The sequence below is a fragment of the Hyperoodon ampullatus genome (genome assembly GCF_949752795.1).
Source record: "Hyperoodon ampullatus genome assembly, chromosome: 2".
Classification (NCBI taxonomy): domain Eukaryota; kingdom Metazoa; phylum Chordata; class Mammalia; order Artiodactyla; family Ziphiidae; genus Hyperoodon; species Hyperoodon ampullatus.
Window position 1 is genome coordinate 35699934 of NC_136915.1, and position 72089 is coordinate 35772022.

Below are 72089 nucleotides of genomic sequence, written 5' to 3' on the forward strand. Positions count from 1 at the left end.
GAGCCATCGTGAATACAGAAACCTCACTTGCATGATATATATCTATAGTAGGACCTAGTGGTGGTAGAGCACCTTGGTTCTAATCTTGGTCATCTGAGGACCTATGGCACAGCACAGGTCCAAAGCTGTGCAATGATAAAACATTGGAGAGTTGGTACTCAGAGCAACTACTCAATGTGAATTTTTGTTAAATAAATGTTCATAGACAACATGATATAATTTGTAACACTGCTATGTGCTTGCTAGTAGAAAAAATTTAGCCAGGACTTTCAGAAATGATCCCTCAGCTCCACACCCGCAAATTCTGCTGAAGATGCTTAGGGAAGGTTACCTGGTAGAATGATAAGAGATATTCTTATCTCCCAAGAACTCCTGGTTCTCTTGAACCTGCATATACCTTTTTAGGTCAAGTAAATCACATTTCACAGAGATCTTCAGAACTGAGATTATGTCCTGCATCACTGTATCATGTATGAAAGTGAAATACATTTTCATTGATGAGTCAAAAAAAGAGGGCAAAATAAAACATTATCAAATTAGTGAAAGAAAGAAAATCTGAGTATTTGCCATCAGCAAACCCTCACCGTAGGAAATACTAAAGGATTTATCAGTGATGTGAACCCAGATAGAGGGTGTGAAAAGCAAGAAGGAATATGACTTTATAAAATAATAATGACTTTATAAAATAATAATAATAATTGTGATTTGTGGGTTTAAGATATACGTGAAATAAATAACAGTAATAATAAATAAGTTAGGGGGAAGCAAATGGAATTAAAATTTTTTAAAGCCCCTGTACTGTCCAGGATGAGGGTAAACATCCTGAATAACTTTAGATGTTGATAAGTTAGGAATGAATATTTGAATTTCTGGAGTAATCACTTAAAGAATAGAAACACAGTGTGTAACCTACAAACTAGCAGACAGGGGGTAGAAAATGGAATGAGAAAAAATACATAATCAATCTAGAAGAAAGAAGAGGGAAAAAAGAACGTGCAGTACAAATAGAAGGCACAAAATAATAGATTTAAACCCAAACGATTTAGCATACAAATAAAATGTAAATTGACTAAATGATTCTTTTAAAATTACAGATATAAAAATATCTAACTATACTATTTTTATAAGAGATACATCCAAACCATAAGGGTATAGATTGTTTGAAAGTGAAAGGTTGCAAGAAGAAATACTAAGTGTTTAGTCAGGGTTTAGTCGGGAAAACAGAAGCCAATCTATCTGTGCATTTTGAGTAAAGAGATTTATTTAACATAGGGAGTTAGAATCTTACACAATCTTTGAAATGGCTGGGTGATCAGGAAGCAAAGGTCAGCAAGATGCTTTCACAGGAAATCTGCTTTCAGGAAAGTAACAGTGGGTGATTCTCAGGAAGATTAATGGCTGTTCCTTCTCATCTGGCTTCCAAATCTTGTGCAGTAGCCCCTCATTGGCTGAATTTAATCCAGAATCATAAAAGGAAAGAGATACTGGGAACTGTAGTTCCAAGCTTCCCCTTTGAAGCAGAGGTAAATGCTGAAGCAGAGGTAAGTGATAACACCTAGCTGATAACAAGCAATCCAGCCCAAAAGGAAATAGGCATAGCTATGTTAACATCAGACCAAAACATCAGACTCTAAGGTTAAAAGCATTACTGGAGATAAAGAGAATCACTTCATAATACAAAAAATAAGGATTCAACTCACCAGGAAATTACAATATTTGAACTTGTACTTGCCTAACAGCCAAGCCCCAAAATATGTAAAGCAAAAACTGATAGAACTATAAGGAAAAATAGATATAACCACAATCATATTGGATGGATTTTATGTACTTCTCTCAGAAATAAATTAGAAATTCAGCAAGGAGATGCAGCATTTGAAAATATGAAAAAATTTTGACTTAACGGACATATATAGGGCAATGTGCCCAATAACTCCATTCTTTTATAGCACACACAAAACATTTACAAATACATATTAACCATATCCTGGGCCATAAAGCAAACCCCAAACAATTTCTAAAAGTCAAAATTGTACACAACATATTTTATGATCTCAATAAAATTAAGCTGGAAAACAGCAAAGAGGTAAAACCATCTTTTAGAAATTAAGAATCATACTTCTAAATGACTCATGAGTCATAAAAAATTAATAAATATTTAGAGCAAGTGATAATAAAAATGCATTTCATAATATGTGGTATCAATGAAAGCAGCATTTAGAGGAAAATTTATAGCCTTAATGCAAGTGTTAGAAAAGCAGAAAGACTGAAAATTAAATTTCTAGACATGATGTGAAAAAGCAGAAAATTATGAGCCATAACCAAGAGGAAAATCAGTCAATAGGAACAATAAAATGAAACAGTAATTTTATAAATATACTCAATGGGGAAGGAGTCATGAACAAGAATTCAGGGGTGGAGAGAACAGAAAACAGATAAGGGAGGGGGGAAAAGAGCAAGGGGCCAATGACTATGGTAAAGAAGAGAACTAGAGTTTAATGAAATGGACTTTGAAGGACTATTTTAGAATAAGGAAGTTCTAATATTTTCTTTTAAATTATCCGCTGAAGAGCCATTGATCCTTCTCCTCACTCCTCCAATCTTCATTCAACGTCTATTTGAAAGAGCTGGCTCATATTTGGGGTTAGCAGGTGAGAATCAAGAAGAAGGGATGTGTCCCTAAAGAGACGAAAAAAACAGCTACAAGACAGGATGTGGGGAGTGACGGAGTATTGATAATTGAAGCTAAAAACTGAAGTGAGAACAGAAAAGTAAGGCCCTGGGACTTCATAGCCATCTTGCAGAAGCATAAGAGTGCCCCAAGTGGATTTCACCTAGACCTGAAGGTGCAGGGTGGCCACCTGACATATTTTTATTATATGTACCTGAGGGAATTAATATAAGTGAGGAACATAAAACTCTGCAACAGGTCCTTGATTTGCATAACCTCTCCCTGGTACAGATCTACCCAGGAAGCAAAGTGGTAATAGGCAGGCTGCTTAGCGAGTCTGGAGAAAAAGAGGATGCACTAAATGACCAGAGTCCTCGATGGCACTAGCTGATACAGCCATGGCCACTCCTGGGCCATTTTAGAACATAATGAGGAGGTTGGGTGTGTGTGGAGGGGTGGGAGGCAGTGAATCAAGGTCACAGAGCTGTTACGTGAGAGAGCTGGAATTTGAACCCAGGCATGTCTGCTCCAATGCCTACACTCTGTCCCCTACATCACAGGGGACCTTCCAGAGTACTTCCCCCCTAGACAGTATAGATGGCTCACATCCCCTTCAAATAAATGTCTGAGAAAAGAGACACCAATGTGGAATGGTAACTCAGCCAATCCATACTGGATCTCCTTGAAAGGCCCAGGGGCCTTTTCTGGCAAAGACCTACAATTTATGTCTGCATTTTGCTATTTGTTTTCTATATGTCTCACATCTTTTTGTTCCTCCATTCCTCCTTTACTGCCTTCTTTTGCATTAAGTGGATCTTTTCTAGTGTACCATTTTAATTTCCTTGTTGATTTTAACTGTTTTTTAGATTACTTTTCTTAGTGATTGCTCTAGGAATTATAATGGGCATTTTAATCACAATCTACCTCAGATTAATGTTAACTTAATTACAGTAGAATAGAGAAAATTTACTCCAGTATAGCTCTATTCCCTACCCCTTTCTTTGGCAAAGACCTATGAAGAATGCATCACTGGGAGACCTCTGAGAAACAGGATAAACTATTTGCAGTTTAATTATAAATACCTTGTTAGTGAGCTGATAACACATTATTCAAAGTCATGCAAAGTCATGATAAATAAGAGTTTTACTGATTTCTATGCCAAAAGCTCTATATTCCCCAACATATGCTGTGAAACAATAAAAACACAGCTATCAGTGCAATCCCAGGGGATGAGGGTGGGTACTTCAGCAATTCATAGCACCTCAAAGCAGCTATGAAAGGCTGGAATACATTAGATGCTCAATAGTCCGTGATGCAGAGCTCTTGGTCACCAAGTAATGGGATGAGCGTCCTCAGCTGAGGTGAGATTTAGTAAATCTTGAATGGTGTTTTGTTCATGGACACTGAGCTGCTGTTCTTTGGCTAGATCCAGGGCTCTCATGGCATATTCCTCTGCCTGAAATACAATTGCAGTGATAAGAGGAAGTTGTCACAGAAAAGCATTACATTGGAAGCCCCATCTCTGCTCGACCCCAAAAACATGAGAAAGGACCCTTCAGCTTCTCACACCAGCCACTGAGTTCTTTGTGGGAACTTGTGAACATACACTGGGTCTTCACAGCTAACCACAGATGTGGGATGAGGGTGAGAGGGGTTAGGGAACAGGAAAACATGGTCACTGAGCTTACAGTGGACAAAGCTTCTTTCCTACATTTCAGGGCCCTTTGAACCAACATTGGGAGGCATAGAAGTGGAAGGTGCCACAAGTAAATTGCTATCTGGGGGGCCAAGCAGCCCAGAGTTTTGACTTGGACAGAGGCTTCACAGGACATCTTGGGACAGGCTCTAGCTGGCCTTTCCGCCCACCCTCCCTTCCCCACTCCGTCTCTTCTTCTTCTTTTTTTTAACATCTTTATTGGAGTATAATTGCTTTACAATGGTGTGTTAGTTTCTGCTGTAAAACAAAGTGAATCAGCTATACGTATACATATATCCCCATATCCCCTCCCTCTTGGATCTCTCTCCCACCCTCCCTACCCACCCCTCTAGGTGGTCACAAAGCACCGAGCAGATCTCCCTGTGCTATGTGGCTGATTCCCACTAGCTATCTATTTTACATTTGGTAGTGTATATATGTCCATGCCACTCTCTCATTTCGTCCCTGCTTACCATTCCCCCTCCCCGTGTCCTCAAGTCCATTCTCTACGTATGTGTCATTGTTCCTGTCCTGCCCCTAGGTTCTTCATAACCATTTTTTTCCTTTAGATTTCATATATATGTGTTAGCATATGGTATTTGATTTTCCCTTTCTGACTTACTTCACTCTGTATGACTGACTCTAGGTCCATCCACCTCACTACAAATAACTCAATTTCGTTTCTTTTTATGGCTGAGTAATATTACATTTTATACATGTACCACATCTTCTTTACCCATTCACCTGTCGATGAACACTTAGGTTGCTTCCATGTCCTTGCCATTGTAAATAGAGCTGCAATGAACGTTGTGGTACATGACTCTTTTTGAATTATGGTTTTCTCAGGGTATATGCCCAGTAGTGGGATTGCTGGGTTGTATGGTAGTTCCATGTTTAGTTTTTTAAGGAACTTCCATACTGTTCTCCATAGTGGCTGTATCAATTTACATTCCCACCAACAGTGCAAGAGGGTTCCTTTTCTCCACACCCTCTCCAGCATTTATTGTTTGTAGATCTTTTGATTATGACCATTCTGACTGGTGTGAGGTGATACCTCATTGTAGTTTTGATTTGCATTTCTCTAATGATTAGTGATGTTAAGCATCCTTTCATGTGTTTGTTGGCAATCTGTATATCTTCTTGGGAGAAATGTTTATTTAGGTCTTCTGCCCATTTTTGGATTGGGCTGTGTTTTAGATGTTGAGCCACCTCTATATTTTGGAGATTAATCCTTTGCCAATTGCTTTGTTTGCAAATATTTTGTCCCATTCTGAGAGTTGTCTTTTCGTCTTGTTTATGGTTTCCTTTGCTGTGCAAAAGCTTTGAAGTTTCATTAGGTCACATTGGGTTTTTCTTTGTTTTTATTTCCATTTCTCTAGGAGGTGGATCAAAAAAGATCTTGCTGTGATTTATGTCATAGAGTGCTCTGCCTATGTTTTCCTCTAAGAGTTTGCTAGTTTCTGGCCTTACATTTAGGTCTTTAATCCACTTTGAGTTTATTTTTGTATATGGTGTTAGGGAGTGTTCTAATTTCATTCTTTTACATGTAGCTGTCCAGTTTTCCCAGCACCACTTATTGAAGAGGCTGTCTTTTCTCCATTGTATATTCTTGCCTCCTTTATCAAAGATAAGGTGACCATAAGTGTGTGGGTTTATCTCTGGGCTTTCTATCCTGTTCTGTTGATCTATATTTCTGTTTTTGTGCCAGTACCATACTCTCTTGATTACTGTAGCTTTGTAGTATAGTCTGAAATCAGGGAGCCTGATTCCTCCAGCTCTGTTTTTCCTTCTCAAGATTGCTTTGGCTATTTGGGGTCTTTTGTGTTTCCATACAAATTGTGGAATTTTTTGTTCTAGTTCTGTGAAAAATGCCATTGGTAGTTTGATAGGGATTGCACTGAATCTGTAGATTGCTTTGGGTAGTAGAGTCATTTTCACAATGTTGATTCTTCCAATCCAAGAACATGGTGTATCTCTCCATCTGTTTGTATCATCTTTAATTTCTTTCATCAGTTTCTTATAGTTTCTGCATACAGGTCTTTTGTCTCCTTAGGTAGGTTTATTCTTAGGTATTTTATTCTTTTTGTTGCAATGGTAAGTGGGAGTGTTTCCTTAATTTCTCTTTCAGATATTTCATCATTAGTATAAAGGAATGCAACAGATTTCTGTGCATTAATTTTGTATCCTACTACTTTACCAGATTCATTGATTAGCTCTACTAGTTTTCTGGTAGCATCTTTAGGATTCTCTATGTACAGTATCATGTCATCTTCAAACAGTGACAGTTTTACTTCTTTTTTCCAATGTGGATTCATTTTATTTCTTTTTCTTCTCTGATTGCTGTGGCTAAAACTCTTTAAACTGTGTTGAATAATAGTGGTGAGAGTGGGCAACCTTGTCTTGTTCCTGATCTTAGTGGAAATGGTTTCAGTTTTTCACCATTGAGAATGATGTTGGCTCTGGGTTTGTCATATATGGCCTTTAGTATGTGGAGGTAAGTTCCCTCTATGCCTACTTTCTGGAGGGTTTTTATCATAAATGGGTGTTGAATTTTGTCAAAAGCTTTCTTTGCATCTATTGAGATGATCATATGGTTTTTCTCCTTCAGTTTCTTAATATGGTTTTTCACATTCATTGATTTGCATATATTGAAGAATCCTTGCATTCCTGGGATAATCCCCACTTGATCTTGGTGTATGATCCTTTTAATGCGCTGTTGAATTCTGTTTGTTAGTATATATATATATTTTTTTTCTTTTTGCGGTATGCAGGCTTCTCACTGTTGTGGCTTCTCCCGTTGCAGAGCACAGGCTCTGGACGCACAGGCTCAGCAGCCATGGCTCACGGGCCCAGCTGCTCCGTGGCATGTGGAATCCTCCTGGACCGGGGCACGAACCCATGTCCCCTGCATCGGCAGGCGGACTCTCAACCACTGCGCCACCAGGGAAGCCCTGTTTGCTAGTGTTTTGTTGAGGATTTTTGCATCTATCTTCACCAGTGATATTGGCCTGTAGTTTTCTTTCTTTGTGGCATCTTTGTCTGGTTTTGGTATCAGGGTGATGGTGGCCTCGTAGAATGAGTTTGGGAGTGTTCCTCCCTCTGCTATATTTTGGAAGAGTTTGAGAAGGATAGGTGTTAGCTCCTCTCTAAATGTTTGATAGAATTCGCCTGTGACGCCATCTGGTCCTGGGCTTTTGTTTTGCGGAAGACTTTGAATCACAGACTGAATTTCAGTGCTTGTGATTGGTCTGTTTATATTTTCTATTTCTTCCTGGTTCAGTCTTGGAAGGTTGTGCTTTTGTAAGAATTTGTCCATTTCTTCCAAGTTGTCCACCTTATTGGCATATAGTTGCTTGTAGTAATCTCTCATGATCCTTTGTATTTCTGCAGTGTCAGTTGTTACTTCTCCTTTTTCATTTCTAATTCTATTGATTTGAGTCTTGTCCCTTTTTTTCTTGATGAGTCTGGCTAATGGTTTATCAATTTTGTTTATCTTCTCAAAGAACCAGCTTTTAGTTGTATTGATCTTTGCTATTGTTTCCTTCATTTCTTTTTCATTTATTTCTGATCTGATCTTTATGATTTCTTTCCTTCTGCTAACTTTGGGGTTCTTTTGTTCTTCTTTCTCTAATTGCTTTAGGTGTAAGGTTAGGTTGTTTATTTGAGATGTTTCTTGTTTCTTAAGGTAGGATTTTATTGCTATAAACTTCCGTCTTAGAATTGCTTTTGTTGCATCCCATAGGTTTTGGGTCGTTGTGTTTTCATTGGCATTTGTTTCTAGGTATTTTTTAATTTCCTCTTTGATTTCTTCAGTGATCTCTTGGTTATTTAGTAGTGTATTGTTTAGCCTCCATGTGTTTGTATTTTTTACAGGTTTTTTCCTGTATTGATGTCTAGTCTTACAGCGTTGTGGTCGGAAAAGTACTTGATACAATTCAATTTTCTTAAATTTATCAAGGCTTGATTTGTGATCCAACATATGATCTATCATGGAGAATGTTCCATGAGCACTTGAGAAGAATGTGTATTCTGTTGTTTTTGGATGGAATGTCCTATAAATATCAATTAAGTCCATCTTGTTTAATGTATCATTTAAAGCTTGTGTTTCCTTATTTTTTTTTCATTCTGGATGATCTGTCCATTGGTAACAGTGGGGTGTAAAAGTCCCCTACTATGATTGTGTTACTGTCGATTTCCCCTTTTATGGCGGTTAGCATTTGCCTTATGTATTGAGGTGCATATATCTTTACAATTGTTATATCTTCTTGGATTGATCCCTTGATCATTATGTAGTGTCCTTCTTTGTCTCTTATAATAGTCTTTATTGTAAAGTCCATTTTGTCTTATATGAGAATTGCTACCCCAGCTTTCTTTTGATTTCTATTTGCATGGAATATCTTTTTCCATCCCCTCACTTTCAGTCTGTATGTGTCCCTAGGTCTGAAGTGGATCTCTTGTAAGCAGCATATATACAGGTCTTGTTTTTGTATCCATTCAGCCAGTCTATATCTTTTGGTTGGAGCATTTAATCCATTTACATTTAAGGTAATTATTGATATGTATGTTCCTATTACCATTTTCTTAACTGTTTTGGGTTTGTTATTGTAGGTCTTTTCCTTCTCTTGTATTTCCTGTCTAGAGAAGTTCCTTTAGCGTTTGTTGTAAAGCTGCTTTGGTGGTGCTGAATTCTCTTAGCTTTTGCTTGTCTGTAAAGTTTTTAATTTCTCTGTCAAATCTCAATGAGATCTTTGCTAGATAGAGTAATCTTGGTTGTAGGATTTTCCCTTTCATCACTTTAAATATGTCCTGCCACTGCCTCTGGCTTGCAGAGTTTCTGCTGAGAGATCAGCTGTTAACCTTATGGGGATCCCCTTGTATGTTATTTGTTGCTTTTCCCTTGCTGCTTTTAATATTTTTGCTTTGTATTTAATTTTTGATAGTTTGATTAATATGTGTCTTGGAATATTTCTCCTTGGATTTTTCCTGTATGGGACTCTCTGTGCTCCCTGGACTTGCTTGACTATTTCCTTTCTCATATTAGGGAAGTTTTCAACTATAATCTCTTCAAATATTTTCTCAGTCCTTTTCTTTTTCTCTTCTTCTTCTGGGACCCCTATAATTCGAATGTTGGTGCATTTCATGTTGTCCCAGAGGTCTCTGAGACTGTCCTCAATTCTTTACATTCTTTTTTTTTTATTCTGCTCTGTGGTAGTTATTTCCACTATTTTATCTTCCAGGTCACTTATCCTTCTTTTGCCTCAGTTATTCTTGTATTGATTCCTTCTAGAGAATTTTTAATTTCATTTATTGTGTTGTATATCATTGTTTGTTTGCTCTTTAGTTCTTCTAGGTCCTTGTTACATGTTTCTTGTATTTTCTCAATTCTATTTCCAAGATTTGGGATATCTTTACTATTATTACTCTGAATTCTTTTTCAGGAAGGCTGCCTATTTCCTCTTCATTTGTTTGGTCTGGTGGGTTTTTACCTTGCTCTTTCATCTGCTGTGTATTTCTCTGTCTTCTCATTTTGCTTAACTTACTGGGTTTGGGGTCTACTTTTCACAGGCTGCAGGTTCGAAATTCCCATTGTTTTTGGTGTCTGCCCCCAGTGGGTAAGGTTGGTTCCGTGTGTTGTGTAGGCTTCCTGGTGCAGGGGACTGGTACCTGTGTTCTGGAGGATGAGGCTGGATCTTGTCTTTCAGGTGGGCAGGACATCGTCTCATGGTGTGTTTTGGGGTGTCAACTGATTATGTTTTTAGGCAGCCTTTCTGCTAATGGGTGGGGTTGTGTTCCTGTCTTGCTAGTTGTTTGACATGGGGTGTCCATCATTGGAGCTTGATGGTCATTGAGTGGAGCTGGGTCTTAGTGTTGAGACTGAGATCTCTGGGAGAGCTCTCGCCGATTGATATTACGAGGGGCCAGGAGGTCTCTGGTGGACCAATGTCCTGAATTCAGCTCTCCCACCTGAAAGGCTCAGGCCTGACACCTGGCTGGAGCACCAAGACCCTGTCAGCCACATGGCTCTACTTGCAAAGGTGAAAGGGTGCCTCAGGAAGCTGAGCAGGTGCTTTCACCCCCCTCCATCTCTTCTTTTCTCCCTTATTTCCTTCCTTCCTCCCTCCCTTCCTTCCTTCCTTCCTTCCATCCTTCCTTCCTTTCCTCTTTCTCTCCTTACTGTCTTTCAATAAATATTTATTGAAAGGCTACTATGTTCCAGGTACTGTGACTATAGGCAGAAATTCCTACCCTTGTGAAATTGACAATATAGTGGGGGGGAGAGGCAATAAACAAGACAAATAATTAAAATGCAATGGTATCTTAAATAGTGGTTCATGCTAAGGAAAAAAATAAAGCAGGAAGGGGAACAGGAAGCATTAATGGTGGCAGTGAGGGTTTGCCATTTCAGACAGCGGGCAGGGAAAGCCTTATTGAAAAGCAGACAGCTGAGTCCAGACCTGAAGGAAGCGAGGTGCCAATCCTTAGTAGATAGAGGTGTCCCTTTTCTCTAAGGACCCCTTGCAGACCTAACACCCTTAACACACCTTGGGGGAATGACTTCCTTGAATGGAAAATGAGACCCTGAAATGTAGAAAAGAGGCTTTGTCCACTGTAAACTTGGACATACAATGGAAATGTTCCCTGTTCCTTAACCCCTCTCACCCCCATCCCACATAGGGCCGCTGTCCCTCTTTTGTGCTCCTACAGGGCCCTGGGCTTTGCTATCACACTCTATTTTAACCCACTGACCGGGAGCTCTTCCAGGCCCTGGTATACAGTAGGTGCTTAGTAAAAGTTTGCTGATGAAAGGAAAGAAGGAAGAAAGGAAGGGAGGAAGGGAGCGGGGGAAGGACATCTTAAATTTTCCCATGTCACCCACACAGAAAGGCCTCCTCCAACCATCCTCCCTCCTCTCTCCCCTTGCCTGCTTTATTTTTCTTTGTAGTGCTTTTCACTCTCTGAAATTATATTACACATTTATATGTTTACTTGTTTATTGTGACTTCCCCTCCTCCAGAAATATGTAAGTTACTTGGAAATAGGGAACTTGGCTGGTGGTTCACCACTGCACCCCCAGTTCCTAAAACTGTGCCTTGCAAATGGTACAACCTCAATAAATACCTGAATGAATGAGTGGATCAGTCAATCAATAAATCAAGAACCCTGAGATTTGTCACTTGCTGTCTATAAGAAACTGGGCAAGCAATGGACCCTCTCTGTGCCTTAGTTTCCTTATCTGTAAAGTGGGAATAATAAAATACCTTCTTTGTAAAGGTAGTATGAGAATTAAATGTGATAATTCATGTAAAGTACTTAGGCTAGTGACTGCCACATAAAAAGCACTCAAGAACAACTACCTTTTGAATTATTTCTGCCTGGATCCCTCCAGCAACAGGGAACTCACTACCTGAGTATGGTTAGAGCAACTACTCCATCCCCCCAAGGATTCCCCAGAGGCCTTCTTCCCTGCAGGCTTCCCAGCACTGTCCCAGCCTCAGTTAATCTGTGTAACCCTAGGGAGGCCCCCTTGAGGGAAGAAGACAACCCCATGTCCATTGTGCAGGTTGGACTCAACACATAAGAAATGTCATGAGCATCTGAACTTTTTTGGAGTGAAGGCTCACTCTGAGGGTAAAAGCTAGTGCAGTTGGGCAAAACACAGCTGAAATCAACTAGAGGAACTTCTCCCTCCATTTTAGACATGCTTCTTTTCTAGGGGAACTTGCCTTTGAAGAATTCATCATCAGGTAGTAAAGCATGAACAGGATTTTTAGAACAAAGATTGTTTTCTGGGGGGCTTTGTCAGATGTAGATTCTCGAATGTTCAAGATTGAAGTCAGGATCTGAATGGCTTCTGCTTCCTGGGCTTCATCTGCGATGGAAAGAAAGGGAGGAAAGAAGAAACAGGCCCTAGGGCAGCTGCATCTACTCTCAGGGATAAGCACCCTGTTAGGGCACCTGTCCTTCAGGCAGTTAACCAGCTCTGCCCACCAGCTCTGCCCAGCCTGTCATTATCAGAGTAACCTAAAAAAAACAAAACAAAACAAAAAACAAAACTCATTGCTACAGGTCCCAGAGTTGCTTAGCTTTCTTTCTTTCAGAGTCCTAAACTAGATCTCTTAGGCCCCCAATACAGGGAATTTGTCAGGGTGGGATTTCTTGGGTCCAACTCAACTTCCATTCTATAGCAAGAGGAGGGAGCCGGGGCTTCTGGCAGCCACAGCACCTTAATTCCTCTTCCCCAAATCCAAAGATGCTTAAGCAGTAGCCTTTCTGCTTTTCCCCATGTGAGGCTAAGCTTAGAGAAAAAGACAGAAAAGACATACACTGTAATGTTAAGGTTGGCTGTCTTTGGATAGCTATGATTTCTGAGTTTTCTGCTTTAACATGAACTGCTTTTATAATGAGAGAAAATTCAATAAAATTACTAATTTTTTAAATCTTAGCTCAAAACTTCTCCTCCAAGAAGCCTTCCCTCTTCAACATCATCCAGCTGTCCTCACCTCTTCATTCTGGGACTCAGCTTGTAATATAATTTGTACTTGTAGAAGTTTTCTTTTCTTTCACATAGTTTCTGTCTCACCCACTACACTATTTGTCTCTTTTGAGAAGAAACTAGATCTTCCATCTCTTTTTATGATCTCAAAGGGAATGATGCTGTACTCAGCCTTCAGCCCTTTGCTGAGCTGTGGGTAGAGAGATGAATCAGACTCAGCCCTGCCACTGAGAAGTTCACTGTCCAGTAAAGGAAGAGGATAAGGCACCAGAACAAATGAGCAATGGGACTTCCGTGTGGAGAGATAACACATAAAAAAATGGATGCTCTGCAGGAATCTCAGGGGGCTCTGGCAGGGTCTTTTTTTCTCCAGATCTGTCCCTTATTAACCCCCCTGCAAGACTGTGTGTGATGCTAGGGACCTGAATTCTTCCCACCGCTGGTCAAATCTCTTTGATCCCCCTGTCTCAGTTTGCCCATTGGCAAAATGGGAAGATGGCACTGATGTGCCCCACGACAGGGACAGCTGCTCTCCCTCTGAGGGGAAAAGTCTGTGGATCAGAAGAGATGAAGTCACTGCTCTGCTTCCTAGGGAGAAATGCCACTTACCCAAGCCAGTGTCGGTCTCAAATTGTTTGCCTAGTAGATCTACTTGTTGGGTGCGAGCCTGTGAGAGGACTTGATAGTGATTGTTCAAATATTTATTCCAGATCTCAGAGACCTGTTGGGAAAGGAGATGGTAATCAGACAAGCAAGCTGGACCTTAGCCGTTGGACCAGCCAGCTGAGAGGGCAGCACCTCTGGCTTCCTGCTGGTCTGCAGACTCCCTCTCTCATTGTGCCTGAAGGCAGCAGGAGCCTTAGGAGCCCAAAGGTGCTTGGCCAAGGTAAGTGTGACAAGTGTTGGGCTGCAAAGGGCACATGGAGGGCTGATCTGGGGACAGCCCTGGTGGGGTCTAATTACAATGGCTACCATGTGTTGAGCACAAACAACTACCTTTACATCCTCCCAACATCCCAATTACGATCGTATTCTTATTACTCCCGTTTCATAGATCAATAAACTGAGGTTCAGAAAAGTTAAGATCACTCTTGACTTTTGGTAAGAGCTGCTATGTGGCACAGCCAGGATTTAAATTCAAGTCTGCCTGATTCCAAAGCTCATTTTTTCTTCAGCTGCGCAACAATGCTTCTTCTTCAGAAGTGGGTCTAAAATATGAATAAATAGTCACTGCATGACAACCTATATCACACACAGAAATTGTTGTTTGCTAAGTAAGATGTTATTATATGAAGATAACCAACATTTTAATATATTGGAAACAGTTTTTTAAGGAAGGTCCATACTGTTCTCCATAGTGGTGGTATCAATTTACATTCCCACCAACATTGCAAGAGGGTTCCCTTTTCTCCACACCCTCTCCAGCATTTATTGTTTGTAGATTTTTTGATGATGGCCATTCTGACCAGTATGAGGCGATACCTCATTGTAGTTTCGATTTGCATTTCTCTAATAGTTAGTGATGTTGAGCACATTTTCATGTGTTTGTTGGCCATCTGTATGTCTTCTCTGGAGAAATGTCTATTTAGGCCTTCCACCCATTTTTTTTTTTTTTTTTTTTTTTTTTTTGCAGTACTTGGGCCTCTCACTGTTGTGGCCTCTCGTGCTGCGGAGCACAGGCTCCGGATGCGCAGGCTCAGCGGCCATGGCTCATGGGCCTAGCCTCTCCACAGCATGTGGGATCTTCCTGGACCGGGGCACGAACCTGTGTCCCCTGCATCGGCAGGCAGACTCTCAACCACTGCGCCACCAGGGAAGCCCCACCCATTTTTTGATTAGGTTGTTTGTTTTTTTGATATTGAGCTGCATGAGCTGTTTGTATATTTTGGAGATTAATCCTCTGTCAGTTGCTTCATTTGCAAATATTTTCTCCCTTTCTGAGGGTTGTCTATGACCCAGCAATCCCACTCCTGGGCATATATCCTGAGAAAACCATAATTCAAAAAGACACATGCACACCAATGTTCACTGCAGCACTACTTACAATAGCCAGGACATGGAAGCAACCTAAATGTCCATCAACAAAGGAATGGATAAAGAAGACGTGGTAGATATATACAATGGAATATTACTCAGCCATAAAAAGGAACGAAATTGGGTCATCTGTAGAGAGGTGGATGGACCTAGAGACTGTCATACAGAGTGAAGTAAGTCAGAAAGAGAAAAACAAATATCATATATTAACACATATATGTGGAATCTAAAAAAACGGTATAGATGGTCTTATTTGCAAAGCAGAAATAGAGACACAGACGTAGAGAATAAACGTAGGGATACCAAGGGGGAAGCGGGGGTGGGATGAATTGGGAGATGTGGATTGACATATATACACTATTGATACTATGTATAAATAGGTAACTAATGAGAATCTACTATAGAGCACGGGGAACTCTACTCATGCTCTGCAGTGACCTAAATGGGAAGGAAATGCAAAAAAGAGGGGATATATGTATACATACTTTGCTGTACAGTAGAAACTAACACAACACTGTAAAGCAACTATACTCCAATAAAAATGTTTTTTTAAAAAGAGGAAAATATTGTATAGACTTGACAATCTACAATTGGAATAGATACATACCATTCTAAAAGATTTAAATTAAAACTATTTAAAATTTAAAAAAAAAAGAAGCCTAGTACTTTAGACTCTGTCAAGGTCACCTTCTCTTGCAACTCAGCCCCAAATCATCTGACAGTAAAAAACTTGGTATCAAAAGCAGTTAAATATATATATATATATAACAGTTTAACATATTTCACAGGTAAAGATGGACATTTTAAAGTACTTTCATGTTCTTTGATCCCTTCACAGGACCTTTCAACAATTAGTTTCGCTTAAAAACTTCATCTCCTCCTTTATCCCACACCTCAATATGCCCACATTAGCTTGCTCTTAGGGATATGACAGGGTATCTGGCAGCCTATTTGGAGGGGTTTGGTTCTTATTGACCCATAAGTTATTATTTGTTAATTGCTCTATGGATGCTAAGGACTAAACTATTTTGGTAGTGGAGAAACCAGAAGAAAGAAAAGTGGAATATATCATGTATCAAGCTATGTGATTTTGGGCAAGTCACTTCATCTGTCTGTGCCTTGAATATCTCATGAATGGTCTGACACCAGTTGTAAGATACAAGGCCTAAGTATCAAGGCTCAGCTCCCATATTCTCCAGCTCACCTTGGTGTACAATGTGTCTGCCAGGTCCAACTTTTTAAGGCCATAGAAGATATTAGCCAGGTAGAAGTAGCCTCCTGAGGTCCTGATGTGCTCTGTTCCAAATGCACAACTGGCGAAATAAATCTATAGCAGAAGGAAGAAAGAAAGTGCTTGAGTTTTCTTTGTAAATCATATATCTTATAAAGGACTTGTATCCAGAATCTATAAAGAACTTTTACAACAGCTCAGTTAAAAAATGGGCAAAGGATCTGAACAGATAACATGTCACCAAAAAGATACACCAATGGCACATGAAATGATGCTCAACATTATTAGTCGCTAAGAAAATGCAAAATAAAACCCACAGTGAGATACACCTTCACACACTCTAGAACTGCTCTAATCAAAAAGACAGAAAATAACACTTATTGGCAAAGACGTGGCAAAAGTGGAACTCTTGTACATGCTGGTGGGAATATAAAATGATGCAGCCTCTGTGGAAAACAGTTTGGCAGTCCTCAAAAAATTAAACATAGTTTTACCACATGACCAAGCAATTCTATTCTTAGGTATATACCCAAGAGGAATGAAGACATGTCTTCACACAAAGACTTGTACACAAATGTTCACAGCAGTATTATTCATAATAGACAAAAAATGGAAACAACCCAAATGTCCATCAACTGGTGAATGGTAAAGAAATTGTGGTATATCCAGATGATAGCGATAAAAGGAATGAAATATTGATATATAAACAACAACACGGGTGAATTTCAAAATAATTATGCTAAGTGAAAGAAGTCAGATGCAAAAAGCTACATATCATTCATTTATATTAAATGTCCTAAAAAGGTAAATCTAGAAAGACAGAAAGTGGGAATGAGAAATGACTGCAAATGGATATGTGGGCTCTCTCTAGGGTGAAAACTGGATTATGTTGATGGTTGCACAACTCTAAGTTTACTAAAAATCATTGAATTGTACACTTAATTGTACATACCATTGACTTTTATGGTATGTATCAATAATGCTGTGGTGGTTTGGTTTGGTTTTTTTTTTGTTAGGCTGAGCTTGATCTGATTCTTAACTGCGTGACCCAGCTTAAGAGAGAGTGTGCTTCTGCTTGATGTGTTGAAGGCTATGAAGCACAGAGAGGAAACACAAATGAAGAAGTGCATTGGTCAGGCTCCTAGGTGGAAGTAGATGGCACCCTTACAAGTATCAATATTCCCTGAGGCTAGTATAATGAAAGGATTATTTACAGAGACGTGGAAGGGGTACGGAACCAACAAGAGTTAGTGAAGCACTAGGGACTATCAATAGCAAGAGACTGTTTACAGTCCAAACTCCTGAGAAAACCAGGGGAGAAAGCAGGGTTACCAGGGCCCAGCAAGAGCTAGAGCTGTGGAGGAAGGCTACCTGACAGGAGCCGTGGCCATGAGGAACACTGGCCCTGCAGGGACTGGGCTGGTGCAGAAAGGCAGCAGAGTGAATATCCCAACCTCTCTCTCCTCCCAACTTCCACTCCTCTGCCATGCCTTTCACTCTCCAAACCCAGTGAGGCCAGAGAGCAATGGAGTCCACCGAGGTCAGCCTCCCAGGGAAGAGTAGGGCAGAGAATGCATTTGGGGTAAGGGGATATGGAGAAGAACCAGCACAACAGTGTTTCCAGCAAATTTAGGGGCATCGTGCAGTGGCAGGCAACCAGAGGGAGGGTTGCCCAGTGGAGAGGCTGAAGAGAGACCCAATCTGCACGGAGACTGCAGTCTGATTCTAACCTCATCCAGGTTTCAGGCTCAGGAACTCTTCCCTCCAGTAATATTGTCCAATACTGAAATCCTAACAGAAACCTCATGAACTTGGGAAGAACAGCTCAGTCATCACCCTCATCAACCTATCTAACATCGGTACAGAGTTTTATAGTTTATAAAGCACTTTCATATACCTCCAGCTCATTTAAATGCAATAATCACGCTCTGTAGTAGAGACGTTGATGTTATTTATCAAAATCATAGCCAAAGTACTGCACATGTCGGGCCCTCTTATTCCTCTCTGCAATGACCCAATGAGGCAGAGACTATTTTATGATTTCTGTCTTACAGGTGATGAAAAACGTTAAATAATTTATCCAAGTCTGTGTGGCTGGTGAAATGGCAGAACTAGGACCAGGAGCAAAGCCCTGCTCTTAACCAGGATGCTCTTCTGCCTCCCTTTATCATCCCCCAAGCAATTGAGGCTTGGGAAGTGATGTGACCTGGACAAGGATGCACAGGCAGAAAGCGGAAAGTCTTGAATTCAGGTCGTTAGAATTGTGTTCTTGCTAATACTCCACCAAACAGACAGTTGTACACAGAAAGTTTCAGAGAAATTCTCAGTAAAAAGAAAACAACAACAAACAACAACTAAACAGAGCTGTTCTCAGAAACAGTCGGGTGTTATTAGTTTGTTTACATCATTGGCCAGATGATAACGGGCTTCCTCATAGTTTTCCTTAGCAATGTAGAGAAGTCCCAGGTTCCGATGCAGTAAGGAGTGGGTGGCATAACAACATTCAGTTGATTTCAGGACTGTCCACTGCGCTTGGGATAGATACTCCTCAGCCTGGACGATCCGGCCCAGACCTGCCCAAAATAAATAAAGATTATAATCCACATCCTAGCCAGAGAACACATGATGAAATACGAGTCATCACCTATTCACTCATTTATTCATTGACTTGAATACTTACTGACACACAAAAACTTGTATGCAAATATTCATAGCAGCCTATTAATATTAGCCAAAATATTGAAACAGCTTAAATGTTGGTCAACTGATGAGTAAATATACAAAGTGTAGTCTTTCCCTATTCATGAGTGGCATATTATTCAGGCACAAAAGGAATAAAGTGCTGATACATACTACAACATGGATGAACCTTGAAAACATTATACTGAGTGAAAGAAGCCAGACACAAAAGGCCACACATTGTATGATTTCATTAATATAAATTTTCCAGAATAGGCAAATCAGAAAGTGGATTGATTAGTAAGTGGCCCAGGACTGTAGGCATGGGAACCGAGGTGTGACTGCTATTGGTATTGGGTTTCATTTTGGGGTGACAAAAATGTTCCCAAATTAGATGTGATGATGGTTGCACAATCTTGTGAATATACTAAAACCACTGAATTGTACTTTAAAGGGGAGAATTTTATGGTACACGAATTATATCTCAATTTAAAAATATATGTATACGTATATTTGATACTTTTTATGTGCCAGGCCTTGTGTTAAGGGATAGGAATTCAAAGATGAATCAAAGCCATTACTCTTGAAAAATGTACAGCTTGGTTGGCGGAATGAAGACATGAAAACAAGTATATTTGTAATATAGTGTAAATGCAATGATAGTAACATTATAAGGTTTGGAAGTGGAAGAGAGTAGGAAGTGTTTAATTCTTTGGATGGGGTAGAGAGGGACAATGGAGTGGGGAGAGGCATGGTCAGTGTTATGGACTGAATGTTTGTGTCCCCCCAAAATTCATATGTTGAAGCCCTAATCCCTAATGAGACGGTATTTCGAAGTGGGGCCTTTGGGAGGTAATTAGGTCATGAGGGTGGAGCTCTCATGAATGGGATTAGTGCCCTGATAAGAAGAGACAAGAGAGAGATGATCTCTCTTTTGGCCATGTGAGGGTATAGCAAGAAAAGGCGGCTGTCTACAAGTTAGGAAGTGTGTTCTCACCAGACACCAGCTCTGTTGGCACCTTGATCATGGACTTGTAGCCACCAGAACTGTGAGAAATAAATGTTTGTTGTTTAAGCCACCCAGTCTATGGTATTTGTTATAGCAGCCAAGCTAAGATAGTCAGAAAAGTCTGAGCTAAGTTTTGAGGATGAATATAAGTTTTCTAGACAGTTAAGGGAGGGAGGGCATCCCAGGGAGAATTAACACATATGCAAAGTCATAGAGATATGAAATGGTGTGCTGTGCTTAGAGAACTATATATTGGCCTGTGATGCTGGGGCACAAAGTATAAGGGATCAAGTGGCAGGAAATGAGGCTAAAGAGGTAGGCAGGGCACCGATCACGGAGGACTTAGGAAGTCGTGCCAAGGAGCTTGATGTATGTGGATAAAAATTAGAGGATTTTCAGAAAGGGAGTGAGAACCGGAGTTAGATTTAGAAGAGTCCTCTGGCACTATGCCGAGGAGAGACCAGAGGGGAGAAGGAAAAGGAAAACACTCACTAGAAGACTTTTGATATAGTTCAGGCAGGTACTAGACCCTGAACTAAGGCAGCAAATGAAGATGGAGTATATAAAAGAGACATTCAGGAGCTAGAATGGTTATGTGGTTAACCATTTCATGTGGTTAAGTGAAAGTCACCTTTATTTCTAATATTCAAATACTCTTGACACTTAACTCTTTTTGTTTAGTTGTGAAAGAAAAAAAAAAAAAGGTCATGAAGAGCCTAGGGGTAAGACAGGAATAAAGACACAGACCTACTAGAGCACAGACTTGAGGATATGGGGAGGGGGAAGGGTAAGCTGTGACAAAGTGAGAGAGTGGCATGGACATATATACACTACGAAACTTAAAATAGATAGCTAGTGGGAAGCAGCCACATAGCACAGGGAGATCAGCTAGGTGGTTTGTGACCACCTAGAGGGGTGGGATAGGGAGGGTGGGAGGGAGGGAGACACAAGAGGGAAGAGATATGGGAACATACGTATATGTATAACTGATTCACTTTGTTATAAAGCAGAAAGTAACACACCATTGTAAAGCAATTATACTCCAATAAAGATGTTAAAAAAAAAAGACAAGAGAAAAAAAAAAAAGAAGATACGTAATAGTTTCCTGCCTACACTTACCTCCTAGGGAAGTTGTCAGAAGTGAGCAGAAAACTACTTTGAGAACGTTCTGCAGAGCAGGAGACATGCCCTACGTGTGAAGGGTTCTGTGTGATGGGTGCTGCAGCAAAAATGGCATCAGGAAAGTATCAGGAGATGAAGACACGGATCCTTCATAAGTCAACCTTCTGTTCTTCTTGTGCTTCCTCCCAGGCCTACTTCATATGTAAGCATTGCTTTATTCTAGTTGTAATCATACCTCTCTGAATTACAGGAGAAGTGAGGAAGAAGCAGTCAACAAGAGGTAGCAAGTAACTTTGCCTGACCGATGCTCACACTAAAATGGGAAAATATTAGATCAGAATCAAGAGGCCATGGCCCATGATCCTGGCTCATGTTACTTAAATAGGCGAGCCACATTTTCCACCTGGGTTTTGCTTAAAAAAATAAGAGCTTTAGACTGAGGTCCTATCAAATTTAAAGAAGCAAATGACTCTTAGCTAAGACATTTATCTTGGGAAACAGTTGGTACGGGGCATTGATATATATTGGAAATTTACATTTTTCGTTGTCCAGTTCTCATTTACAGAGGTATTGCTGAAAAAAGGAAGGCCCCCATGTCAAGCTGAACCACATCTAAACAAGCATCAGTCCCAAAGGAAAAAGCCTATTTGCGAGAAAAAAACTACAAGGCTGCAAATTCAGAGAGCAGGGTATAATGAGGTGAGAAGAACAAGCTGTGACAAGCAGGTCAGAACTAAGATTGTGACCAGTGAGTGGGTAAGTTCAGGCATGCCCTCCTACATACAGTGCTTACCTGGAGAGGTGTAGGGATGGAGTAGAGGTAACAGAGACCTAAAGTTGCCAAAGGAAGTGAGACTATCCTAAAGGGTGACTTTCAGGGTATATGCAGTAGAGAGAGAAGGGATGGCGAATTCATGGAGCAGTGGTACTTGTCTTAAGGGTGAGACATCAGGCTTACACTGGGTTAGTGGCAGATCTGAGAGACATGATGGGGGAAGATTTTGCAGGACTTGCGGATGAAAGTAAAGGAGCACAGGATAAAACAGTCACAGATGATTCAAAGGTGTGGCTGTGAGGCACTCAGGGGAAGCAAAAGGCATCATTTACTGAGGGCCTGCCTTACCCTATGCCTTACACATGCCTTACACTAGGCTAGGCCATCTGCATCTGGGATTTAAGTCTGCCAACAATCCTGCAAAAGAAATGTCAGAAGAGGAAACTGCGCATTCATTCAACCCTATATTCATCTAATCTGTTGAGTCTCTACCACTCTGCCAGATGCTCAGTGCTTGCTGGATCCCTGACCTTAAAAAGTTCACAGTTGAGTGAATTCGTTACACAATAAAGAAACAAAAAATGAAGTGCTAGGAAGGAAATGAACAGAACACAGTGATCAAAAAAGGCACGGAGAAACCTACTTTGGATGATTAGGGAACACCTCTCTGAGAAGGTGGCGTTTAAGCAGGTACCTGAAGGTTGAAAAGAAATCAGCCATGTAAGAGGGAGAAAACTGCATTCCAGGTGGTATGTGTGAGAGTCCTAAGGTAAAAAAAAGCTTGATGACTAGGATCACATGGCTAGTAAAGAGTTGGAATTTGAACCTAGATTCTCCCGGTTCCAAAACACTGAAAACAGTGGGGGAAGATGAGGAAGGTGGCTCCTCTTTGAAGTGTTACTGAAAATGTCATTTCTAGTGCGTTAAAATTCCAAAGTTTTACTTTGAAAAAAAGTATGAATGCCTCTTATTTTTCCACTCCAGTCTGGAGGAATCTCTAAGGTGGGAGAGGCATGTCCACAGGGGATGTGATTTATTTAGACTTTCAAAAAGGTTGGCAAGGTTTTAAATCAGTAACTGTGGGAGTTAGAATGAAACCTTCCATTTAGACAGCACTTTTCTGCTTGCAAAGCATTTTCATGTCCATTATACATGAATTCATTTAAACCTCAAAAGAATCCTGTGAAGAGGACTCAGATTCAACAAATGCTTACATAGTTCCCATTTAGGTGTGGGGTTCTAAGGAGTTTTTGAGTACCTTCCCTGCACTAAGTACTGTTCTGGATGTAAAGACACTACGAGGAGAAAGAATAGACAGAGTCCCAGTTCTCCCTGAACTTATGGTCTAGTGCAGGAGAGGAGCTTTAATTAAATAATCTCATCAAAAAATGTATAATTATTATCAAAGTAAGTGCCCAGAAAAAAGAAAGAGGTTTCTAAGTGGATACATAAAAAGAGACCTGACCCAATCTGGGGGCTTGGGAAAGGGTTCTAATTGGGGGGTGGTGACTCAAGCTGAGACCTGAAGGATGAATAGGAGTTAGTTAGGTGAAGGGGAGGGGAAGAGAAGTGGGGGGAGTGGCTAGAGAAGAACCTTCCAGAACAAGGAAGCATCACAGTGCTTCTGAGGAACCGAGAGAAGGCCAACACAACTGAAAGGGAGAGAGAAAAGAATGAGAGGTGAGGTGAGAGAATTCATAAAGGCTGGACCAAACAGGGACTCATAGTTTGCTTTAGGAACTTGGTCTTTATTTATTGGAGTGACTTGGTCACATTTTGTTTGGAGACCAGGTTGGAAGGAGGCCAGGGAAGATGTGCAGAGACCAGTTGGCAGGTAGTAATCCAAATAAAAGATGATGGGATTTAGGCTAGGGTGACTTTTCCAAAATCCCATAGCTACTCAGTGTCAGAGATAAAGAGAGCCTGGGCTGTATTTCCTTGTCTAGTGCTCTTCCACTAGTTTTGGAGGAGGGACAGTCCAGAATGGGGAGTCAGATCTGAGTAGGGTAAAGAGGGCATTCTTTCAGCTAAGTGGCCTGGTATGAAGTCGGAGCCCAAACCAGTGAGGAGGGGGTCCATACAGAAGAGGCATCCCAGAATAGGAGTCAGAGCCCCCAAAAGGAGAGGAGGGCATCTGCAAGGGGAAAGGATAGGATTGGAGATGGGAGGTTGGCTCATACAGGGTAACCAATTAAATACATAAATACATCAATGAAAATGGAAGCCAGCATTCTCACTGTCAGAGAAGGGAGCTATAAACATGGAATGGGAGAAAATGAGATTGAATCCTGTGGATTTAAATGTACTCCTATGGACCCATGATCATACACAGATACAGATGTAGAGACGGAGATGGAGATTTAGAAATAATGCGCATACACACATTATTATATTTACACATGTTCCCTAATTCTGTCCATTGAGAAGCCTGGGAGCAGCCATACCTCAATAGCAACGAGTATGTCCAGTGCACAACTCTTGGCTTCTAAATTCCATTTTCTGCTGAAAGAAATCAGGACTCCTTGGAGGTATGTTCCAGAAAGCAGGAAAGTGATCAAAGAACAATGGGGAAGAATTCCCTGGCAGTACAGTGGTTAGGACTCCACACTTTCTCTGCCTAGGGCTCAGGTTCAATCCTTGGTCGAGGAACTAAGATCCTGCAAGCCATGTAGCCAAAAAAAAAGAACAATGGGGATGTGTTAAGGAGACACAGAAGCCAGTGTGATGGGCTGCCACTTGCCAAATCAAGGACAGTTTGAACATCAAATTAATGATAGTAATGGATTGTAACCCACTAAATAAAACAGGAAAACAACAGTCTATGTTGATATAAATAAATAAATGAATTCATTGAAAGTTTGTTGAGGAATGGAATATTTATATAGTTCCAAATACCTCTCTATAAAATACTTATTAATTGCAAAGAGAAGAAAGAGTAACTTTACAGAGAAGAAGCCTGGCAGACACCACCTTAATAAAGTAACTTAAATGAACATCATCAATAATGGAACAAAATAAAAACATGTGCCAACTTATAGGATGGGATGAGAAGAACACAGCATCACTTCAGTGATATTCCTGCCAAAGACACATCACCTAAGTCCAGTCATGAGGAAACATCAGAGAAACTCAAATTGAAGGACATTTTATAAAATAATTGGCCTTTAATCTTTGAAGGCGTCAAAGTCATAAAAGTCAAGGAAAGATTGAGAAACTATTCCAGAATGAAGGAGACTAAAGACACATGGCAACAAAATGAAAAGTGTGATTCTGGACTCTACCCTTTTGCTGTAAAGATGTGATTGGGACAACTGGAAAAGCTGAATGGGGTCTGCTCAGTAGATAATCATGGATGATATTTGTATTGTGGTTATAAAGGAGACGTCTCTGTAGGAAATACATACTGAAGTAGTCAAGGCATAGGGCATCAAGTAAGCAACTTACTCTCAGATAGCTTAGGGAAAAAGTTCTTTGTACTGTATTTCCTACAGTTTTACTTTTTAAAAAGTTTTTTTTTAAATAGTGGCTCTTAAGATATAAAGCAGTAGTACAGTACCTAAAAGGCTATAGATGCTCAAAAATGTTAATTCCCCTCAAAAATGCTAATTTTCCTGTTGTAGCAACCACCATGTGTGATGTCTGTGCCCTGCTCTCAGAACTGCCTCTGCCATCCATAGGAGCAGGTTCCTATTTTCTTGTTTGAACTATGTGACCCTGACACAAAGGTAGATACAGATAGATGCCGCACTCAAGCTGAGTCCACACAATTCTTTCTTCCAGGAATTTAACATTGGAAATCAGATGCTAATTAGTTTCTATAACCCACCTTGAACCTGGAGGATATGTAAATTCAATGTAAATTCAGCTACATCTGACATTTTGGGGTAGCTGTCTTCTGCAGTAAGAATAGGGTAGAAAAATCTGGTCTGCAGAGATGGAAAATAAAGCAGATGCAGAGAGGGAAACCTAGAAACAGACAAGAAACAAGACCCCAAGACCCAAGAGACAGAAACAGAGACCACCAGCCTTGGTTTGTTATAGCATTCTGAGTAGAGTATCTCATGAAGTCTCACTTCCCTTAGGACTCCTCAGCATCCTAATACATTTCCTCCTTTTGCTAAGGCCAGCTAGAGTGGATTTCGTTCAGTTTTACCAAAAAGTCCATGACATCTCCTTCCCCACCTCGTGCCAAACTTTACAGCAATCCTGCTCCTCCACAAAAGGCTCCTCCTTTGCCACTGCCAAAGCTGGATGTTTTGGCCACTGATATGACCCAGTATAGCACTTCTTACAGGCTCCAGGGGGTCTCAAGTCAGTTTCACTTACCAAGGCTGGCCTCGGCCAACAGCAGGTAAGCAGGTACCAGCTCTACTGAACTCAGGCCATGAACACTCATGCGGAAGCGAAGAGAGTGCAAAGCTGCTGGGATAGCATCTTCATGTTTTCCTTCAAAGATATATTTCTGGGCTACGGTGTAGCAAAATTCGATCAAATGCTTCTGTGGGAAAAAAAAAGAAACTAGACTATCTGAGACAGTCTAAGGGTAAAAGGCAATGGTGGATATAGGTACACCTGGAGATAGGGCCAACACCTGATGACCTGCTCGAGAGCACACAGTGAGCCTGTCTGTATTGAGGCGGACATGAGACCCAAAATAGGTGATTAAAAAGGCAAACTCTGGACTGTGAGTTCCTCAACTTGTCCAGGAACAAGTATCTTTTCATCTTAGGTTGGTGCTTGGCATAAATGAGTGCTCAATATAAAATTATTAAATGATTATTATTCTTACATTTCTAATAAAATTTTAGTTTAGCAAAGCTTTAATGTCTCAGGACAATCTAAAATGTTCTGCCTTTCTATTTAAGTTTGAAAGAAACATATTTTTCCTTCTGGAGTTATCCTGCTTCACTAATATCACTAATGTTAACTAATATAATATTAATATTAACTAATATATTAACTAATATAACTAATATTCACTAATGCTGCAGGTTTTCAGTAGATATGTGGAGAACAACAATGGCGTTGAGGACATAAAGACATAAAACCAAGTCTCTGCCCTCAGAGGTTATAGTTTAGTGACCTCGCACAGTACAACCTTTTCCCTGGGCAGGTTCTCTGCATCCGTGAGTTAACACTGCAACCGTCCCATAAGCCCTACCTGCCGCTGCTGCAGTTGCTGCAGGCCATGCTGCCGTTCTTCCTCTGAGTTGTAGAAGGGCATGGAAGTGCGCAGGGGAATCAGGAGCTGACATATCTTCTCATGGATGCTGCCCCAATCAGCTCTTTGATGAACCACACCACTGACAACAAAAACATGGACTTCATTATCTTTACCTTTGGCTCGACCACTGATTCTCCTGGCCCTACTGCTGGCCCAGCCCTAGAAACTAGAAAAGTAAGCCCAACACAAACCAGGCAGGGAGCCCAAAGCCATTTCTGACACAAATCGCTTGTCCTTCATGCGGTTATTGGGTGGTGGTGTAAAAACCAGGGGTGCGGGAGGATGTTGTTTCTGCAGGCAGTTATATGCTGTGGTTATTCTGCTTTTCTTCTTCATTAATAACAACAAAGACAACTTTAACTCTGCATTGGTCTAAGGTCATTTTCAAAATATCTGAACACTGAAGCTGATGAATTTAAGGGTCTTTTTCTTAGGGAAAGGAAAGAAATTTACATTTGATGAGGCTCTAGGAGACACTTTCCCTACAAATTGTATATATACCAATTATAGGTATATATATATATATATGCCAGTTATAGGTATATATATATATATATATATACCAATTATAGGTGTATATATATATATACCAATTATAGGTATATATATATATATATATACACCAATTATAGGTATATATATACACCAATTATAGGTATATATATACACCAATTATAGGTATATATATATATATATATATGTATATATATATATATATGTTGCATGGCTTGGGAGAGCACCATTTGCATTGTCTTCTGTGCTCTAGGAGGGCCACTCACATAGAATACACTGTGAATGCCCTCCAGTCCTAGTGGTGCAGCAGGTGATCATGAAAGTAACTGTTTAACTTTTTGAAAACAAGACAAAATCATTATTTTTTTAAGGTAAGGAAGCACAGGTGTCGAGAGTAAGTAGTTACTCTAGGCCTGTACTCCAAAGCCAGTCATTTTTTAGTTCTCCAGAGGGAAGCATTGTGGCAGTTTGGTATACAGCTTTTCTGACTGTTTTATATGCATATTTAGTATTTTTTAAACACTTAATTGGACAGCACAAATATAGAACATTTCCATCATTGCAGAAAAATTCTAGTGGACAGCACTCCTACAGAGAATCTACTCCCATTCTTCTTTTTTTTTTTTATGGCCGTGCCACGTGGCTTGCAGGATCTTAGTTCCCTCTACCAGGGACTGAACCCACGTCCTCGGTAGTGAAAGCGTGGAGTCTCAACCACTGGGCCACCAGGGAATTGCCTCCTATTCCTTACATAATTACCTCTATGAATGACTCCCAAATCTATTACCTAATCTGACCCTTCCTCCAAATACGTTTATATAATTGATACATAATTGATATTGATATATAATTCACATACAATAAAAGTCATCCTCTTAAAGTTGCTCAGTTCAATGTTTTTATTATATTCATGAGGTCGTATAGCCATCACCCTATCTAATTCCAGGACATTTTCATCACTCAAAAAAGAAACTCCATTTATTCTAGCAGGTACTCTCATTCTTCCCTCCAATCACTGTTGCCCAGAAGCCACTAATCTATTTTCTCTATGCATTTGCCTGTTCTGGACTTTGCATATAAATGGAAACAGACAATATGGCTTTTATGTCTGTATTCTTTTTTTTTTTTTTTTTTTTTTGTGGTACGCAGGCCTCTCACTGTTGTGGCCTCTCCCATTGCAGAGCACAGGCTCCGGACGCGCAGGCTCAGCGGCCATGGCTCACGGGCCCAGCCACTCCGCGGCATGTGGGATCTTCCCGGACCGGGGCACGAGCCCGTGTCCCCTGCATCGGCAGGTGGGCTCTCAACCACTGCGCCACCAGGGAAGCCCTATGTCTGTATTCTTTACTACTGAATACTATTCCACTGAATGGCTATATCAGTTTTTGTCTATCCATTCATCAGGTGGTAGATATTTGGGTTGTTTCCAGTTTTTGGCTATTGTTATTAATGAACATTTGTGTACAAGTTTTTGTGCGAACATATGTTTTCAATTCTCTTGGGTACACCTAAGAATGGAATTGCTGGGTTATACAGTAGCTTTATGATTAAACTTTTGAGGACTGCCGAACTGTTTTAACATAGGTTGCACCACCAGTGATGTATGAGGGTTCCATTTTTTTCTACATCCTCATCAATGCTTGCTATTTTCTGTCCATTTTTATTACAGCCATTATAGTGTGTGTGAGGTAGTATTTCATTGTGGTTTTATTTTGCATTCCCTTAATAACTAATAATGTTGAGCATCATTTTATGTGCTTATTGTCCATTTGTATATCTTCTTTGAAGAAATGTTGATTCAAATCCTTTGCCCATTTTTTTGAACCAGGTCCTTTATCTTTTTATTTTTGAGTTTTAAGTGTTCTTTGCATATTCTGGATAATAGATCCTTAACATTATGATCTGCAAATATTTTCTCCAATTCTGTGGGTTGTCTTTTCACTTTCTTGATAGTGTACTCTGATGCACAAAAGTTTTTCATTTTGATGGTGCCCAGCTTATCTATTTTTCCTTTGGTTCCTTGTGCTTTTAGTGTCATATCTAAGAACTGTTCCCTAATCCAAGATCACACAGATTTACAACTATGTTTCCTTTTAAAAGTTTTATGTTTTTAGCTCTTATATTTAAGTCTTTTTGAATATGGTGTAAAGTAGGGGTCCAAATTCTTCTTTTGCATATGGACATCCAGTTATCCCTGCACCATTTGGAAGGGACCATTCTTTTCTTAATTGAATGGTCTTGGCACCCTTGTTGAAAATCAATTGACCATACAATTAATCTACAACTAAGGAGACAAAAATATACAATGGAGAAAAGACAGCCTCTTCAAAAATAAACACAAAATGTATGTAAGACCAGAAACCATAAAACTCCTAGAGGAAAACATAGGCAGGAACACTCTCTGACATAAATCACAGCAATATTTTTTTGGATCTGTCACCTAAAGCAAAGGAAATAAAAGCAAAAATAAACAAATGGGACCTAATTAAACTTAAAAGCTTTTGCACAGCAAAGGAAACCACTGACAAAATGAAAAGACAACCTACTGAATGGGAGAAAATATTTGAAAATGATATGACCATCATATATAATCCATCGTATATAAATAGCTCATACAACTCAACATCAAACAAACCAACAACCCAATTAAAAAATAGGAAGAAGAACTGAGTAGACATTTTTCCATAAAAGGCATGTAGATGGCCAATAGGCACATGAAAAGATGCTCAACATCACTAATCATCAGTTAAATGCAAATCAAAACCACAATGGCTATCATCAAAAAAGAACACAAGTAAATGTTGGCAAGGATGCAGAGAAAAGGGAACCCTCATACACTGTTGGGGGAAATGTAAATTGGTGCAGCCACTGTGGAAGACAGTATGGAGGATTCTCAAAAAACTAAAAATTGAATTACCATATGACACAGCAATTCCACTCCTGGGTATATAGCCAAAAAAAAAAAAAAAAAACAACCCAAGAACATTCATTTGAAAAGATACATGCACTGCAATATTCATAGCAGCACTATTTACAACTGCCAAGATACGGAAGCAACCTAAGTGTCCATCACCACATTAATGGATAAAGAAGATGTGACATATATATATATATATATATACACACACACACACACACACACACACACACACACACACACTGGAATACTACTAAGATAAAATGAATGAAATTTTGCCATTTGCAGCAACATGGATGGACTTGGAGGGTATTATGCTAAGTGAAACAAGTCAGATAGAGAAAGGCAAATACTGTAATGATATTACTTATATGTGGAATCTAAAAAATACAACAAATTAGTGACTATAACAAAAAAGAAGCAGACTCATTGATATAGAGAACAAACTAGTGGTTACCAGTAGGGAGAGGGGCAATATAGTGGTATAGGGTTAAGAGGTACAAACTACTATGTATAAAATAAGTTACAAGGATATATTGTACAACATGGGGAATATAGCCATATTTTATAATAACTATAGATGGAATATAACCTATATTTCAATTTTTTTAAACTGCAAAAAAAAAAGAAAAAGAAAATCAATTGGCCATAGATGTATGTGCTTATTTTTGGACTCTCAATTCTATTCCATCAATCTATAGGTCTATCCTTATTCCAGTACCACACTATATTTATTACTGTAGCTTTGTAGTAAATTGAGAAATGTGAGTTCTCCAACTTTGCTCTTTTTTGAGATTGTTTTAGCTATTCTGGGTCCCTTTCATTTTCATATGAATTTTAGGATCAGAGTGTCCATTTATGCGAAAATGACAATTGGAATTTTTACAGGGATTGCATTGAATCTGCAGATCAAACTGTTTGATATTAAGTCTCCCAGGTTATGAATATGAAATATCTTTCCACTTATTTAGGTTTTCTTTAATTTTGTTCAACAATATTTTGTATTCTTCCAGTGTATACGTCTTGTACTTCTATGGTTATTCCTTTATTTAAAGTGCTATTGTAAATGGAATAGCTGTCTTAATTTCATTTTCAGATTGCTCATTGCTAGCATACAGAAATATAACTGATTTTTGCATATTTATCTTGTATATCCTGTAACCTTGCTGAATTCATTTATTAGCTCTAATGGTTTTTTTGTGGGTTCTTTAGGGGTTTCTCTATATAAGATCATGTCATCTGTGAATAGAGGTACTTTTACTCCTTCTTTTCCAAGCTGGATGCTTTTTATTTCATTGTCTTCCCTAATTGCCCCAACTAGAACCTCTAGTACAACGTTGAATAGAAGTGGTGAAAGTGACATTCTTGCCTCATTTCTGATTTTACAGGGGAAAGATTTTATAGACTTTGACTATTAAGTATGATGTTAATGTTGTGTTTCTCTATGGTTCTTTCATAGATACTCTTTACCAAGTTACAGAAATTCCTTTCTATTCCTACTTTGTTAAGTATTTTTATCATGAAGGGTGTTGGACTTTGCCAAATGTTTTTTCTGTATCTATTGAGATGATTATGTGATTTTTTTCTTTATTCTATTAAGATGATGTTTTATATTGATTGATATTCATATGTTGAGCCAACCTTGAATTCCTGGGAGAAATTCCATTTGGTCATGATATATAATTCTTTTTATATTCTGCTGGATTTGGTCTGCTAGTATTTTGTTAAGGATTTCTGCATCTATATTCATAAGGGATATTGGTCTGTAGTTTCCTTTTAATGTTTTTCTCTTGTTTTGGTATTAGGATAATATTGGCCTCATGAAAAGTTGGGAACTCTTCCCTCTTCTTCTATTTTTTGGAAGAGTTTGTGAAGAATTGTTAAGTCTTCTTTAAATATTTGACAAAATTCACCAGTGAAATCCTCCTGGGCTTTTCTTTGTGAAAAGTTTTTTGATTACTTAGCTAAATCTCTTTATTTATAGACCTACTCAGATATTCTATTTCTTCTTGAGTCAGTTTTGGTAGTTTGTGTCTTATTAGGGATATATTTCATGTAGGACTTCAAATTTGTTGGCATACAATTGTACATAGTATTCTCTTATAACCCTTTTTATTTCTGTAAAGTTGGTAGCACTGTCTCCACTTTCATTTTCTTTTTTTAAATATTTACTTGTTTATTTGGCTGAGCCAGGTCATAGTTGCGGCATACAGGATCTTCGTTGAGGCATGCGGGATCTTTAGTTGCAGCACGCAGGATCTTTAGTTGCAGCATGTGAACTCTTAGTTGCGGCATGTGGGATCTAGTTCCCTGACCAGGGATCGAACCCGGGCCCACTGCATTGGGAGCACAGAGCCTTAGCCATTGGACCACAAGGGAAGTCCCTCCACTTCCATTTTCTGATTTTAGTAACTTGAGTCTTCTTTTCTTGATCAGTCTAGCTAAACTTTTGTCAATTTCGATCTTTTTAAAGAAACAACTTTTGGTTTGGTTGATTCTCTGTATTGTTTTCCTATTCTTTATTTCATTTATCTCTGCTGTAATCTTCGCTATTTCCCTCCTGCTAGCTTTGGGTTGAGTTTGCTCTTCTTTCTCTACTCCTTAAAGTATAAGACTAGGTTATTGGTTTGAGATCTTCCTTCTTTTTTAGCGTATGTGTTTACAGCTATAAATTTCCTTCTAGGTACTGCTTTCACTGCGTCACATCAGTTTTAGTATGTTGTGCTTTCGTTTTCATTTCATCTCAAAGCATTTTCTAATTTCTCTTGTGATTTCTTCTTTGACCCACTGGTTATTTGTGTGTGTTATTTCTACACATTCATAAATTTTCCAAACTTCCTTCTGTTATTGACTACGAATTTCATTCCATTGTGGTTGAAGAACATACCTTGTATATTTTCAATCCTTATAAATTTACTGAGCTTTTTTAATGATCTAATAGCTGGTTGACTCTGGAGAATGTTCCATATGCACTTGAGAAGAATGTATATTCTGTATTCTATAAATGTCTGTTAGGTCTAGTTCGTTTATAGTGTTGTGCAGGTCTTATATTTCCCTGCTGATCTTTTGTCCAGTTGTTCTATTCATTGTTGAAAGGCGGATATTGAAGTGTCCAACTATTACTATTGAATTATTTATTTCTCCCTTCAGTTCTGACAGTTATTGCTTCATGTATTTTGAGACTGTGGTTGGATGCATACAATCATAGGTTTCTGCATTTCTATTGCCTATTATATATTTTTATTTAAATGTGAGAAAGTTAGCTATTTGATTCCATTTATACGTAGTCCAAAACAGGTAACGATAACCTAGGGCAGGGATTAGCAAAGTTTTTCTTGTGGCCAGATAGTAAATTTTGGGCTTTGCAAGCTACTTGGTCTCTGTTGCAACTACTCAACTCTGTTGTTGTAGCATAAAAGCAGTCATAGACAATACAGAGCTGTGTTCAAATACTCTCTCTCCTTCCTTTCTTCTGGGACAACAGAAATGCGATAAAGTATGTTCTTTATAAACAGTGACAGCTCTCATAGAAATGACAAAAAGCATTTTTAAGGGTTTTTTGACAGAGAATTATTGAAAACAAATCAATAAAAGCACTTAACAGCCTGAATAAAGAAATAGGTGACTTCCACAGGGTATTTATTTAATACGGGCTTACTGAGTAATTGTGTGAGCAATGGAAATATTAACTTACTTAACTGCCTGAACTTTTTTCCTACTGACAGCATCTGCATATCTTGCCTTTCTAAAGAAAGGGCGCATATTTATATATTCCTGAGCTCTCTCCTTATTCATCTGTATCACCCCTCACAACCATCACAGGGTCATGCATAAAGAAGGAGTTGAAAAGTATGCTTTCAAATTAGGGCTCACAATCAAATAGCTTGTGGGCCAGGCATGTTTTGTTTGGCCATTACCATGTTTTTTAAACTAATTTGAATGTCGTTAGGCGGGGCATTCATTCTCCAGTTCACCACAGATCTTACTATTGAATACCACTTCACTGTTTTCTCTTCCTGGACAGTGAAAGCATTTTAATTTGTGCCCCATATGTTAAATGAAAGGAAAAATTATTGCAAATTACTCTTATCTATATGCTACAACTTACTAACCTATAGTATTGAAGCCTCTTTCACCTATAATGTTTCACTGTGTACTTTAATAAAAATGCCTTCTCTTAAAAATGTTCTATTTCCTGGGAACATTCTCACAATCCAACACAGAATGATATGCACAAGATTACACAGAGTGTATAAAATAAATGTATTTATAGGAAAAGAACATGAAGAAATTCACCAAAATGTCAGGCTATTAATTATCTGGGTTGTGAGATTATGGATTATTTTTCATCTTTATATTTAGTATTTTCAAGTTTTCTGTAGTGTGCATGAATTACATTTATAATTGGGAAAAATTATTTTGCAAAAAAATAAACTTTCACAAATCCAAGTTGACTGTCCTTCTTGCTCTTTAAATTTGGGATGAGGAAAAACAATATTTATTGAGTGCCAGCATGGTCTCAGGCATGGGGCTAGATGCTTTACATTCAACCGTGAAAACCCTGGAAGGGGATATTAAAGGACCTCATTTGTGAGATATAGAACAATTACCACAGTTTTATTTTCTGGAAAAATCATGAAATCTCTAGGACACAAGGATATAGAAGTCTGGAGAAAAGGTAGGGGGAGAGTAGAAGACCTTAAAAATAATTAAAGGTGGTGAAAGAAGAGAAAGAAAATAATGGAGGATAAAGGCATAAGAAAAAATAATTTATTCATGCATTCATCAAATATTTAGCTTCAATTATTTCAAGATACTTTGCTGGAGACCATAGGTTATACGCAGATGGGTCTGAAACAGATCAAAAGATAACATACATATGACAGTCCTTCTCCATATTCAACATAATATCCTGCATTAACAGAGCATTATAAAATTGAGCTAGGGCTTCCCTGGTGGCGCAGTGGTTGAGAGTCCGCCTGCCGATGCAGGGGAAGCGGGTTCGTGCCCCGGTCTGGGAAGATCCCACATGCCGCGGAGCGGCTGGGCCCGTGAGCCATGGCCGCTGAGCCTGCGCGTCCGGAGCCTGTGCTCCGCAATGGGAGAGGCCACAACAGTGAGAGGCCCGCGTACCACAAAAAAAAAAAAAAAAAAAAAAAAAAAAAAAATTGAGCTAACATGTTTGCCAACAACTAAAATGAGGCAGGGAAATAAGAGTCATCTGAGAGGTACAGAGTAAGTACAAAGTGAGTTGAGAGGAAGGAAGAATTGCTTCTGGCTGGAGGGATGAAGGGGACAGGGGAAGAAGTAGGTGCTCATATCAGGCAAAGGAGTCTCATCTCTCCCCAGAGTGCCAGTCCTGTACTTAAAATTGTTTACTCAGGACTTCCCTAGCGGTCCAGTGGTTCCAACACAGGGGACCCGGGTTCAATCCCTGGTTGGGGAACTAAAATCCCACAAGCTGCACGGTCCAGCCAGAAAAAAAAAGATATTAAACAAGTAAAACAAAAACAGAAAAAGTGAAGAAAAAATGTGAGAGAGAAAATCAGATAGGGGCATTTAGGTTGGGTTTTCCAGAAAGACCTCTTTGAAGAAATAACATTTCTGAGAACAGAAAGATGAAAGAGAGCTAGGAAAATTCGTGACTGTAGGGAAAGTTCCCAGCAAAGGCAATGGCCTGGGCAAAGAAACTGAGGGAGGAAAAGAGTTGGCAAATTAGACTTGAAAGAAAGCCTCTGTAACTGCATCAAGGAAAATAGGGGATGACTGGTGGGAAATGAAGATAGAGAAGCAACCAGGACTTTGCAGTTTCTGTTACAAATTCTGAATTGTATTCTATATGCATTGAAGATACAGCAATGAAAACACAGATGCTGTCCTTGCCCTCATGGGGCTTACAGCCTAGTGAGGAATACAGACCACTGAACAAGTGATTTCAATCCATGTCATAAATGTGAGGCTAAGGGACCTAAAGAGTGCTGTGAAAGCACCGAGGAGGGACACCTAATTCAGTCTCCACTGAGACCACTGCAACTGAGAAGTTACGTAGCCTTCAGCGTCTACCTTCCAATCTAAAACCATCCATGACCCCCAGAGGATAAATTCCAAACTCCTTGATCTCATGTCACTGTTTGGGCCTAAACTTTATCTTCTTGGTTTAAACTCCTACTACTACCTATCACAATGATGTTTAAACTTTTTTTTAAACTCAGCATACAGTAGGAAATACATTTCACTAGTACAAAGACACATAACCACATAAATCACTAAACAAAAGTTTCAAGAAACAATTCAAGTAGGATTACTCTGATACTTTCTTTTTTTTTTTTTTTTTCTTAAAATGCTGGTTGTGATTTATTCATGACCCGCTAATGGGCCCTGGACTGCAGTCTGAAAATCAGTGACTGCTCCCTCCACGGCTACCTTCTCTACCCACCTCTGAACAAAGTCTGTTCTCTCACCCTTTACCCAAGCAGTCCTGGATGCCAGGAGCGCTCTACCTTTCCTTCTTCATTGTTCATTCACCTAGCAATTTCCTTCTGACCCCTCAAGACCCAGCGCAAATGTTACTTCTTCAGAGGAACCTTTCCAGATACTGCCCATCACCATGCTTCCATCCTTAGAGGTCCCAGGGAATAGTACTCCCTGAGTGACAGCACTTGTCATGTAGGGTTGTATTATAATGACTTTCTTTTTTAAACAAGTTAGTCGGCTCTGGACTAGGTTTCTGGACGTCAGCAACCTAGCTGTTTTATCTCAGGTCCCAAATAGGGTCCAATCTGAAGCACAGATCAGTGGATGTTATGCTGAATAAATGAAAACTGATCTCATCTTGTACTACCCTCCCCACACTGTCACCATCTTGGCTATGCTCTGACAAACTAACTTCCTATCTATTCCTCAAACACACCAAAGTCTTCCCTCCCTCGGAGCCTCACTGTGCCACTCTTCCCCCAGCATTTCCCTGGCGGGCTGTTCCTACTCTAACTTCAGATCAATAGTCTACCCTCAGAGAGGCTGTCTGCCCAACCTCCCATCACATTTCCTTTGTCTTTATGGCATTTATCACTCTCTGAAATTATCTTGTTTTGTCTGTTGGTTTACTTATCTTTCTCGTTAGAACATTAGATTTTTTTTTTTTTTTTTTTGCCAGAGCCACATGGCATGTGGGATCTTAATTCCCCTACCAGGGATCGAACCCTACGCCCCCTACAGTGGAAGCGCGGAGTCTCAACCACTGGATCGCCAGGGAAGTCCCAGAACATTAGATTTTTGAGGGACGTGGTGTCCCGAGTTTCCCCCAGTAAGTTCAGCACCTAGAACAGTGCATAGCACACAGTAGGCGCGCAACAAAACATCTGGGGAGGAATGATTGAGTGGGAGAGGAAGCGGACGCAGACACAGTCTTAGGGACCTGTCTTGAAGCCGCTTTGAGGGTTTCCTGACTGAGAGAGAGGGGATTGAGGCGCCCAGGTGCCACGTTTCAGGGCCTACCAGTAATAAGTGACTGTGCAGGCCCCGCAGACCCGCTCGGCCGGAGCTTCGCACACCTCACAGCAGAGCCGGCGCCCCTTGGGCACCGCAAGAGGGTAGATCACGTTCATGCTGTGGCAGACGGTGTTGTCGGTCTCTAGGACCGTTGCCTGGCGAGGACACACTGGACGGCGGTGTCACGTGACCAACAAGGCGCAGCCTCATTCCAAGCTTTTCGAGGGCGGGGTGTGTGTGGCTCGACTGACACTTGGAGCGTGTTTGTAGGGTTGAAAAAAGAAAAACAAAACAAAACAAAACAAGCCCTGCACTACAAATCCAAAGGTTAAATGGCCGGGCACTCAAATTTTAGCGAGGTCCAAGCCTAGCAGGGCCTGTATGGTAGCCGGTAAGGGTCAAACACGCCCAGCTCTTCACCCAGACTAGGAAACTAAATGAGGGGGTGTGACTCCTCCAGATGCCTGCCCAGCAGAGAACTCCCGCCAGCTCAGTGTCAATTTCGCACGCTGTGGGGCGGAACCAGCACGCATTTCCAGACCTGCAGAAAACCGGCGCTGGCTTGCAGCGCATGGTAGCGAACCGCCCCCTTACTATTGCGGCTGCGCGTGGGCCAGGTACCGGGGCAGGGGGCGTGGCGCCGAAGACCCTGTAGCACTGGCGCGGCGGGTTCCGGGACCGATGGCGGCAGTGGACCTGGTCGCCGAGTTCCCCCAGCCCGCCGGTGCTGCGCGCTGGGCCGAGGTGATGGCTCGGTTCGCCGCCGGGCTGGGCGCGCAGGGCCGACGGGTAGTGTTGGTCACGTCCGGCGGCACCAAGGTCCCCCTGGAAGCCCGGCCTGTGCGCTTCCTGGACAACTTCAGCAGCGGGCGGCGCGGTGCTACCTCGGCCGAAGCCTTCCTGGCCGCGGGCTACGGGGTCCTGTTTCTGTACCGTGCTCGCTCTGCCTTCCCCTTTGCCCACCGCTTCCCGCCCCAGACGTGGCTGTCGGCTCTGCGGCCCTCCGGCCGAGCGGCTTCGGGCTTGCTGAGCTTGGAGGCGGAGGAGAAGGCACTCCCGGGCTTCGCCGCGGCTCTGCGGAACTACCAGGAGGCTGAGGCTGCCGGCACCTTCCTGGCCATAGAGTTCACCACTTTGGCAGACTATTTGCATCTGCTGCAGGCTGCAGCCCAGGCGCTCAATCCGCTAGGTGCGTGCCTGTAGGAGTCCATCGGATGCCGGGAAGCAGAGCCTTTCCCCCAAGACGCGCATCCCCTTACCCCCTTTTTACCCACGGCTCTCACAGCGGGGGAACCTGAGTTGAAAAGGAGCTGACTCCATACCCTTCTCCGATTTATTACACCCTGTGCTTCTTTTTGCAGGCTCTTCTGCGATGTTTTACCTGGCTGCGGCCGTGTCAGATTTCTATGTTCCTGTGTCTGAAATGCCTGAACACAAGATCCAGTCATCTGGGGGCCCACTGCAGGTGATGGGCGCTTCTCTTCCAGAGATCTGATTCCCTATAACCAATCTTGGGTTAATTTCCTTTTGATCTGGAGATGGCCTTTCTGCATTCCGTATGTGCTAGACACTAGGGATCAGAGATGATGACTAAGACAACCGCTCTCCCTCAAGGACCTCACAATCTAGTGTGGTTGCTGGACACAGACATAATTACAGTACAGAGTGATAAATACTCTAGTAGAGGTACGTACAAAGTGAAGTCAGAGCATGGGGTGAGTGAATCTCGGGGAAAGTCAAGGCTCTCTGGAGGAGATGGCTTGAACTGGGTTTTGAAAGATGAGCAGAGGGTGTACCAGACAAAGTAGGGACGGTCACTCCAGATAGAGTAAACGATTGGAGTTTGGAAATGGTCAGTGTGTTGTGAACTGAAGTTGTTTGGTAAGGCTAGAGAGCCTGGAGAGTGGTGGGGATGAAGGGCAGACTGAAGAGACAGCTTCCTACTTAGAAGATTTTGTATTCCTTCTTAAGGAGCTTGAACTTTATCCTGTGGAGCCAAGGGAAACCAAAGTAGGAGAATGAGATAAAGGTTTTGTTTGAGAAGAACATTCTGGCATCAGTATGAAAGGTGAATTAGAGAGAGTGGTGGGGGGGGTAATTAGATGGTGGTTATTGTTGCAGTTTAAGGAAGAGGTATGGGGAAGGTAATGGTGTGGTTGAGATGCTGAGATGATCTGGCTGCTTGGAACCTGAGGGAATTCTTAGTCATTTACTGGGTGATACAAGTAGAATTTAAATAGGAGAAACTACCTGTGGGGCACTTTCTGACTTTGTAGAATAGTTCATTTGTTCATTTCTTCAACAAATATTTATTGAGTACCTACTGTATGCCAGGCCCTGTTATAGGACCTGGAGATAAAGCAGTGAAAAGAAACATACTGTGCCCTTGTTTTGATTATATTCTGCAGAGGAGACAATGAGTAAGTCAAATGTATACTATGTTAGGTAGTGATAAATGCTAAGGAGAAAAATAAAGCGGGGAATGGGTATATGATCCCTATCATACTTGCTAACTCTTTGAGGGGATATCCTGATGGTTAGCTTAGTGATTTCATAATTTTTAATTTCTGGGAGCTTTAGTTTATCCTGTAATTTCTGTCATTCCTAGTTCTATCTTGAAAGTACACAAAGCGACTCAACATTCCCCTTAGAAGGGATTGAGAATAATATAGTAGTATTTAATGAATGAAAATAGAGTCACTTCTGTTTCCTCAATGCTAAGATGGTACATGACAATTTTTTTTTTACAAGTTACAATTTTTAAATGGAATCAAATAGCCAGTCTAGCAATGCAAGAAATATTTTAGATTGAGAGGTTTAAAACTCAACCACATTTGAACTTCTGCCAAAGTAACATCTGCATAAACAGATTATTTGCATTTGTTTATTTGAGGATTTGGTTTAAAAAATAAAAGGGAATGTTTGAGAAAATGTAATGCTGTTCTTTAGAGTTCTATTAATGGCCATGAGGGTTGCAAAGCAGGGCTAATTCATAAGACATGGTTTGCCCCAGAATATGTATGAAGCTTTGAAATCAGGCATCCTTATGAACACTACAGAGTCAAGGCTTTTAAGTAAGCATTTAACATGCTTTAAAAAGTTTGAAGTGAGAAATCCCACTTGAACTGACATAGCCAAACATATGAGTCTCTGCTTCTTTAGTTTCCCTTGAGATTGACCTGGTTCGTAGGTGGTAACCTTGTTTGCTTATTAAGTTTCTCTTTTTCCAATACAGATAACAATGAAGATGGTGCCAAAAATGCTTTCTCCTTTGGTTAAAGACTGGGCTCCCAAAGCATTTATAATTTCCTTTAAGTTGGAGACTGACCCGTCCATTGTAATTGATCGTGCACGGAATGCTTTGGAAATTTATCGACATCAAGTGGTGGTGGCTAACATCCTTGATTCACGACGGTCCTTTGTGGTTATTATAACCAAAGAGTCAGAAACCAAGTTATTGTTATCAGAGGAAGAAGTAGGAAAAGGCATAGAGATAGAAGAGAAGATAGTGGATGATCTTCAGTCTCGACATACTGCTTTTATACATGACAAAAACTGAAGTAAAAAGCCTTTATTTATAAGATCAAAAATTGTTCAGTGGACCAGGGCTCTTACAGATGGTGAGAACTAGAATAAATCCTTTGCTTTCATAAAGACAGAAAATGAAGGGGAAAAGCAGTGAGTGGTGTGCAGACGAATATTGCTTGGTGTTTGTCTTTTAAAGGTCTTTTAATACTCATAAAACGTGAAAACAAAGGTAAAGCAGTTATGACCAAACCACATGACACACTCGCCTGAATGATATCTTGATTTTGAAAATGATTCAAGTTGTTTCTCACCTTAAAGAAAAAAAAAAGCTTATTGGGAATTATATTCCTCAAAATATACATGTGGGGCCTGAATATCAATCTTCTTCATACTGTAAAAGGGATTATGGATGCATGAATGGCCATGCTTTGAAGAGCAAATATTTGTTCATGCCTACTATGTGATAGGCCCTGAGGATTTTGAGGACTCAAAAGATGAATAAACATGTCTAGTTTGGGAAATGGATATATTAAAAATTAAGTACAATAAAGTGTGTGCCCCAAAGCCAACACAATGGAAAGGATAATAATGTTGTGGGGTTTTTTTTGAAATTTACTAAAGATGGGAGTAGGAGAGAAGGACACCTCCCCACAGATAGATTATCTATAGAATGATGATTGTCCCACTACATTTACTCCTTGCTTCTTGTCCTAGACTCACTCCATATTTGAGTTAAGAATTTACCTTTCAAATATTTTAGAACTGCTCTTGAGGAAAAGTTAACCCGGGCTTCTACCTGGGGCCATGCGGGGCCCAGTTGGTGGCCACTGCCCTGAAGGAGGCATTACAAGGTGGTAAAGAGTATGGGTTTTGGAGTCATCTTAGCCAGGTTAGACCCTTCCAGCTGTGCCACCAATTAGCATTGTAAACTTAGATACCTGATTTAGTTTCCTCATCTATAAAATGGCGATAATTTCTCTGCAAAATAACACCATTTGTTGTGAGAATTCAATAAATAAAATGGTGAAGGTAAAGCATGAGTCTGGCACTTGGCACGTAATTCACATTCAATAAATGGTTGCAATTGCTGTTTTTCTCACTTAGCAAGGCAGTGTTTTCAAAGCTCCCACTGTCCTGGGCTTTGAGTTGGGAGTGCAAAAGAAGTGGAGTCCTGAGAAATACCCTAAATGACCCATAGGATGGTCCAGAGTGCAATGTGAAAAACTACCATTAAGAACTAGGTAGAAGCAAGTCCTCTACCCCACATAAATGAGTTAAAATGCAATTCATGGAGTGAGTTGGGAAGGGTAGCCCAAAGTGTGTCTGATAACAGAAGTACAATAAGCTTTAATTGAAAAGATATGAACAGAAGTGCTAAGATACATCTAAATACTTCAGGTGAAGTGTTTAGGAAATGTGACTTCATTAAATCAGGAAGCAGAGGAAAAATAACTGCAGCAATCAGGACTTCTCTGGAAGCAGAAATCCTATTGAACAAAAATTTTAAATTAACTTCTGGTCCAATTGGCAAAACCTAAAAAGCAACAGACTAGGCAGTGGCTGCAGTACTAAAGGGGCATGAAATAAAAGATTGATTTTCTTCCCTACATCATAGCTTATGTGGATGATGGCTGTCATTATCGTTGACTGTACAGTGAGGATAAGTGGAGTTAGAACTAGAAGTGATTCTAATGTTTGTTCTTATCATAATTATTACTTCCCTTGGGAACCATTTTCTGTTGTGTTTTGTTAATGCTTAAAAACAACCACCACTACCCTAAATGGAATTATTTAGAGTGTTTTCCAATTCAGTTTAGTTTCCATTCAGAGCATTTAAACAGTATTTACACATGTAAAAATTCCATTAAGTTGTTTTGTTTGTTTGTTTGTTTAATCAGCAAATGGAAGTGTGTAAAGAATGAAAGAAAACTAAGAATGAGGGTGGTCTAATGGTTAGGATGCGGCGCTTTCACTGCCGTGGCCGGGTTCAATCCCAAGCCACGGCTTGGACAAAAAAAAAAACAACCTAAGAATGAAAAGGAACGTAAGTCAATGAGAGCAAATAAGGAACTTGATCTAGATTGGAGGACTAAGGAAGGTATCCTTGAGGAGGAAATGACGCTTGAACTGCTACATGGAAGGTAAGTGGGCTGGAGGTGATGGTGGTGAGCATTTCAGATCAGAGAGAAAAACACTTGCAAGGGCTCTGGTGCCAGAGGGAGAGATTGAAGCACTTCTAGAAAGTAAGGGATAAGATCCGTCCAGATAATGCATGTAGGACCAGCAAAGCTTTGGAAAGGATCCTATGAGAAACTAGAATAAGACTAAGAAATGTCAAGTATGTGTTTGGGATACCAGCAAAGCAAGGGCCCCAAAACATGAGTAAAATCGAGCTTTGATGAACTAACTAGAATCTTACGGTAAGAGCATTTAAATGAAGATGATAAAAACCGAGGCTATGTTAAATTTTGTGTCTTTTAGATATTTTTATTTTGCATTACATAGGTGGAGGATACTGTTCGCATAAACCGAATTTTCAGTGCTTAGGGCTTCTGAAGGACTTCAGCTTTAGGGATAGTTCTAGTCAAGTACGGTTTCTTCATTTTTACAATAATAAGCCGATTCCAAAAGTGTTGTGATTTGTCTTAAGTGCCCCACCCAGGTAATGAGTGACAGATTCTGACCTAAAATTCAGAACTCCTGACCTAGCAACCTCCCCCTTTAAGAATGAAGTTACTTCTAGAAAAATAAATCCAAGTTTATTAGGCTTGAGCTCTCGATAAGGTCTGGCGGGGAGCTACTTGAGAACTATAAACACTATAAAGTGTGGCAAAACTTACACTTAAAGTCGCAAATACACGCCATTACGTTACCATGGTTACTACAAAGCCAATGGGATGAACCGTACTTTTGTTCCCGGAGCTAAGCCAGAGGCCAATGTTCTGCGCTGTAGCAATGGTCTCGGGAAGGAAGCACGGCCTCTGAGCCAATGGTGCGTGTCGTTTCTATGGTTCCCGCCGGAAGGACGCGGCGTCCTCGCAGAGAGCGCGGTTGCTATGACGCCCGTGACTGGACGGGCACCTGCAGCTCTCCGCTGAGCAGCGGTGGAGCGTAGCTGCCCCCGGACACTCACTGCTCTCTCTAAAGGACAATTTCCGGCCTGGTTCCTGAGGTTCCCGCCGCAGCCCCAAGGAGAAAAGCAGCTATTCTCCGCTCTTTTTTTTTATTTTTAGCATTCCAGGTCTTTCCCGCTTTTCTGCCCAGCAGGGCCTGAAACGACAGAAGAGACTCACCTGGCTTGGCCTTTCTCTGCCTGAGGATGGATTCGCCGGTTTCCCGGGACCCACCCGCCGCAGGCCTTTAGAATTAGGCTGCTGCTTTTATTTAAAGAGGGCTTAGAACCCTCAGTCTGTTAGGTAGACGTTCCTTTTCTCACCTTCCAGGCGAAGACTCACCCCTGCACAGAGACTGCATCTGAAGGTCCAGGCCATGACAAAGTCCACCGAGCCACGGATTCCCCTGGTTGTCGGCCTGTGAACAAAGAACTGCCGTTTTCTCCGTTTTGCCCTATGTTCGCCATGCAGAACTTTAATTCCTGGTGAAGCTCCGGAGGCCTCTTGTATCCGCAACATCAGGCGTCATCAAGTCAGTTACCTTCTGCATTTCAAGCTACAACCTCATCCACTTCTTTCATTATCCTGAGCGCCAGTTTTCTCATCCTGCTCATTCCGCAGCCATTCTCACCCTTTCTTGTCCACACTGCACACTCCTGAATGTCCATTCGTCTCCACCACCTCTGTCATATCTACACGACCTCCTTCTTTCCTGCTACAATGCTTTGGGTATCTAAGTATTTCACATTCTGCAGTCCTGGAATCATTTGGAAGATTTTCTTTGTTTCTCTGTGCTACGGCAAGCTTTCTGTCTCGGGTAAACTAGAGACGAGAATGGAGAAGCACACTTTGGTAAATACAAACAGTAAATTTCTACTAGTGTGTTTTGAAAGTGGAGGGGAAAAAAATCAAAATGCATTTTTTGGGCTTATCTCAGTCTTATATAAAGAAGGAAGATTGTTCCTTGCTTAAGTGAATACTGTGTTAGGCATACATTTTAGTGATGCATTCATGTATGTGAAAAGATCATTCAGAATGATCATGTAACAAGATTTCAACTTTAAGTTCATATGAACCCAAAACCGTGATACGATAGAATTTTCGGGAAAGGAGATGCTTGAAACAGTTCTTGTGCCTCCTCTTCATGTCAGTTTGTTAATCAGAAACATCCCTTGTGATGTGAGTCAAGAAACAACAACAACAACAACAAAAAAAAAAAAAAAACAGGAGGAATGATTGAAAATAAATATTTTTGGCAAGGGGGCAGGCTTAATAGTCCTAAAAAGACTGGAACAGAGAGGCCTTAAAAATAGAATATGATTTATTTAGATCCAGTGCAATTGTATTTTAGCATGGAAAACTTTATTTAATTTGTCTTAAAGTATGTGTTTCTCATTGAGTCTTACTATTCTTAAATGTAAAGTTATTTTGAAGATATGCAAAGTGTACCTTTTTAACAGGTATTAGTGGGGATAGAATAATTTAGATATTTTTATTTCTCAGGCCAATTACAGCAGTTATTTGTGATGTTCATGCTTAAAGCCAAGTCAGGTTTCCAAATACTGAGAAATTCAGCTTTCTTTTTTATAGTAGATTGGAAAAGAAAAACAAGTTCTGCAGCTTTTTCAATTTTTCACATTAAATGGGAACTGAGTAAATTCTAACTCTTGAAAAAAGGGGCTGTTAGATGCTATATGGTAAGGAGTTTTCCTTTCCCCTTCCAATATGTATTTATTGAACAAACATCATTATGGCAATATTAACATAAAATTAAAAAATTTTTCCTCTCACCCTTAGCCCAGTGGTTCTAAACCTGGGACGGGGGTGGGGGTATTTTGCTCTGTAAGGAACATGTGGCAATGGATGGAGACATTTGTAGTTGTCACTACTGGGGATGTATAACTGGCACCTAGTTAGTAGAAGCCAGGGATGCTGCCCTACATTCTACTGTGCACAGAACAACCCCCCACAAGAAAGAATTAGCCAGCCCCAAATGTCAGTAGTGCTGAGTCTGACATATCAACAGTTCATTTTTCTGTTCTGTGTCAGTCCTTGCTTATGTGCATACGTTTTTTACATAGTTATAATTATAGTGTACATTTTGCCTTTCTTTTTCACTTAATTTTATATTTTAAGTTTAAACATTGCTACATTGTTCTGAACTTCTAAAAAAAGTATTTTTCTCATTTTATTCAGAGATTGAAAAGGAATAAAAGGTATGATATATACTGTATTTAAGACATCTGTAAGTTTTAAATTATATTTGGGTAGGAGGAAGAAAGAAGGGCTAGGATGAATAACCCAAGTGGATATCTCAGTCTTCATGACCATACTCTTTACTGTGTTCCCTTATGTCACTCGAAGACCATAGGATCCAAAGTTCATCCTTTTCTCAGAGCCAGGAGATGTGCTGTAGCATGAGGTATGGTCCTGGCCCCTGCACTGTAGTTGGAGGGCACCTACTAGGAGAAATAAGAACAAGTCGAAATGACTGCACTCATTCTTTTTGCCCTCCTCGCATTTAAAATTCTTTGTCTCTGTCTTGGTTTGCTTTGACAGCTTTACTGCCTCATTCTTTACATCTAGACATTTTTGGAAGCCCCAAATCGCTACAAGATGTGCTTCTTTCCAGACAGTGGCTTTTTAAGATACTTAATGAGCATTTTTTCAGTATCTCCTTTTAAAGAACAGTATTCTTTTTTGTTTGTTTTGTTTTGTTTTGTTTTTTAATTTATTATTTTTTATTTTTTGCTTTATAACAAATTTAATCAGTTATACATATACATATGTTCCCATATCCCCTCCCTTTTGCGTCTCCGTCCCACCCTCCCTATCCCACCCCTCCAGGCGGTCACAAAGCACCGAGCTGTTCTCCCTGTGCTATGCGGCTGCTTCCCACTAGCTATCTTCCTTACGTTTGGTAGTGTATATATGTCCATGCCGCTCTTTCGCTTTGTCACAGCTTACCCTTCCCCCTCCCCATATCCTCAAGTCCATTCTCTAGTAGGTCTGTGTCTTTATTCCTGTCTTACCCCTAGGTTCTTCATGACATTTTTTTTTCTTAAATTCCACATATATGTGTCAGCATACAGTATTTGTCTTTCTCTTTCTGACTTACTTCACTCTGTATGACAGACTCTAGGTCCATCCACCTCATTACAAATAGCTCAATTTCGTTTCTTTTTATAGCTGAGTAATATTCCATTGTATATATGTGCCACATCTTCTTTATCCATTCATCCGATGATGGACACTTAGGTTGTTTCCATCTCCGGGCTATTGTAAATAGGGCTGCTATGAACTAAAGAACAGTATTCTTATATACTTTGTTATGTGGGCCATTTTAGGCCCACTTTAGATGTCAAAGCATTTAGAATTCAAAGAATGAATTTGTATTACCTCAAGATCTGCATTTTTAGAATTTTTGAATTGCTCAACTATCGGGTCTCAATAAATCCACTGGAAAAATGTTAATTCTGAGATGTCAGAGCAGAACAGGCAGAAGGACCCAGGATTCCAGGCAGAGGGACCCAAATATTCAAAGTCATGGAATAAGAAGCATGATGGGGACCAATCCGTACACTGCAATGAAGGGCTGTCAAGGTGTGGCAGGAGATAAGACAAGAGAGACAGGCGAGAACCAGCTTGTGGAGACTCTCTGGTGCCAAGCTAAGGATTCGAACTCTTTCTGAAAGCAATGCGAATGTTAAGTGGCAAGTGACTTGCATTCACAAGGGTCAGTCTGAGAGCTTTGTGGAGTACAGACTGGATGGGGGCCAGCCCGGGAGCAGGGAAATCAGTCAAGGATGCTATTACCCTAAGTTGGGCAAATGATGAGGAGAGGCTAAACTAAGAGAGGATGAACTGGAAAATCATAAAAGATGTAGAATCTACAACTTCAGGACTGGTTGTCCATGAGAGTGGGATGAATAAGGAGGGGCTAAGGATAACCCCTAGGTTTCTGGCTTGGGAAGCTATATGTTGATGGTGATTTTATTAACTGTAGAATGCAGAAGGAGGAGCAGGTGTAAGAGAAAGATGAGTGGATTGTTCAAACTGAGTTGTTCACTAGAGAGTTGGATATGCATTGGTCTTAAGTAGTAGACTCATTTTGTACTGCCTTCCTAGCCTACATACTCTTCCCTGGAACTTGTACCTCTCCACCAATGCTTGCTTAAAGACTAGGCTTTGGTGGCCGTATTTGTACCCCTACTTCCAACCTATCCCAGCCACAAATGACTGAATGAGGAACACTGTACAACTAACTTCGGAGAGAGGGACATAATTCGTTGGGTGAGCAACAAATAATTAATTGTCTCTCTTTCATAAATTTGAACTAAAAGGTAGATAACAGGAATGACTTAATCTGAAAAATTACATAGGCTTAGGACTTGGATGGCTGTTTTTAGCTGATGAGTAAGCAATCAGAGAAAGTCCATCCATGTAGAGAAACAAGTAAATGGGAGCAGATTCACAAGGAAACCCATAGACAAAGACCTCATGGGTCAGGATAGACTAGTAATGGCTGTCCAGTTCCATATCGATTTCCCATGTAGCTAGGTTTAGTTTGCAGCATATGCTCTTGTATCATATTCTTCCAGTAACCCTCCTGAGTAGTTGGGATTGGTCAGCTGTAAAGGTGAGAAAACTCAAAATAGTAATGGCTTGAAAAAGAAATGTATTTCTCTCACATAAAAGTCAAGAATAAAGCAGCCCAGAACTGATAGGGCAGCATTTTGAAATTGCCAGAGACTCGGATTTCTTCTCTCGCGATACTACATTATCCATGGCCTGTGGCTTCCGCCTCATGGTGTCTGGGATGGCTGCTCAAGGTTCAAGCTGTCTTGTCTGCATTCCAGCCAGTAGAAAGGAAGAGGAAGAGGGCATCTTATGTCCTTGATGCCCTTATGTCCTTGAAGGAACAACCTTCAAGGACATTTCCTAGGCTAGGTGGCACACAATTCCATTTACATCCCATTGGTCAGAACTTAGTCACACAGCTGTATCAAGCTGAAAGCAGGCATCCCTGTGATCAGTCAAAAAAATTAAATGTCTTATTTCTGCAGAAAAAGGGAAGAATACATATTGAAGGACAACTGGCAGCTTCTGCCACCTGCACTTTTATTTGTTCTAACTTCAGTGTGTTTCTTTCCACTTTTTCTAGATACAGCTGGAGCTTAGCAGAGATGGATTATTATTTAATCCTCCTAACAACCGAATGAGGTAGGCATTACTATTATATCCATTCTATTTGGGGGAAAGCAAAGTTTTAAAAAGTTAGATGACTTGTGTTAGTCACACAGCTATAAAGTGATGGAGCCAGGGATTGAACGAAGGTATGTCAGACTCCTTTGCCTGAGCTATTCATCCCCATGATAGTGAGAAGGGCAGAGAGCCAAAGTCAGGGTCCTTAAGAGTGGTGGCATTTGATAGGTCTGTGGAAGAGGAGCCCAGGAAGAACACAGGGAAGGAAAGGCCAGGGAGGTAAGAGTGAAAACAGGAGAAAGTGACATGACATCATAGAACAGAGAAAGGAGTGGGCAGATACTGCACAGAGGTCATATATAAAAAGAGCAGAAACACGTCCAGTTGGATTTGGCATTTTTTAAAATTTAATTTAATTTTTAAAAAATTAACTAATTTATTTAATTTTTGGCCACATGGCTTGTGGTTCCCCGACCAGGGATTTAACCTGGGCCCTCGGCAGTGAGAGCGTAGAGTCCTAACCACTGAACCACCAGGGAATTCCCTGGATTTGGCATTTTGAGCATCGTTGTAAGAGCAGAAGCCAAATACAGTGATTTGAGGAGTGTGGAAGACATGAGAAAGAGGACAATAACTTGAGGGGGATGTGGTGGGGTCAAAGAAGAGTTATTTTTGTATCTTTATTTTCAAGATCAGAGACCTCTTGACCTAAGGGCACAACGTCAATAGAGAGGGAGATAATGAGCAAACAGAAAAGAAAAATCTTCCTTGAGGAAGCAATAGAAGATGGGCTCTAGAACACAGGTAAAGGAATTAGCTTTGGTTAGGAGGATGGAAAGTTCCTCCTGGAGGGAAAGATGAAGGTTAGTGTATTGGTGGTAGCAGAAGGAGCTGCCAGAGTTTTATCATGGCCTTAGTTTTACTAGTGCTATGGGAGACAAGGTTGTCGACCAGCAGAGGGGAGAGGTGAGATTTGGAGTTTGATGGGAGAGGTGGAAATCCTGAATATTTACCGAGTGAAATGGTAGAAGAAGCTGGCAAAGCACATAGAATGACCTATGCAAGTAAAGGAGCTTGGCTCAGGCTGCAGACCCTGGATTTGTAGTGGCTCCAGTCTGCATACTTGTTGCATTTTTCTCTACCAGCAACTCAGCAAACTAAAATAGGCAGAGAAAAGTCAAATGGTCAAACTTTCCCCTGGGTTTGGATTTGCAGGGAAGGTGGGACAAGGAGCTAGATAACTGGGGATATTGGTGAGAGATTGATTGAAATGAACAACAGTTGGGTCCAGGCTTGAGGGGGAAATAAGTGAAACCAAAGAGTTTCTGGTAGTTTGAGAGAGGATGTAAGGGTCCAGGGACTGGAGGGTTCAACTGTTATTATAGAATAAGTATAGTTTAAGAAAGCAACAACTTCATACCCATTACTATGATTATTATTTATATTTTTATGGCAGTTCCTCAAAAAGTTAAACATAGATTTATATATCCAACAATTCCAAAACAACGATCAGGGACTCAAACAGATACTTGTTACACCAGTGTTCATAGCAGTGTTATTCACAATAGTCAACAGGTGGAAACAACCCAAATGTCCATCAACAGATGAATGGATAAACAAAATACATACAATGCCATGTTATTCCACCTTAAAAAGGAAGGAAATTCTGATCCATACTATAAAGTGGATGAAACCTAAAGACATTATGCTAAGGGAAATAAGCCAGAAATAAAAGGACAAATGTGTGATTCCACCTATATGAGGTACCTAGAATAGGCAGATTTATAGCTACAGAAAGTAGAATACAGTGGGAAATGGGGACTCATTGTTTAATGGGTACAAAGTTTATGTTTGGGATAATGAAAAGTTCTGAAAATGGATAGTGGTGATGATTGCACAACAGTGTGAATGTGCTTAATGCCACTGAATTCTACACTTAAGTATGGTTAAAATGGTAAATTTTAAGTTTCATGAATTTACCACACACACAGAAAAGAGCAGAAGGTGGTGGTCAGAGTGGGACATTTGGAGCTGAGGACTGCAGGATTTCAACAGTAGTTTAGGCTATGGTAAGAGCTTGGCTGTAGCCATGGGCATGGATGACTAGGTGGAATGGAGGTTAAAGGTCTCTGGCTTTGGAAGGGTGTTCAGTCTAGGAGCTTGGATGAGTTGGGTATTGACTTGCAGCCTCTACCGCCCTCCTGACCAGCCAAGCCCCCTCTTCCTATATCCCTGCTTACCTTCCGATACCCCAAATATCCCAGAAGCCAAGGATCCAAAGGTATTCTCAGTATCCCCCATCCCCTTCTCCTTTCCACTTCCTCCAGCCTAAGACTCTCCCACTCCACCCCACAACATGGGGGGTGGGGGTTATGCTACTCTCCGGGGGCAAGCAACTCGCAGTATAGGACATGTAATAATTCAAACATTTGTTTTCTAATTATTCACAATCTCATCAGTTTATCACAACTGTGTTTTAACATTTTGATGTGTTTGCTTCCATTCTTTTCCTTCTGTGTCTGGTTTTTACATAGTTGTAATAATACCTTTTCATCTACTTTTTCTTTTTATTATAAGATAAGCATTTTTCTGTATTGCCAAATAGGCCTCATAGAATGTAATGTATTCCTAGTGTCTTGGGTGCTCTGATACCCAGGACTAAAACCACAAGGAACTGAATAGTGCTAAAAAACCTTGTAGGGGGCTTCCCTGGTGGCGCAGTGGTTGAGAGTCTACCTGCCAATGCAGGGGACGCGGGTTCGTGCCCCGGTCCGGGAAGATCCCACATGCCGCGGAGCGGCTGGGCCTGTGAGCCACGGCTGCTGAGCCTGTGCGTCCGGAGCCTGTGCTCCGCAACGGGAGAGGCCAGAACAGTGAGAGGCCCACGTACCGCAAAAAACAAGAACAAGAACAACAACAACAAAAAAAAACCTTGTAAGGAGAAGGGTAAGAGTGCGGACCAGACGATGGGGGTAGAGTGGGGAGGAGCACAAGAAGACTTTCAGCTGTAAGTCATGGGGAGGACACATGGGGGCACAAAGATTCAGATCTGGGTCCCTTTTTTTTTTTTTAATTATCAGATGATATTTAACATTCTGTATATCGTCCACAAAAACTGTTGATGTGAAAAGGATGCGACTCTGGAAAACTTAGCAAGAAAAGATAAAAATAATCAAAATATAGTTTTGCTCTTAAAAAGCAAAACTGAATATAATTATGTAGACTAGCTGCAGTACAATAACAATTGTGCTTATCCCTACAATCTGGGTCAGATTAACTTGGTTAAAAGTTATGTTTGATTGTACCAGCAAGTCTTATTCACAGTTAGTGATTCTAGTAATACAGATATGACTTCATCAATCAGCAGACGTTTATCTCTCCCCCACCATGTAGTGCAAGCTGTTATGTAGCATGACTACTTCCAAGTTAAAAAAAATTAAGACAATATCTATGGCAGGCTTAGATCAAGAAGTTTTAGAAGAGAGTTGAATGACTTAGAAGTCAACAAAAATTATAAGACATATTCTGTGAGCAAAATAGTTCCTTGATAGTACAGAATTAATGGGCTCTCTAGCTTCCAGAGGAGTCCTTTTATTTCTAAATATTCAAAAGAATAGACAGAAACTTCTTTGGAATTTATAACATCGCAAGGGGCCTGTGGAAGATTTTCAGATTATTAAATTGCAAACTTCAGAACTGGGCAGACAGAAAGCTGATTTTTTTTAATGCATATATTTCATGTCATTTCTCATTTTAGAAGATATAATACAACTCTTCAAAGCTTTATTATTTTTTGTATTGCTAGCTATTTCATGTAAGTGCTCATTATAAATGGATAACATAACCATTAATTAATAGGAAAACTATACTTGGTAGAGAGTCTAACTACATATGAGATTTCTTGCATGCTCAGTTTTATATTTACACGTGTGTATACCTACACATATGCTTATCTCTTTTATCAAGGGAAAAGTTCAATTAGAAGACTTACTTCACCATCTTGGGAAAGAAAGGATTGAACTTCTTGCCTTTACAGAAGAACAACTCTACTTTGTCTGGTGCTTGTTACAGCAAAGACAGGCTGAGGACTGCTACCAGAAATCTAGAAGAGCTATCAGGGAAGCACATGGAAGAAATTAAAGAAGTAAGAACTAATATCATAAAGTTTTAAGACAGCTATGGTTTTGGGACTTCCCTGGTGGTCCAGTGGTTAAGACCCCATGTTTCCAGTTCAGGGGGCATGGGCTCAATACCTGGTCAGGAAAGTTCCGCATGCTGCGCACCGCAGCCAAAAAGAAAAGAAAAAAAGATGGCTGTGGTTTTGTTCATTGTCCTTCATTATATTAACATTAAAAACCAACATTTGAATATCACTGTGTAATTTGCAAAGCACCCACATGTACACTTTTTTTTAATGAAATATGTCAACAAGCTGTATTGGTTTCCAATAGAGTACATGTACAGGACATTGCCCAGAGATGACTAGTTGAATATCCAAATAGGTCCGCTCAAGGTGCTTTCATTATCTTGGTAAATTCATCCTTGTCTCAATAACCAACCCTCTAGCTGACTCTCCTCCTAGTAGGCTTAGAAACCTGATTAGTCAGTGTACTGTGAATGGATCTGCTTCTCAAAGGTGACCTTGTATTGACCAAACACAGAGAAGTTTGTAGAAAAATAGATACCAGCTTTTTAGTTGACAGTAAGAAATATAACTGCCAAAGGAACCAGACACATATATCCTGTGACTGATGCCTTTTTTCCCTACAGGCACACTACATAGGAAGCCAAATTTTAATCAAATGTCTACTTGCTGAACAAATGATTCTAATTTTTTAGAGCACTAGCTAAGATAGCCAGATTTACACCATAAAGCTATCCATACCTGCCCTTATTTCTGGACCTGTTATATCCTAGAACCAAGGTACCTAGCCCTTAGATGAGCAGATAATGGCACCTTTTGACTCTTTAATCACTCTTTCTGATGTGTCCAGTACTGATCAACCTACTTTCTTACATATAAGCTACTTTCTTTAAATGAGTTAATAACATTTTCTCAGGTTGCTTGCAGATCATTGTGTTGTGTTTTGACAGCTCAGCTCAGCTAACTTGCTGATTTTTAAGTTTAACTCTTAGAGGGCAGTTTGATTTCCAAACTCTTAAAGAAGAGTACAACTCCTTTAGAACAAAAGCAGGGTAGCATAGTAGACCGTGAACTTTAACATTAGGCAGTTGGGGGTGAAAAATTGCCTTTGGCACTGACTCACTGTGTAACCTTGGGCAAGTTACTCAACTTCTTTGAGCTTGAAATTTCTCTTCCGTAAGTTGGAGATGATAACAGCTCCTTCAAAAGGATTTGTGAGGTTTACACATATTAACGTGTAGAAAACGTTTCACATACGTACTTGGCACCCAGCAAGTATTCAATAAATTATAACTGTTATTATTAGAAATAAGTAGTATTGTTCCTGCCATTTTAAAGAGGAGGAAACTGAAGCATACCAGGGAGTGATAAAGTTGGACTGCGGTTCTGTGTTCCTTCTACTATATCATTTAGCTTTTTGTTCATATTCTGAGCAGTTGTCCCTGAAAAAGGCTTCAACACAATTCAGCAAAATGCAGTTATTTTGGTAGTCTCCTTCTAAGTAATTTGGAATAGTAAGAGCTCAGGCTCTGACTCTGGCCCACCTCAGTGTGAAGTCCTCCCTTTCCTCTTCGCTTGACAACGCAAGTCCGTCAGCCTCTCTCAGCCGCCTATAAAGTGGGAGATAACAGTGTCATAGGGTTGTGGTGAAAACTCAATATTTGATGTCCTTAACATAGTACCTGGAGCATATAGTTAGCTTTCAATCTATTATTATTAGCCACATAAAAGTGCCTTTTGTGAAGCTGTCATATTAATCAGAAACTATTTTTAAAGAACACCCAATAGTTTATTTTAATACAAGCTCCTATTAGCATTTAAGACATCTTAATCATGCGTTTTGCTTAAGATATAAAATACTGTGTAGATACTTCTCTGTTCCTAAGTATCATGACCATATTTCCTAAACCATAGATAAGGAGACTTGATTTGAAACCTGATTTGTTAATGGAAAAAAATATCAGCGATTGTGACTGTCCCAGAAATTTGTGGTGATGTGTCATCCTATCTATGGGAAACAGTGGCTGATAACATATGACAGCTGGAAGGAAGTTTAGGGAGAGAGACCCACACTTAAGCAAAGTTGAATTTTCTGTTTATTACTTAGATTATAAACATTGATAGTATGGTGATCTCTTAATGGCTCTTTCACTTCATAGACTTGTAAGAAAATGTATTATTTTCTTCTCAGGTAGAAAATTATGCAAACTGTGTCTGTAACTTACCAGAGGAAAAGGAAGCATTTTCTCATGGTTACGAAAAGGAAATCAAGCAGTCTAGACATGAGTTTAAAGGGCTCCAACTCAAACCGGGTAATTTTTCCTTTTGTAAACATGTAAATTTTAATTTTTTCCCTAATTCTAATAATTAGCATGAGACAATTACAGAAAATTTGGGAAATATGTAAAAGTAGAAGGAAGGAAAAAAATTACTACATATCCTCCACCTCAAGAAAAGTACTTGTAGGGCTTCCCTGGTGGCGCAGTGGTTAAGAATCCGCCTGCCAATGCAGGGGACACGGGTTCGAGCCCTGGTCCAGGAAGATCCCACATGCCACGGAGCGACTAAGCCTGTGCACCACAACTACTGAGCCTGTGCTCTAGAGCCCGCGAGCCACAATTAACGGAAGCTCACGTGCCTAGAGTCCGTGCTCTGCAACAAGAGAAGCCACCACAATGAGAAGCCCGTGCACCACAACGAAGAATAGCCCCCGCTCTCGGCAGCTAGAGAAAGCCTGTGTGCAGCAACCAAGACCCAACACAGCCATAAATAAATAAACAAATAAATTTATAAAAAAGAAAGAAAAGTACTTGTAATGTTTTAGGTGTATTTTCTGCCTGTCTTTTTAAGGTATGCATTCTGAAATATTCTCAAATGTGTGTGAGAGATTACAGAGTGGTGATTTTCTTTAATGTCGATTACAGCACTTACCACACTATGTCCTAACTACCTGTGTCAGCTCTTTTGGGGCAGAGATCTCATTCTAGTCTTCCTCGTTTCTGTGTTTTTGACAGCACCGGTCTCGTAAAGTACCTAGCATGTTAAGGGCTCAGGAAATGTTTATTAAGTGCTCCAAAACTACAAGGGAAAATACAGATAGGACCCCTTTAGAATACTGTATTTGTTTAACTCCATAAATTAGATATTATTATGATATATGGTCAATGATTATTTACATTTGCCACACATTTATGATTTTCTTTGCTCAGCATTTTTCCTTGCATCTCAGATAACCCATTTGGGATCATTTTCCCTTTTTCATTTTAGAACTTCCTTTCATAATGGTCTGTTGATGGAAGGTTTTACTGTATTTTGAATCTCAGATGCAGAGAAAATTGAGCTAATCACAGGACATAATTCATATGTACTACACTCGGGTTTCATTTTTTTCCCCTTTTTTGTTATCCATTGGATAATTGAGTTTTCTTCTTCTGGTTTAAATGCTTGCATTCTAGTTTTGTTCATATGGTGGTTGCATTTTAAGAGTTTTAAACATTTCTTCTGACATTTTTACTTATTCTCGGCAGCAGGGTTGTTCAGGGCTCTAATCTGCCATACTGTAAGAAGCAGAAGCTACTCTATGCCCTGCTCCTAACGTAAATTAGCTCATGAAGGATTGGGAAGTAGGGGAGTGATGTCACTATAATGTGGAAGTTCACATGTAATTTTCCCCAGCGTGTTAATGTTTTGGGCCCACCAGCAAGCCTTGGAGTTTATACCTAAAGCCCGTTCATCCCATGTTCCTCTTCTGGGCTGTTTGGCCACATGTTTTGTCCTGGAAGTGCTTATTGCAAAGATATTTCTAATCTTTTGCATTTTGCCTTTGTTTCCAACTCTGCAGACTCAGCTCCTTCGTTAGCTCACCTTTACAGTAAACCTGATTTTTTAAAAGAAGACAGAGTCCTATATTTGCTATAGTATTCCTCTATTTTTTTAGGAATTTGACACATCTGTTTAAATCTACCAGTATAATATTAGAATTGTCAGTGTTTTTTATAGCACTCTAGCTACACAATGACAAAGGTTTTGAGTGCCCTATGCCAACCTTTTTTCCATAAGCTCCATTATTTTTAGAGAGCAGTTTTGCGAAATACAAGTTTACTTGTTTGTTTTAGGAACACATACCTCAATCACATCAGAAATGCTTCTATAATTAAAGGATGTCTTTTGAAGGTGGAGCTAACATGATTTGGTAATGGATTTCATGTTGGGTGGGAGAAAAGGAGAGAAATCACTGGTGACCCAAAGCTTTTTGGCCTGAGCAGTTGAAATATTGGAGTTCCTAACTACTCAGATGGGGGATACCATGGGAGGTCCTATTTGGGGAAGACAGTAAAGAGTTTGCTTTTGGACATCTGCATTGGATGTGAATATTAGACATCCAAGTGGAAAGGTCAAGTAGGCAATTTTGTATATGTTTGGAACGCATTGTGAACTAGAGATGTAAATTTGGGAGTCATCAGCATATAGCAAATACTTGAAGCCTTAGGACTGTAGGAGATAACCTAGGGAGTAAAAAGAAGAAGATTCAGAGCTGGGCCCTAGGTCATTCCAGTGTTTAGAGGTTGGAAAGGTAAGAAATCAGCAAAGGAGTCTGAGAAGGAGTGGCATGAAAGGTAGCAGGAAACCTAGCAGAGTGTGGTGTCCCATAAGAGAAATGATGAAAATGTTTTAAGAAAAGGAAGGGAACAAATACCATTGATAGGCTATGTGGAGTGAGGACAGGTAATTGACCATTGGATTTGGTCACATGGGGGTCATTGTGACTTTGAGGAGAGCTGTTTCTGTGGAGTGGTGGATATGAAAGCCATTGGAGTGAATTCAGGAAAGAATGGTAGGAGAAGGGGAGGGGACATAGCTGTGGTTGATCCTTTCTTTTTTTTTTTTTTTTTTTGATCCTTTCTTGAAGTTGTGCTGCAAAGAGGAATGAAGAAATGGTGGAGGAGCTGGAGGGTGTTATGAGTTTGAAGGAAAACTTTTGTAGTTTTCATCACTGTTGTTTTTAATGGGAGATGTTATACCATGTCTCTAAAATGATTAGTTGGGAAGAAAGCTCCATGAGGCAATAGAGATAAGAGTCAGCTGCAGTTTTATCTTTGAGAGGAGAGGGAATGGGATCCAGTGTACAAAGGGGGGAGGGGGGCGGGGGTGGCGCTGGCCTTAGGAGCCAAGGGTAGTTTGTTACATCTCACAAGAGGGAAGAGTATGGGGGAGCTGGCAGATTTGGTAGGGGAGCTTGTGGAAGCTCTCTTCAGAGTGCTTCTCTTTTCTCGGTGAAATAAGTAGGGTATTCGGGCTTCCCTGGTGGCGCACTGGTTGAGAGTCCGTCTGCCGATGCAGGGGACACGGGTTCGTGCCCTGGTCTGGGAAGATCCCACATGCCACGGAGCGGCTGGGCTCGTGAGCCATGGCCACTGAGCCTGCACGTCCAGAGCCTGTGCTCTGCAACGGGAGAGGCCACAACAGTGAGAGGCCCGCGTACCGAAAAAAAAAAAAAAAAAAAAAAGAAGTAGAGTATTCAGGTGAGAGTGAGGATGGGGAAAGAGGTATTAGAGATATGATGAGGGAGAGGGATGAAACAAGCAGGGGGATGTAGGAGGATTACTGGGCAGCAGTAAGGGCTCACTTGAGGTTAGTAGTCGTGAGTTTGAAATGAAACCAGTCAGCATTACCTGTGCAGTTTTCTGTAGCCACATCCAGCTTCTGGAGTGTGCTGGCGAAGAGCTGGATTTAAACAGGTTGGAGTTTTGTCACCAAGTATAATGGAAGGAAAGAGGGTCAAGAGAGTTGTGAATGTTTTCAAGGGAGTGATTGTAATGATGGACTATAGAATCTAAGCTGGGTAAGTGAGAACAGGAATGGGATAAGGAACACTGAAAAGTGTTTAAAGTCAATGGATGATAGTTTCCAGTATGGTCAAAAATTATTGAAATTGAGCTGCTAGTACATAAGAAGGGATGATTGGAGGATAAGATGTTTGAAATTGAAGCTAGGGAGAAGTTACAGAAACTATAGAGGCTAATGACCAGGTGTAGGGAATTACTGTGGAGTAGGTGGCTGAGTGGGGTAGAGGACTAGATCTTTGGAAGTTAGCTGGTAAAGGAACTGAAACCCAGGGGACTGGAATAATCATCTACCTGAATGTTGAAATCATCGAGAATTTTGGCAGGATTAGTTGAGTGACTGTGGCCAAGTTTCTTGGTTTTTGGTGCCTGAGCCCTCATTTCTTAAAAAGGAAAAATCATGGTTCCTACCTCACTGGGTTGTTGTAAAGATTAAATAAGATAGATTTATCTCAAATGCTTAGTACAATACCTGCCACATAGTAAGCACTCACTAAAACAACAATACACTTTAAAGTTATGCAAGAACAAATTTTAAACTTCTGCAAATAGTAAGAAAATCTACTGCTTTTGAGAACCTTTTCCCACTACTTTTTAGTTATTTGCCTGCATTTCTTTTAACAATTTTGTTTCTGGTGTTTCTTCCTAACAGAAGTGCAAATAAAGGAGGTCGAAATGTTGTATCAAGAAGGCTTGTCTGAAATAGCTCTGAGCAGCCCTAGTGAACAGATTGCACTCATGGAAAGAAGTACATTCTTGAGGAAACTGGAACGAGGGGATCCCAAACCAGAATCACAAAGATGTCTGAGCAGTAACCTACAGAAAGAATTTCCCCAGGTATTCAAAATTAACTGGGTAATTGAGTAAGAGACAGGCTAGTTGAAAAATGCATTTGTTCATTTACCCATTCATACATTAAACTATCAGGAAGCCAGTTTTGATAGCACTTAAGAATATAGGCTTTGGGTTTAAATGGACCTCCTCTACCACTTGTTAGCAGTATGTCCTTGAACAAGTTGCTTAACTTTTGTGAGCCTCAATTTCCTCATCTATAAAATCTGGGAGCAACTGAACTACTCCACAAGGTGACCACGAAAATGAAATAATATACGTAAAGCTCTAGAATAGTACCTCACATGTTAATTAGCATTATTGTTATTATTTATTGAGAACTTACCATGTGCCAGGCTTTGTGCTAGTGGATGTAGGAACAAGGTCAAATTAGAAATAATTTGGACTTGCAAGGAACTTACAAGCTAATGAAGGAAAGAAATAAACCAGTGGTTATAATTCAGTGTGGAAAGCTCTGTGATAAAATGAAAACTCAGGGGAGGGGCTGAGTCAGGATGGGTAGAAAAGGCTTCCAGCAGAGGTAATGTTGAGTACCATTTTGAAAGCTGAGTAAGTGTTAGCTGGATGAAGAAGGTGGGAAAGGCATTTTTGTCAGAGGAAACAATGTATAATACATACTGGTTCATGTGAGTCAATGCTGAGAAATGTGCCTGGAGATATTTTCAGAAACCACTTCATGGTGAGACTCATATGCTAAGCTAGAGAGTTTGGAATCAGCACCCAGCAGTGTTCCTGGAGCACACTGGAGGCATAAAAATATTTTGAATGTACAAATGACTAACTGTTATAGATGGTCTGGAGAGTCACTAAATGATTTTAAGAGGAGAGTAACATGATCTGATTTGTGTTTTAGAAAAATCACTCTGGTCACAGTAGAGGGGTGGATTGGATAGGGACCAGATTGGAATCCGGGATTTCAGGGGATGTTAACTAATAATTAATTAAAGAATGAGAACCAAAAACAAGGCTCAGAGTGTAATACAGAAGGGAAGAAGGAGTTATGAAGGAGATGGAATCTATAAAACAAATTGGACACTGTGGAGGTGAAGTCTGGGATGACCCTAAGGCTATCTACCCAGTCACTACTAAGTCATAGTTTTACCACTAATGGACAGAAAGAATTAAAACAGATACTACAAAGGGTTTTTGTTATTATAAAATGTAATTCATAAAATATCTGTCATATTCCCAGTTATATTTTGTTTAAGCTAATGTTGTAATTTACCTGAGCATAAAGTAATCAGTAGAGTCACTTTTTTGTAGAAATTGACAAGCCGATTCAAAAATTGATAAGGAAATGCAAAGGAACTAGAATAGCCAAAACAACTTTGAAAAAGAAGAACTAGTTGGAAGATACACACTTCCTGCTTTCAAGACTTACCACAAAACTGCAGTAATCAAGAAAGTGCAGTATTGGTATAAAGGCAGATATATAGATCAATGGAACAGAATAAGGAGTCTAGAAATAGACCCACACCTACATGGTAAATTGATTTTCAACACAGGTGCCAAGGTAATTTAATGGGGAAAAGATACACTTTTCAACAAACAATGCTGGCACAATTGGATAGACATATGCAAAAAAACAAAAAACAAAAACAAAACCCTCAACTCTATTGAGGTTCCCTTCCCCACTGGTAAAGGAGGGAGTCCCTACCCTAAATACTATGAGATAGCCAAATACATGACACCCAACATTGAACAGAGATGTGATTGATAGTTTATTAGTCAGATAGACTCACAGGCCAGGGAGGACACTGCCTGTCATGCAGGGCCACAGGGGTTATACTCAGGAATGGAGTGAACCCATAGGGGCCATGGGAGACAGACTTTGTATTACCAATAGGATGAGGTGCCCCCTAGTTCTCATGGGAGGATATGACTGGTTTGTTTAAAAAATTCCATGGGTTGACAGTTAAATGGCAGCCATTAGGCTGAGGACTGGATAAAATATAGCTGTTCTGACTGATAAGGGCACTAGCTGTGTTGAGAATCTTTCCCGTTGGATAGGGGCATATCTGGCAAAAGCAGGGGAATTCATGCTTAGGCTTTTGGTGCACTGTGAGTTACAAGGGTGTCAAGGTAACACATGAAATTTTAGGCCTTACAATACATTTATCCTATATCATATACAAAAATTAACTCAAAATAGTTCATAGATCATGTAGGGGATAAAATTTACAGAAGAAAATCTTAGTGACCTTGGGTTTGGCAAGATTTTTATAAGACAGGAAAAGAAAAAAATTGGACTTCATAAAAGTTCAGAACATTTGCTCTTCAAAAGACAAAAATAAAAGAGCAAGCCACAGACAGGGAGATAATTTTTTTAAAAATATATCCAACAAAAGCTTTGTATCTAAATATATAAATAAATCTTAAAACTCAATAATAATAACACATTTAACCTAACTAAAAACTGGTCAAAAGACTTAAAAAGTGACTGCACTGAAGAACATATACAAATGGTAAATAAACACATGAAAAGATGCTTAACTTCATTTATTATTAGGAAAACACAGAAATTACAATGAAGTAATTTATTATGAGGTAACTATTAATGTATCAATGAATGGCTAAAATTTAAGACTAACCATATCAAGTGTTGGTGACAATGTGGAGCAACTGGAATTCCCTTATCCTACTGATGGGAATATAAAATGATACAGCCACTTTTGGAAACTAGTTTAGCATTGACTTAAAAAGTCAAACATATACTTATCACATAACCCTGCCATTCCACTCCTAGGAATATACCCAAGAGAAATGAAAGAATGTGCCCACATAAAGACATACATGTTACAGCAACTTTAATTGTAGTAGCCCTAAACTAGAATCAACTCAAATGTTCATCAAAAGGTAAATGTATAGGGGCTTCCCTGGTGGCGCGGTGGTTGAGAGTCCGCCTGCCAATGCAGGGGACGCGGGTTCGTGCCCCGGTCTGGGAGGATCCCACGTGCCGCAGAGCGGCTGGGCCCGTGAGCCATGGCCGCTGAGTCGGCGCGTCCGGGGCCTGTGCTCCGCAACGGGAGAGGCCGCGGCAGTGAGAGGCCCACGTAGTGCAGGAAAAAAAAAAAAAAAAAAGGTAAATGTATAGATCCATAAAATGGAATATTACTTGGTAATAAAAAAGAATAAATATACAACAAAACAGATAAATTTCAAAATAATAATCTAAGTGAAATAAGCCAGACCAAAAAGAGTACATAGTCTATGATTCCATTTGTAAAAAATAGTAGAAAATGCAAACTAATATATAGTAACAGAAACAGATCAGTTGTTGCCTGGGGACAGTGTTAGGGGAGGAATGAATTATAAAGAAATGTAGGAAACTTTTAAGGGTGATGAATATTTTCATTATCTTTATTGTGGTATTGGTTTCATGGATGGATACATGTAAAAAAATATGTACACTGTAAATATGTGCAGTTATTATATATCAGTTATACCTTTAAAAAGATTTTTTAAAAGATTTTTCAAAGATCTTATTATGAAATATAACTTGTTAAAATTTCATTGCCTCCCTAGGTGTGTGTGTGTGTATATATATATATATATTTTTTTTTTAATTAATTTATTTATTTATTATTTTTGGCTGAGTTGGGTCTTCATCGCTGCATGTGGGCTTTCTCTAGTTGTGGCGAGTGGGGGCTACTCTTCATTGTGGTGTGCGGGCTTCTCATTGCAGTGGCTTCTCTTGTTAAGGAGCACAGGCTCTAGGGGCATGGGCTTCAGTAGTTGTGGCACATGGGCTTCATTGCTCTGCAGCATGTGGGATCTCCCTGGACCAGGCCTCGAACCTGTGTCCCCTGCATTGGCAGGCATATTCTTAGCCACTGTGCCACCAGGGAAGTCCCCGTAGGTATATTTTAATAGGCCAATACTGAATCAACCTGTGCATAAAGTAGGCAAGAGAGTCATTCCAACCAAAGTGAGGCCACGTAAAGTGACACGGAAGTTGAAGAATTTTGCAAGGCCTCATCTATACACTAATTACATTTTACCTAACATTTGTTTTTTGGGGTTTTCTGACTTAATACAGGCACATAGTAGAAACAGATTCAAGCAGTATAAAATTGAATGAAAAATGAGTTTTCTCACCCCAAATCCTCAGTTCCATACTCCTAAACTACCACTGCTGACAATTTTTTATTTATCTTTCCAGAAAATTTTCATCCTCTTAAAATACAAATTATGTTCCATTGTGCATATTGTTTTCACTTTCTGTATTAGTGTATATAGATTTGCCTTAGTCTGTTTGACAACATATATTCTTTTGAATGGATGTATCAAAATTTATTTAATTTCTTTATTGTTGCATGGGGCAGAGGACAAAGGGATGACATTTAATGCCAAGAATAATCAAAGATTTAAAAAAACACATTTTATTATGGAATATAGCAGCATATATGCAGAAAAATGATAAAACTTAAAAAATACAGTTTGACAAATAGTTATGGAACAAACACCCATGTAACCACTGGTCCTGTGAGGAATACAACATTGCCAAATTCCTAGAAGCTTCCTTTTCTGATCACAACCCCCTTCCTCCCCACAAAGGTGTGCATCCCTAAATAATATATATAGTAGTTTAGTTTTGTCTGTTTTTGAACATTACATACAAGGAATCAACTTTGGGAATTGCTTTTTTGTAAAACATTATGTTTGTATTATTTATTTTTAATTAGCTTGTCATTACTATGTATCATTCCATTGTGTGAATATATGGCATGAGACTATCCATTCTAAGTTGTTTTGGGTTGTTTCCAATTTATATCTATTATGAATGTAATATAATCTGTCAGTTATGCTGCTATGAATATTCTTATATATGTGCATGCACTTGTGTAGGGTATATACCTAGGAGTAGATTTAGGGAGTTATAGAGTATGTAGATCTTCAGCTTTACCAGATAATGTCAAACTGTCTCCTTAAGTAGTGGTACCAGTTTATACTGGCACTAGTAAATAGTGTATGAGAGTGCTTTTGTTCCTCATCAACACTTGATGTTGTCAGACTTTTAAATTTTTGCTAAACTACTGGGTGCATAATGATATCTCATGTTGGTTTTAATTAGCATTTCCCTGATTACTAGTGAACTTAATATGATTATCTGTCATTTGGATTTCCCATTTTATTAGTGTTTATTCAGGTCTTTTGTCCATTTAAAAACTGAGTTGTCTTTTTCTTACTGATTTATAGGAATTCCCTATGTTCTGGTTTCAAGTCTTTTATTGATTATGTGTATCACAAATACTTTTTTCCCACTTTGTGGTTTGTCTTTTTAATTTTCTTAATAGTGTCTTTTAATGAATGGAAGTTCTTAAATTTAATGTAGTTCAATTTATCAATCATTTGTCTTATGGTTAGTGTTTTTCTGTCTTGTTTAAGAAATCCTTGCTTTCTGGGATTTTCATTTTTGCTTTTATTGAATCTATAAATCAATTTAAGAGGAATTGACTATCTTAAATTATTGATATCATTTGTGATCATGGACTATCTCTCCATTTATTTTTTAATGTATATAAATAAAGTTTTATAATTTTCCCTACAAAATCTTGCACTTTTTAAAATATTTATTGCTAGGTACTTCATATTTTTGGGTGCTATTAATAGTAAATGCTATATTTATTAAGAATTTAATTTTCTAATGATTGCTAGTATTAAAAGTATAATTATTTTTATATATTGACTATACCTACCAATGTTGCTAAAATTTCTCATTTATCTTAATAATTTATTTGAAGATTTAAAATTTTTTCTACCTGTACAGTCCTATCTGGGAATAATGATACTTTTGTTTCTTCCTTTCCAATTTGATTCCTTTTAATTCTTTTATTTACCTTACTATACTGGCTAGGATCTCTAGTATTTTCTTGAATAGGAGACATACTTGTCTAGTTAATGATATTAGAGAAAAAGTATTCAGTGGTATGATGTTTGATTAAGAGTTTTTTTTTTTAATGATACCCTTTGTCAGGTTAAGAAAGTTCTCTTTTATTCCTAGTTTGTTAAGAGCTTTTATTAGGAATTAATGTTGAGTTTATAAAATGTTTTTTCTATACCCATTGAGATAATAAAGTAATTTAGAAACTTCATCTGTTAATGTGAGAATTTCATTGATTAATTTTTCTAATGTTAAACCTATCTTGCGTTCCTGGGATAAATCCAACTTGTTCATGATTTGTTATCCTTTCTAAATATTATAGATTAGTTTGATAAAATTTCGTTTACGTTTTTGCATCTATGTTTATGAGTGAGGTTGCCCTGTGATTTTTCTTTTTGTATTATCGTTGTCAGGCTTTAATATCAAGGTCTGGCTAGCCAGTGTTAGCCAACCTTTTTTTCATTATTGCCTCCATAATGACACTTTTTAAAGTTTCTTTTGTTTTGTTTGTTTGTTTAATTTATTTTATTTTTGGCTGTGTTGGGTCTTCGTTGCTGTGCTTGGGCTTTTCTCTAGTTGTGGTGAGCGGGGGCTACTCTTCGTTGCAGTGCACAGGCTTCTCATTGCAGTGGCTTCTCTTGTTGCGAAGCACGGGCTCTAGGCTCACAGACTCAGTAGTTGTGGCTTGTGGGCTCTAGAGAGCAGGCTCAGTAGTTGTGGTGCACGGGCTTAGTTGCTCCACAGCATGTGGGATCTTCCCAGACCAGGGCTCGAACCTGTGTCCCCTGAATTGGCAGGCGGATTCTTAACCACTACGCCACCAGAGAAACCCAATAATGGCACTTCTTAGGTAATTTTTTCTATCACTCTCCCATGAAATTTTAATGGCACTGATATAAAGTAATTCTATTTTTGTACTGTAGGCATCTGCACTTTGTACTTGAAAGGGTAAGATTTTTCTCCCCCTAAAAATCAGTTTGCACTCCCTTGGGGGCAATATTGTCTCATTGAGAATGCATGGTCTCATCTCATAAAATAGATTGGACTGTGCTCCCTCTTTTTTTACGTGATTATTTTTTTAAATTTAAATGACATTTTTATTCATGAAGCTGATTGATGTAATTTTCATTCACCTCTTAATATTAACTTAGGAGAAATTTGAACAAACTCACCATCCTCTGCAAAGGGAACATCAGAAACATCAAGAACTTGTGCATCAGTCTAAAAAAAGTCTGAGTGAGGTAAGAAAAAATTATAATCTTTTACTTAATAACAGTAGTTAGTTACAAGTTAGCTTTTACCTTGGAAGTATTTTGTTTGAATATATTAAAATGTACAAATCCATGCCAAAAGATATCAGTTGTGCATAAGAGTATTATAAACACATCACAAAAATTTGGGAAGAAGAAAAAAGTCAATCACCCATTTAACACAATAGCTGATTTTTATTGAATGTATCAAAACTTAAACAATCGATGTGTGTTATGTCCTTTGAAAAATCACCTTGGGACAATACACACTTCTTCCCAAACACGTTTGGAGCTTCTTTTGGGGCGGAGTCCTTTAGACTGTATGGCACATTATTTTACATATAATTAATTCTGTTTGTGGAAATTATTTTTTGATCTGGGGAAATGTTATTAAGAGCTACATCCACTGAATAAAGCATATACAGAGAATTTAACAATGGGAAGTAACCCAAGATAAATATATATGGATGAGGGCTTCCCTGGTGGCGCAGTGGTTGAGAGTCCGCCTGCCGATGCAGGAGACACGGGTTCGTGCCCCGGTCCGGGAAGATCCCACATGCTGCGGAGCGGCTGGGCCCGTGAGCCATGGCCGCTGAGCCTGCACATCTGGAGCCTGTGCTCCGCAACGGGAGAGGCCACAACAATGAGAGGCCCGTGTATGGCAAAAGCAACAACAACAACAACAAAATATATATATATATGGATGAAACTGTATATCCATCATAGTATTATTTTCAATAGCAAAAATTGGAAACTACCAAAATGTTGAAATGATTATATAAATTATCTGCACCCACTGGAACATTGTATAGCCTTTAAAAATAATCATTACAAAATCTGTACAGCAATATAGAAAAATGTTCCTCATATAATGTTAAATGAAAAAGCCAGACAGAAACGTGTATATAGATTGGTATTATGACTATGTAAAAAATGTACGTAAGTAAAAAATACTGCAAGGAAATATACCAGTAAGCTAAAAATAGTTTTGTTATGTAGATGGTATTGGTTATTTTCTTATTTTTTAGAAAAATTTTTGTAATGATTATATTCATATAAAATAAATACATGTCTTGGGGATCAAAAGCAAAATATCATTGAGGTTGAATTTCTTACTTAGTTTTTAAAATGCTTGGAAAATAATTATAGGAAAGGAGCTCTAAACATGATTTGAGCCTTAATTGTGTACGTACCTTGAAATTAAATGAAATACCTTATGTAAAGGCATAAGTATTTAATCACCATATAAATGAGGAGTATTTTCACTCTCTTTGGCCAGATGATAATTTTTATGATTAAATTTCTATTATATAACCATAATCTCTTAGATATGTTAGGTTTGAACCTTGTGAAATTGCATGTTTATAGATTAAAAACAATCAAATATCACCAGTTTTCTATGGTTCAACCTAATAAAAGAAGTGCACATAAATATTCTGTTTGCTACTCTTCTTTATTGGCTTTCAAACATTTATAGGTAATAGCACGATGTCATAAGGGTATATTTACTTTTTGGTGTACTACTAACAATGGTTTTATTTCAGTCCCATGATGAAGACCCAGAAAAAGGTAAAATATCACAAAACTGCAGAGAGAGAGATATGGAACAAGTAACGAGGAGGTTAGGGATGGCCCATGAAGAGATCCGAAGGCTCACTGATGAACTGCAAGGGAAGGAGAAAGAACAGAGTAAATTAGGTAAGCTGTGGTTACAGATGAACATGTCTAACAATGTTTTAAGTGTAATGATCCTACTCAGGTTGGAACACGAGAGCACTGAGAAAAAAAATCTTTTAAGATAAACACATAAAAGTCTGACATACAGCCTCATTTTCTACAGTGTCCAGAAATTTTTATTGAAGCATAGCATAACATACCTACCAAAAAGTGTACAACTACAACATTTACACTACCCAGTGCAAGAAATTTCCAGCACTCTGGAAGCCTTGTTTCTTCTTCCTATGTCTACATATTTTCTCCTCCCCAAAAATAATGACTATCCTAACTTTTAAGGTTATTTCTGAGTTTTGACTACAGGGAGTATGCATCCTTTAGTTTGTTTCTTTTGTTCAATCTTATGTTTGTGAGATTCATTTATGTTGTTGCATGTAGCAGTAGTTTGTTCACTTTTGTTGTTTGTACTCTAGTATTCCATTGAATAAGCCTACTCAATGTATTCTATTTATCCATTCTACTGATGATGGACATTTATGTTGTTTCCAGTTGTGCTCTATTATGAATTGTGCTGCTATGAATATTCTTGTGCTTATCTGTACATCTCTGATCATGACATTCCTAAGAGTAGAATTATTAGATCAAAGGGTTACGGGTTTGTTCTACTTTGGTAGATACTGCCATACTCTCTTCCAAATAGTTGTATTAATTTAAGATCTTCTAGGTTGTATATGAGATTTTGGTTGCTTCACATTCTTTGTCAATACTCAGTATTGTCAGTCTTATTAATTTTACCTTTTCTGATGAGTATGTACTAGTATTTAATTGTGGCTTTACTTTGCATTTCCCTGACAGCTAATGATGTTGAAAATCCTTTAATATGTTTGTTGTTATTATTGCTCATTTAGATATACTGTTTTGTGAAGTTCCTGCTCAAGTCTTGCACATATTTTTCTATTGGGTTGTATCTTTATGTTTTGTAGGAGTTTATTAATTTGTAGGCATTTTCTGTATATTCTGGATATGAGCCTTTTGTTGGATATAAATGTCATGTTAAGTTTTTTTGCCATATAGAAATGCTAATATTTATCAAGTCAGATTTAACCAAGTTATTCTTTATGGCTTCTGGGTTTTCACGTGTAAAGCCTTTTCTGTATCACTACAAGGTTATTGAAAATGTTCTCCTCTGGTGTTTTTTTTTTCTTTTAGTGCATTTATGGATTTATTATTTATGTTTCAATCTTTGCTTTATCTATAATTTATTTTAGTATGAAGTTTAAATTTTTAAAATGACTTCCTCTCTATATAATTTGCAATAATTAAAGAAATTAGACTGATTCTTTTTCATGCAGTATGTATGTTACTTTAGGATCATTTCTTAAAATGTTAAATGTATAAAACAGTAATGATCCTGCCAAATTGATTGTGGAATTAAAAACAAAGAATATCAGGAGGGTTGAGATTTTGTGAAGAATGCATTTTAAACAGTGAACACAAATGACCTTTTCAGAATGATGGAAAATTGGGCTAACGGGTACACAATTGCATATATTTGTCAAAATTCATCAGATTACTTAAAAGCATTAATTTTACTGTATGCAAAGTATATCTCAATAAACCCAATTAGAAAAAAAAAGAAATTTGGCCACGTGAGTCTGATGAGAAGCAGTCTGCTACTTGTAGTACAGAAGGAGAAAGGAAAAAGCAGGAGCCCTGTTATGTTTAGTTACATTTGGATGCAGCAGAACACAATCACATAGCACCCTGTTCCGTCAGCACTTGGTTGCTCTGGTGGATCCTAAACTATTAATTGAAAACTGTCTGCACAGTGAGTATCCCCAGGGGACCGCTGGGAAGCTGAGTTAGCAAGTCCTTTTAAAATATCATATGTAGTGTCAGTGTGGGTCTTACGTGTTACTTCTTGAATCATCCATCAATTTATAGCCAGAATCTATCCCTAGGTATATGTGTTACATGATAGTGTTTCCCAAGTATTAGCCTATTTCTTTCAACAAACTGACTCTTTTAAATGAAGGACTTTATTTTAGTTTATTTTCTAGCTCTCTTTATATCACACCCAAAAATTTGTATGGGAATGAAAAATTTTGGCCAATAATAAAAATAGTTTTCAATAATAAAAAAGAATACATGCCAAATATTTATTTATTCTTCAATAAATAAATTACAAGAAAAAGATGAATTTTTAAAGGTTTGAAGGAATTATTAACCAAATATAATGTGTGGCCTTTACTGGATTCTGATTCAAACAGGTTTTTTAACATTTATGAAACAGTTGGAAGTTTGAATGCTAATTGGCTATTTGTATTAAGGAATTCTTGTTAAATTTCCTTAATCACACATAATGGTATTGAGTTTATATTTTAAAAGAGTCCTTATCTTTTAGAGGTACATAGTGAAATATTTATAGATGAATGATATGATGTCTGGGAGATGCTTCAAAATACAGGCCCCTACCTCACACCTACACAAAAATTAACTAAGTGGACCACAGAACTAAATGTAAGAGTTAAAATTATAAAATGCTTAGAAGAAAACACAGGAGTAAATCCTTATGATCTGGAGTTAGGCAATCACATGTTAGATATAACACCAAAAACAAGAGTGATAAGAGAAAACCTAATAAATTGTACTTACTCAAAGTTTAAAATTTCTGTGCTTCAAAATATACTAACAAGAAAGTGAAAAGACAAACCACAGACTGAGAGAAATATTTTCAAATTATGTG

General features: G+C 39.3%; 2 protein-coding genes across 2 annotated transcripts; one reads left to right on the plus strand and one right to left on the minus strand.

The window, feature by feature from the left end:
• Window positions 1-3995: 3995 nt before the first annotated feature.
• ZMYND12 (zinc finger MYND-type containing 12) lies at window positions 3996-37966 on the minus strand (the record flags this gene model as incomplete). The annotated part of the gene is made up of 8 exons (XM_079697518.1): window positions 3996-4120; window positions 12085-12234; window positions 13468-13579; window positions 16097-16219; window positions 18527-18696; window positions 26035-26206; window positions 26870-27011; window positions 37857-37966. 8 exons carry the CDS (start codon window positions 37964-37966, stop codon window positions 3996-3998), a joined length of 1104 nt encoding a protein of 367 aa, XP_079553644.1.
• Window positions 37967-38528: 562 nt separating this feature from the next.
• On the plus strand, window positions 38529-41409 carry PPCS (phosphopantothenoylcysteine synthetase; the record flags this gene model as incomplete). The annotated part of the gene is made up of 3 exons (XM_079697362.1): window positions 38529-39039; window positions 39212-39315; window positions 41086-41409. The coding sequence occupies exons 1-3, from the start codon at window positions 38532-38534 to the stop codon at window positions 41407-41409; spliced, it is 936 nt and encodes a 311-aa protein (XP_079553488.1). The 5' UTR covers window positions 38529-38531.
• Between the last annotated feature and the right edge of the window lie 30680 nt (window positions 41410-72089).